The sequence below is a fragment of the Microchirus variegatus genome (genome assembly GCF_963457635.1).
Source record: "Microchirus variegatus genome assembly, chromosome: 17".
Classification (NCBI taxonomy): domain Eukaryota; kingdom Metazoa; phylum Chordata; class Actinopteri; order Pleuronectiformes; family Soleidae; genus Microchirus; species Microchirus variegatus.
The window spans coordinates 20,909,058-20,972,658 of NC_139818.1; the positions used below are offsets into that span (position 1 = coordinate 20,909,058).

The 63,601-nt window shown below is 42.0% G+C and overlaps 3 protein-coding genes across 3 annotated transcripts; all 3 read right to left on the reverse strand.

Moving 5' to 3' along the window:
* Nucleotides 1-1,837: 1,837 nt before the first annotated feature.
* On the reverse strand, nt 1,838-15,715 carry gucy2cb (guanylate cyclase 2Cb; the record flags this gene model as incomplete). The annotated part of the gene is made up of 27 exons (XM_083903749.1): nt 1,838-2,051; nt 2,681-2,757; nt 2,837-2,931; nt 3,047-3,145; nt 3,754-3,928; nt 4,639-4,831; nt 5,163-5,321; nt 5,416-5,507; nt 5,578-5,654; nt 6,048-6,185; nt 6,287-6,419; nt 6,552-6,638; nt 7,422-7,526; nt 7,622-7,693; nt 7,772-7,831; nt 7,917-8,019; nt 8,916-9,003; nt 9,249-9,354; nt 9,507-9,589; nt 9,822-9,963; nt 10,621-10,735; nt 10,837-10,939; nt 11,149-11,267; nt 11,711-11,926; nt 12,583-12,650; nt 12,761-12,873; nt 15,478-15,715. The coding sequence occupies 27 exons, from the start codon at nt 15,713-15,715 to the stop codon at nt 1,838-1,840; spliced, it is 3,270 nt and encodes a 1,089-aa protein (XP_083759875.1).
* A 5,649-nt stretch (nt 15,716-21,364) lies between these two features.
* On the reverse strand, nt 21,365-22,931 carry csdc2a (cold shock domain containing C2, RNA binding a; the record flags this gene model as incomplete). Its single annotated transcript, XM_083904246.1, has 3 exons — nt 21,365-21,618; nt 22,467-22,589; nt 22,729-22,931. The coding sequence occupies 3 exons, from the start codon at nt 22,929-22,931 to the stop codon at nt 21,456-21,458; spliced, it is 489 nt and encodes a 162-aa protein (XP_083760372.1). The 3' UTR covers nt 21,365-21,455.
* Nucleotides 22,932-45,305: 22,374 nt separating this feature from the next.
* On the reverse strand, nt 45,306-61,488 carry ubald1a (UBA-like domain containing 1a). The gene is made up of 3 exons (XM_083903601.1): nt 61,241-61,488; nt 60,548-60,607; nt 45,306-45,649 (listed from the first exon to the last, which is right to left on the reverse strand). The coding sequence occupies exons 1-3, from the start codon at nt 61,346-61,348 to the stop codon at nt 45,335-45,337; spliced, it is 483 nt and encodes a 160-aa protein (XP_083759727.1). The 5' UTR covers nt 61,349-61,488; the 3' UTR covers nt 45,306-45,334.
* Nucleotides 61,489-63,601: the final 2,113 nt, after the last annotated feature.

The window sequence follows — 63,601 nt, forward strand, 5'->3', positions numbered from 1 at the left end:
TCCAGTGTGTAACATTGTATGTTTATGTAATGGTGTCATGTCTTTACACACGGGAGCATTAAAAGGACAGGATTATTTATCATTTACCATTTTTACGCTAAATCGTGCGACGGTAATCCCATTTGTTGCGTTTCCTCTGCTGTAGTCGGCTGGAGCTAACGGCTAAGCTAACAAGCGCCTCGGCAGATTCTTTTTTATGTACAGTTTGGCATCGTTCGGTTTGATTCAACAATAGAGAGGTTGTCATTCAATAGTATTCAAAAGTACACACAATAAATACACACCTTTCCCAAATATGAAGTTTTAAAATAACACTACGTGACATTATTCCCTTGAAGATAACCCTCGTTATTTATGATTTACCATTGTGGAGCTAACGGCTATGCTAACAAGTGACTTGGCAGATTTTTTTGATGTACAGTTCGGTATCGTTCGGTTCGATTACCGTGTCGGCTCCACCACCAAAGAAAAGTACAAGATGCTATCCTGTATAGCCGAGCCTAGCTACAAATGATTAGCGGAAAAGCGCCGTTATGACTTACACACTGGACCTTTAAAATAGAAACGCATAATATGCACCTTTTAAGATCCTCGCAATACCTTCGTTAGCAGGATTACGTTAAAATATCGAAGCTACACGTCACTCGTGCTTATGATAATCATTACGTGATGTTATTTGGGGGGAAAAGACTGAAAGAGACGTTTGCGTTAATGTTTTTTTTTTTTTTATCGCTCGGTTTCTCTGATCATTCGGTGCCTTGAGTTCACGCGTTCCGAAGATCCACGCGGTGCAATGATCGCAGGAGTTGGCCGTGTCGCCGTCAGGTCACTTATTTAAACATTGTGTAACATTTCTTCCAGCACACGAGAGCTTTTATTTTGTCAGACGGTGTTACACTAAGAAAGCGTTTGCTGTCGATGGCAGCTTTTGTCGAAGGTTCTTGCCGTTTTGTATAAATTGTCACGCATTCTGTTATTTTTTTTTGTTCTCTTCTAATTTATTCTCGAGGGGTTTTATGTTTCGGGAGGGCGTTTTTTTTTTTTTGACTGTATGACCTTTACATGACCTTCCTCTGGGGTTTCACTGAATATGTGCTCGTTTATCGTCTTTGTTTCACGTAAATGCTGTTAAACAGACATCGCCACCCCCCACCTCACTCCACCCCCTAAGAATTAAATAAGAGTTTTAGCGTTTTTCTATTCAATAGAACATGTTGTAGGTCACTTTTATAAACCTCAGTCTGCCTGTCCAGACGCCACGTTTGGTTTGCTGGATTCAATCTGTTCGACACTCGTGTATAATATTGCGTTTTCCACATGATATTTAACGTGTAAAAGTTTATATAGAGGTTTATTAATCTGTACAAATCTCTTTTTTTTTTTTTGTTGTTGTTGTTTTTCGATGCTGGATTTTCCTGTTTTCTGCCGTTTTTCTCGGAACAAAAACAATGTGACACATGAATTGTAAAGGCCTCGGATAAAAAGACTTTCAACTGTATTTCATTAGAGCCTGAACAGCACATATTTTTTTTTAATATTGTTTATGAATGTCACAATAAAACTTTTTTCCCTTTTGGTTTAAAATACAGATTTGAATCTCTGATTCTTTCTCGTGACAGGATTAATTTTTATTACACAACAGGGTTCAATCTCAACAAGAAAGTATAAAACTACTTAAAGTCATGGTCTTTTTAAGAAGATTTAATGATAAACATTGCCCTCAAAAGGTATTAGTTTGTACTTAATTTTGAATATATACACATTTTAGATCTTTTATCACCTTGTAAACATGATCACAGACCTCCCCTCTCTACTGCCCCCTGCTGGTTTCTCTGTCCTACAGGAAAGTACTGAGTGTGTTATTAACAGTTGCCAGATGCAGGTACTCAGGTTGTTGGTTCTCACTCTCCGACTCGTGCTCCTTGTTGTCGTCGTCGTCGTTGCTCGGACACAGCGGGGGCTTCTTCCTGCGGACGGACTGTCGGGAACGCTGCTCCAGACACTTGAGGACCATGTGAGCCAGGTCCTGCTGCAGCCGCTGGAAGTTCTCCCTGGAGGAGTGAACAGAACCTTTAACTTCAACCAAATGGTGAAAGGCTTCTACTCCTAAAAAGACAATTTAAATTTAAAATAAGCTTCCATGTCACGTGACCTCATAATTTACAAACCCCATAGAAAATAGAAATTTTTGAGCTTCCTCATATGTTGTTTTTATTTCACAGTGCTTAAATATTAAAGATAACTGTCTTCTTACTTCTTAAAAGTAAAAGATCTATTAGACAAACCTGTCATAAAAACAAAAAAGTCATATTTCTATAAAAATCTTTCAAAAACTTGGTTAAAAATAAATAGTTATACACTCAATTCACCTTTTTCATACCCCAATTTGAAGCCAGAAATGAATCAGAAAAGCCTAACATTCAGGCACTAAAACACATTACTAAAATACACTAAAAAGCAAAGTCTCCTATTCCTGTACAACTACAGTGTTTTTTCTCAGTAAATATTTCGTTTTTCCTTGACTTTAAAATGTTTTTATGCAAAAAAACAACAAAAACAGACAAGAGAAATACTTTAATTTTTACTCAAATGGGAATTTATTAACACGGTAAAAACTCTGGAATATTTGGAATCAGCTACAGGACTTGTACTTAACTAAATGCTGAATGTTTTTACTCACGTTGTGGGCGGAGTCGGGAGGTCGTAGTCTTCTCCAGTTTCACCCGTTAACCAGTACGTCGCTTCTGTGCCTTTGTCCTTAAAACACAAACACGCTTATATCTGTTGCCTTTTCTTTTTTGCAGGACTTTTAATTCAGGTTTGCGTCAATAAATACCTTCAGGTTAGTTTCTCCTCTGAACTCGTACTCAAACCTACAGTCCGTCCTCTGCAGGATATTTATCGTGGGCTGACTGACGTGGATCTTCAGGGCTGGAGGACGAGGAGACACACGAATAAAGACATCAGTCGTGTCCTGTAATCGCACGAGAGCGACGTGCAGCGTGACATAATTTGATCAGAAAGGTCAGACAATCTCTGCACTCACGATGTCCCGTCGACTCCATGCGAGACGCCGTGATGACCGTGTCTCCAAACAAACAATATCTGGGCATTTTTACCCCAACAACACCTGCTGCACATGGACCTAAACACACACAGACAGTTTTACATCATGGAATAACCCGTTTATGAGGTTAGGAAATGAGTGGAAAGAACAAATCTAGGTAGAAAAATACTCAATTTAATAGCAATACAGCACAGGTGCAGATTTCAGTCACTAAACAAAAGGGTCAACACAACAATATGTCTGCATAAGTCTAAGATATCCTTAGAATATGTAACTCCACTCTCAGAAGTGGAAAAGGACCAAAGCCCATAGAGAAAATCAGCGTTTTTAGCTCACGGTGAACCAGGGAGCTGCAGGTGTGATGCTGCCTGGTTTGGTTAGGTTTGTAACACTGACATTAATCTGAATTAAAACACTCAAGTCACAAAATAACAGCTTTGAATCGAGTGGTGGAAGCAGCAGTGAATCAACAACTAACTCCTGTGTGTCCTGTGATGTAAAATGCTGCTTTTTTCCATGAGGTTTGGTGCAGGAAGCAAACACAAAGTGCAGAAAAGGTGAATTTTCAAAAAAACACCTTAATTGGACGTAGATATTACAAAATCTGCTTTTGTATGCATCCAAAATGCTTAGTTTCCACTCAAAATTAAATGAAGAAATAATTAAATAATTCATGCGTGGTCTACCTGAGTGTATGCCGATGCGTATCCACACGGGGATTCCGGGCAGGTGTCGGAGCTCGAACGTGCCCATGAACGCTAAAATGTCCAGGGCCATGCAGCAGATGTCCACCGCGTGTCTGTTGCCGTTTCTCTTGGGCAGCCCGGACGCCACCATGTAGGCGTCGCCGATCGTCTCCACCTGAGGACAGACGGATGAGACGACCTACAGTACACCTTCAGATTACAGCCAGATTAGCGTTATTCCCCTGAGTGATAGAAAGATCACAACCCAGCCCAGTTTGAAGCCTAATAACGTCGTCATATTTTAACCTAGAGACGTGGTTGAAACCTTAAACGGGTCACGAGACTTGAGACTTTTCTCACCTAAATTCAAATGTTGATACCTATTACTGTTTTTAAACAATCATAGTTTAAGTTTGGCAGCTTTTTTTTGGACGTTTTCAGCTTTTATAATGAGTGTGTATTGCGAGGTCCATGAAAACAATCACAGAAATCTTTAAACAAACTCTTGTCCTGCACACATTTTCCAAACTACACAGACAATTTTTACATAAAACATTGCTAAGGTTGTTGTCTAACCATGTGAGTTGTTTTCAGTCTCGTACGACTTGCAGTTTTTCTTAAAATCACCTAAAAGCGCACAAAAAGAGTTCCGGTCAAAGCTCCCATTGATCCCCATGTTAAAACTCAACTCTGGAGTTTTAAAACTGTAATTTCTCAGTCAATTCAAACCTGTTTTTCACAAATTTAAATGCGGGAGCTCCTGAAAGCCTCCCGACGCACACAAACCAAAACTTGAATGTGTATCATCAACCGTTCTTGAGTAGGACAACTTTAAAACACCCGTTTTCCCACCATTTTGGACAGTTAGGTCGGTCTCGTCGGTACCTTGTAAACGTCGTGGTGGTCCACGATGCTGTCGAAGCTCTGGTAGATGTCGTTGAGCATGTCCACCACCTCCATGGGCGTGCTGTACTGGCACAGGGTGGTGAAGCCCACGATGTCGCTGAAATATATGGTCACCTCGTCGTACAGCTCCGGCTCCACCACGCCGGTCTCCTTCAGGCTCTTCACCGCGGGACTGCAACACGACGGAATGATGACAAAACGGGAATGATCGGCCTGAGCTTTGGTCAAACCACTGGTTTCCAAATCTGTCTTCAAGATATCATAGACTCGAGTAGGTGTGGATTTTATTTTGCTTAAATCTGCAGCCCATGTTATGACAAAATGTTGCAAGTCAAAGCAAACACACAGTAAACTGCCAGATATTGAAAGCTATTCTGGAAAAAATGGGCAAAAGCACCGACTCGCAGGACATTTTCTGTCCCTTTTATGGATAAAATAAGCGAAACAAAAGCCCAGGCGGGCATTTTGAAGGGTTAATGTGTCATTCTGTTGTGTAAACAGACCCAGGAAGCAGCATGAAGTTGAGGCAGTCGGCTCTGTCCCTCTCAGCCTTGTACAGAGCCGTTCTCTCCTCCACCAGGTGCTCCAGGTTTCTGGAGTACATCTGCAGTCGTCGGATCATATTATCCATGTAGCTCTCGTTTTCCTGGTTGTGGATTTTACTGAAAAGACAGAAGAAGAATCATCATCATCAGCCACAGGGTTTTCTGCTGTTTTCTGTGTGTAAACATGGCCACACACATATATAAAAAATACCTGATGATTTTCCCCAGACAGTTCTCAACCTTCTTGAAGTCCGGCCTTTTTTCTGGATCCTCATCCCAACAGCTTTTTATCATCATATAAACCTTTAGAGACAGAATGTGAAGGTCAGGCGTAGATAAAGCTAGCTGCGTTAGGGGTGTAAATATATCTCACCTCTGTTTCTTTGTCTGAAGCCGTCTCAAAATGAAGATCTGGTCTAAAGTAGGACATTATGACCCTGGCCAGCTTTTCTGTTCAAAAACAAACACATCCTTACGTTCATTATCCTTCAAACTGGTGTGTAACTTGTATCTGGAACACTTTTACTATTATATGTTGTGTGGATAGCCAGCAATAAATACAGTTCTCTGGGGGAAATAAGAAAATATATCAGATGTGGTGAACATTTTGAAAAGCTTGCAATAGCAGGCTAACCCTAACCCCTGTGGGGAAATGTTGACCTCTGTATTTGACCGTCTTAGAACGAGCAGCAGGATGCAGTTATCAAAACCCCTGATTGAATGTCCACGACCAAATCTGATGATTTGCACACAGTCCCACGTTTTTTAGTTAGTTCTCTATATTTTCAGGAGCTCAGCGTTGCGAGTGTGTGTGAAGCCTTGATTCCGGACAGTGTGTCGCACCTGAGCGGTCGGAGCAGCACTCGGTGTAGAAGGTGCACTTTCTGAGCACAATCTCCTGACAGATGACGGCGAAGCTGTAGACGTCTCCTTTCTGAGACGTGCCGTGTTGCCTCAGATGCTCCGGGGCCGTCCACAAATCTGAGAGGAGGAAGATGGAGGAGAGAGAGAGAGGAGATAAGGAAAGGTAAGCAGCGATGGTGGAGTTTGTCGTCGTACCACTACAAGTACTGTGCTTTTACCATTTCCGGGAGTTAAGAAGCTGTTGCAGCCAAAGTCGGTGATCTTCACCACCATGCGATTGTCCACCACACAGTTGGTGGACTTGAGGCGACCGTGCACCTGGATGTCACTGTTGTGGAGGTAGGACATGCCCTGCACACAGGATTCACACACACCTCACACCTGTGTGTATATATATATATATATATATATGTGTACATACAGTATATATACATATATATATATATATATATGTATATATAACGTGCCGAGTCTCTGTATCACCTTGGCGATGTCGTACATGACGGAGATCTTGAACTCCCAGTCCATGAAGGTCTCCTCTGGGTAGGAGATCTTGTTATTCAGCACGTACTGGAAGAAAACACATAACATTTTTATTCTTGTCCTTATTATTATTATTATTATTATTATTAATTTAACCTTTAATTAGCCAGGAAATTCCCATTGAGATTGTGCAAGTGCATGTTGTAGAGTGGGCCTCAAGAACTCTCAGTTCGGATTAGAGAGCGCAATCCCTGGCATTACTTTTTCCTCCTCGTGTCTTCTCTTGAAGTATAAATCAGGGTATATGCAGGAATCCCGAACCTTGTCAAGACTTTTTTTTGCCACTTCAAGCTGTAATCGGCAACATATATTTAACCCACAAAACAGTTTTTGTTTGCAATAAATGTACATTTTCCCCATGTCGGATGATTTTGGAGTTTATCTTGTGCAATTTCCGATATTTTTTCGCGCCAGGGGGAGCACGTTTGCTGTCGCAAGACGCGTAACGTCACATGTACGCACGCGGACCCGTCAGACTCTGTGGACAAAATTTAATACCTCATGAAGACTTTTTTTTTAAAGGGCCTTAATTTGCCCAAAATTGATTTATCAACGTTTAATACTTTTTGAGACCCCACGGACACCCTGTAAATGTACCTCACGGTTCATGCCAATCCAATATTATTTATTATGAAGCAAATTTTAAATCCCTACAGTTGGGGAAATATGTCTAAATCCATTAGAGACATAAAATGTGAGCAAAAACTACTTGAACTGCAACTTGTTGCGGGATTTGGGATCGATACGTGTGCAAAAAAACAGACAATTAATGTCAAGGTCAAGGTGTGTGTGTGTGTGTGTCATTCGTACCTTGAGTGACCCCCGCTCTCCATACTCAAACACTCCAAACACTCCCTGATCCAACTTCACTGTCCCGTAAAACTTTGTCAGGCTGTAATAGTCGATGTGCAGGAGCTGCAGAGGAACACATGAAACAACGTTAAACTGGGACAAATACGATTAAAGAGGACTGTGTTGTGTGTGTGTTTGTGTGTGTGTGTGTGTCTCACCGCATTCAGTTCTATCCTCCGAGTCTTGTTGAAGATCCCGTCCGAGTGCTGCAGCTCCTTCAGAATTACAATCTGAAACGCATTCAACCACGTTAACGGTCGTTTCTTGAGCCCATGACTCGTGTTTGAAAACTGCTGATCAGTGCTGACCTTCTTATCATAGAGCGCCCGGCGGATCTTGAAATTCTTCTTTTTCGCTTCGACTTCAATCTGAGCGATCGGAGCAGACGAAGGACATTTTCAGTGTTTGTTCTCGTGCGCTTGTGATATATTTTTAAAAAAGTGTCTTATTCACCTTCAAAGAGACGACATTGAGTGTGTTATTTTCCAGCAGCGTGACCAGATCGGAGGAAATGTGTGACCAGCGTTTTCTAAGTTGACGTTCTGTCCTGTTCTGTCTAAAACAAAACAAAAACACAGCAAACCGCATTCACAAAAGTAGAGATTGAAGAAAACGCAACATTTAAAGGTGCAGTGCATAACCTTTGTCGTCACTGATGTTATTATTCTGCCTCTGTTTGATTCTGGTGAACACAAACTATGTAACAAATCCGTGTATCATTAGTTTTTCAAAATAAAATGAAAAAAAACTGAAAATGTTTCCCATTTGTCCAGTTTTGATTCCTCCATCGAACCCAAGTCAAGTTCGAAAGGTATTCATAGATCTACGATCAATAACGTTGATTGTTGAAACACACTTTCAAAACATTGTTTTGAATCATAGAAACGCAGACCACAAGCTACGACGTAAATAAATACAAATAAATACATTAGTCCGATTAAAAACAAGCTAGTCTTAACCGAACTAATATATCTGGATAATGCGATTCATAGTCCAATTAGTCCTGCATGTATATGCTTAGTCGGACTGGAGTCGGACTAGAATCGGACTGGAGTCGGACTTCCTGAAATTTCCTTTCCAGGCTTTGACCCAGAAGTAGGAGACAACATATAAACTGCAGTACTGTTGCCAGAAATCATACGGCTTATTTTTTCCGGATTAACACAGCAACCACAAGAGCCATAATCGACCTAATTTGTATCACGATTAACATGTACAGCAGGTACGAAACATACACAGCACAATCCATCTCACTTCGTTTGTTTCTCTGTTGCGTAAAGGTCAACAGGAAACTGATTCAAAAAATACACGAGCTTATAGAGAGATACAGAGAGTCAGACTCGGCAAGTTGTCCGATTGCCTGTTTTAGTCGGACTATGGCCTTAGCTTGATTAAATCCCATAGTTAATAGGCCCATAGGCACTGCGATCCCCCAAAATGACCATCACTCACCTGAAGAAAATGAAGGCGATGGTGGCCACGACCACCACCGTCACTGCCAACACGATGACGGCAATGTCAAGCTTCGATATACGTGAAGCTGTGAAGGTAAAACAAGCGACACGTGATTAACACACACATTCAAGTCGTTGAAATCAAGTATATGAATGTGTGTATCTAATAAAGTGGCTGGTGAGCGTCTGTGTGCGTTCTTGCTGGCTTAAGGGCTTTTTAAGGGTTAAGACCTGGTTTTAGGGTTAAGGCATTCAGTTGAGATGGTTAATGTTAGGGTAAGGTCCTCACAATGCTGCACAAACGTGTGTGTATGTGTGTGTGTAGCCTCACTATCTGGTTTGAAGTCAGGAAGTTTTCGTCCCCAGATGAAGGAAGGATCCGTCTCGACCTGCTCCATTGTGTTTTGCGCCGTGTCGAACGTGAATAGACTGTGATACTGCAAATCACGCGAGAAGAGGAAGTTAATTTAACCGGGAATAAAACGTATCGAGTGTCCCGGGCAAAGACAGTAAAAGGGATGACAACTATTCAAACATACAGAAATACAAGTATAAAATCACATCATCTGCTAATCAGAGAAAAAATGACCTTGTTGTCAGTCGATGTGTAAATGATGGTTAAATTCACATCTCTGTCTCCATATTCGTCCAGCCTGTAGAGCCCGGCAGTGCCTGCACAGATTCAGAGAAATGTACGAGAACGGAAATCACTTTAGGAATCGACCCTCATGTGGAGGATAAAAAACGGTAGAAAACGGATTAATGTATGAACAATAGGCACAAGCTACATGCAGCTGAAGCCTCCAGGCATCATGTCAATGAAGTGACAAACTGTTGACAGCCTCCATCTGTGAGGCCTCAGCACTAAACACTGTGTACATCTTGTTTCACCCTCTCCCCCTACCATTGAAGGACATGTTCCTGAAGTAATTCACATTGACAAACTCCATCTGCTCCATCTCCGAAGGCGGCGTGTCGACGATGTCCCGCATCACCTGTCCTATCAGCAGCACCGCGTCGTGATACGCAGACATGTAGTCGTTCATCTGCAGAGAGAGAGGAAGAGTTAAGCCCAATTTATACTCCTGCGTAAAGTGTTCTGCGTAGCTACGCAGAGTCCTCTGCGTCGACGCAGAACCTGACGAAGAGCCTCTGCGTCGTCTCCGGGTGCACGGAATATTTTTTAAGTGTCCGTCACTCCGTCAAGGGACAACGGAGACGGCAAGAGCTGCGATTGGTCCTCAGGACAGGCCGAGCGAAGCTGCTCTGTGCCGGCTCACAGTGAGCACCGAGCGTCCACAGAAGGCGGAGCTAAACACCGCCGACTTCGTAGCTGCCTAACTATAAATACGTCATATCTTAACACACACAGCACATGTTTAGACTTAAAACTGCGTTCCGGGACACAGAAAAGTGACAAACGGCCGCTGTTTCAACAACAACAGTCTTTCTCCCTCGGACGCCATTGCTCACTGTAGCCAAAAGCACAACAACCTTGCGCAGCGACCCCTACTGATCGGCCGGGAAATTGCAACGCCTATCCGTCACCACGACGCAGAAGTATAAAGGCTCGAGTGGTCTACGTGGTGACGCAGACGGATAACGCATTATGCAGTCGGAGAAGTATAATGTGGCCTTAAGACGATGAGAAACGAGTGATTGTGGAAGTCCCCATGTGTGTGTGTGTGTGTGCGCGTCCTCACCGTGCTGTTGCCCTTGAGGTCGGCGTTGATGCGATAACTTCTGGTGTTGGGCATCGTCACCACCAGCACGTTTTTCATGGAGGGCAGTGACGTCGCGTTGAAGTAGTATTCGTCGCTGCGAGAGAGGGCGGGAGACATACGAGGACCTTTCATTTTCCCTATAAATTCACGGACGAGAGACGGCGAAAGAGAGTAAAATAAAGGAAGACCACTGACTTGTAAAGATCGATGAGGATGAAGAGGATTTCACTGCTGTCAGCCTCTGGGACGTTGCGTTTCACCTCCATCATGTCTTTGGGAGATCCACACATGATGAACACTGCAAACAAAAGACGGTATAACGCCAGAAAGTTAAGACCAAAACCAAACTTCAACTTTTATATTCTGTTGTGAGTTCTGTAGAAGAACAAATAAAAAGGTTTAAAACTGGCCAAATTTGTCATTATCAACCCGTGAAAGTCAGACGTCAAGTCACAGCAATTTAACATTGAAAAAGCAATGTTTTTTCTTGATTTTCAAAGCACCCACAGTTGCTCGTCCTGTTGGGCGATTTCAGAACCGCCCTCAGGTCATGTGGACTGCGCAGCACTTCTCTGGAGATACTCTGGGAAAACTCGCCTAAACCCACATCCAGTGAGTTTATATACCTGTGAAAACAAAATCAGAAGAGTTTGTTATGATAAAAGAACGTCTTTTTACTGGCCAACAGTTTTGCTTTAAAGCCTCACGGACATTAAACTGTGAATTAATTCCAGGATTTCCCAGTGTTTAACCTTCATTTTTTACACTTAATAGTGATAATTTACTATATTATATTATATAGTATTTCTATGTTATTTTTGTGAAGTAACTATAGCTTAGGCTATACAACAAAAACGTCTAGTTAAAAGTGTTTTTTTTCAGTTAATTATAGTAAAATACAGTCATATTTTGAGTAATTTACTATGAAACAATGTACAGGCAATTATCTTACAGTGTTCTCCGGAAAAGAGTTTGCATTTTCAGTGTAAAGCAGTTGTCCTCTCGATATACAGCATGTATTCTGTCAACATTTTTGTAGATTAGATTGGGACTAGAATTACAGACTCACCAGAAACAGTCCTCGGTGTTAATGTAGTACTTGTAAAGGTAGGCCGTCTTCCACTCGGGTTTGATCGTCGTGTTCTCTCTCCAGAAGTGAATGAGGAAGCTCGAGATCTTGCGCGCCGGCGGCAGGAGGCGGTGCAGGTTGCGCGCGTAGTCGCAGGTGAGACCGAAGGCCCCCGCGGAGATGATGGGCGTCCCGAGGTTCAGACCCTTTTCTGAACTGGCAGACATGAAGAAATGGAGGAACGAGGTGAAAAGAAAAGAGGGATAGAGAAAGAAGCAGGTTAGAGGCATATATAAATATACACACACACACATATATATATATATATATATATATATACACACACACACACACATATATATATATATAAATATACACAAATATACATACACACATAAATATAGATACACACACACACATGTATATATATATATATATATATATATATATATATACACACACATACATATACAGTACAGACCAAAAGTTTGGACACACTTCCTCATTCAAGTAAATGGAAAGGTGTGTCCAAACTTTTGGTCTGTACTGTATATATATATACACACATATATATATACACACGCACACACATATATACACGTATATATATACACATATATACAAACATACATACATATACATACAATGTATGTATATATGTATGTATTACATGCATATATATGTATATACAGAAATGACTGGTGTCGAATCTGTCAATGTCGACTTTTGATACTTAAGTACAGTAAACGTCAAATACTTTAAGACTACTCTTACTCAAGTATCCCTTTAAGGTACTTTATATAAGACTAATTTACACGTGTGCTGGACTTTTCTGTACTAGTGTGACCATGGCTGTACAAACAAGGACATACTCAACCATTTGGTAGCTCGCATAGTTGCAGGTCGGCCCGAGCACGGCACATCCCAGGTCACCCGAGTTCTGCAAGAGAGACAAAAGTCTGTGACGTAGTAGTTTGTTTGCCGTCCATCTGCACCGACACATAGCGGAAACTTTAACGTAAAACATTTAGTTTTTGTAGCTTGACTCACGATCAGGGACTGTAGCTCTGCGACTCCCTCGCATGTGCTGCTCTGGCAGCCCGCCAGTTTGTAAACGCTGGTGTTGAAGCCGCCAAAGATGGCCGTGAGGTTAAATTCCACGCCTTGATTGTGGGAATAAAGGAAGAATAATAGGAACGGACATTTTATTTATTTATTTCTTCCACACATCACATTTGCAACAGCAGTAATTCAGTCATACTCCATAACAACCAAAATACAGCAGGCAAACAGTGGACAAATATGTAGGAAACTCATAAAACGCAGTGTTTTTCTGCCCTAAAATAACTAGAGTATAACCACATATATAACTATATAAAGAATAAATTGGGCATATGTTGGTGCAAAGTAAAACAGTGGGAGAAATCCCTTTTGTTTATGTGTTTAAACATCCCCGAGCTCACAGCAACATCTATATGAATGTTTACGCAATGTTTATTTTTATGATCGTGTCAACATGAAGATCAAGGTATAGCAATTTTGTTCAGTGTAATAAAAATCTATGCGGGAAGTCATTTAAACAAATGACCTTTTTTCCCCCCACCTCTTCCTTGAAATTGTAAATAGAAATATTATAATCCAAGAATGTGTAGATGTGGACTTCTCTTATTTTCTTTACATGATTTATTGTTTTAATGGCAGATAATGAGCGTTAATACACGGAAATGTTCAGGGTCACATTATCAGGAATGATTTATCTGATGAGGTTGACGTGCAGCGTCAGCGGAACAAAGTGTGCACACAAGCCAGTTTGTTGACGCAGATGATGAAACAATCGTGGTGCAGTCGCAGTACAGCAACAATGACAAGACTGTAGGCGCCAAATAAAAGGTGATTTATATGAAGACATAAAAATAAATCCACAAAGCTTTGGTACTAGTCCCAAAATGTGTCCTCCACCAGAGGAAAAACTAAACAAAACTAGGTTATAATTGGCCGGATTATGGTTCCCATCTGGTCCTTCCGACAATCATGTGTACCATCCAATTTTAGGCTGATTTGAACAGATAATCTGGCCAAATGTATTCTGTAGGATCAGGGATTATTATCAGACTCTTTAACTAGGTTTACTCCTCATATGTATGTATATATATATATATATGTATGTATGTATATATGTAGCCATTTTTATTTTTCAAACCAAACATTAAGTTTAAGTTCAATTAAAAAGTTAATTCTAGCAACATAATCTATTGAATGAGTTCATTTATTTTTTCAGAATATTATTATTATTATTATTGTGTGAAGCATATAATTTAGACCAGATTGGGGGGACCCAAAAATCCCCAATTGGGGGAACCAGATAAGCGTGACACACATCAAATTAAACAGCATAATATGGGCTACAAGGCTGTATAAACCTATTTTAAATGTGACAAACACAGCTCAATTAACAACTAAACTATTAACGACATATGGCACTGCTCTGTCAACACACTTGAGGACACGTTTTCCAGAACACACACCATAGCCCTTAAATGAAAGCAGAGACTCCACGGATAATTTGGGACATACGTCAAAGTACTCGACGCCAAAGCCACAGAAAGACAAACGCCAAATAATAAAGTCAACAGAATTCACTTCACCGAAAGACTGCTGTTAAAAATGCTCTTACCTTTGATGTTTCTCCATCAAAAAGTTCAAAATACAGCGATGACAACGCCATATTTCGCCAGACGGACTTCCTGTGTTACACTCAAACCATTCCGGGCGTCTCTCGCTGACCCAGGTGGAAAGCGTTACAATCTCAATCAACAGCAGCCTGTCCCGGGTAACATTGCCGGTGTGTTGTTGATCCTGATTGGCTCACAGTGCTGTCAATCTCATTTTTTTGGCGACGATATCGTCCTTCTATTGGCTCTAATGACTCAAAATAAGGTGTAATTTACTCCAATCGGCTAGTCCGTGGAGATACAGGCCTGTGTTCAGGGATACAGCTCAGCCCTGCCACCTGGTGTTCATTTTTGGAATGGGAAATACATAGGAATCTGCTTAAGCTTAAGTAAAGACATAAATTGTCACTAATAGTGATAAAATAAATAGAAATAAGTAGTTTTATACACGAGAAAATACAAACGTAAGACCTCACATGTACTTTCTGTGCTAAAACCTCTCTAATGTTGTTTTGCTTCACTTTACACAGATGATGTTCACATACTATTATTTGATTATCTTTTTCTTAGGCCAGCCTGAATCGTTTTTTTTTTTTTTTTTTTTTTTAACAATTGTGTGCCATTTTCATTTAAAGGTGTCATATGTAAGAATGTGGCCAAAAACAGTTACTACATTCAAATTCAAAATACTGAGGTCTTTTAGGTTTCGTTTTCTGATGTAACTGGCAACCCGTGGTTGCTCGGCAGCTGAGACTACTGACTGCAATGATTGGTAGACGGCGGTAGGTGGCGCCACATGCCAAAACATGATTTCAAAACATAAACATGATTTGCAGTCTGCAAAATATATTTTTTAATGCAAATATTTTGTCTGTACTGTTGTTGTTGGTGAGTTCAGTTTGTTATATGAACATTATTCCTGAGTCTCTGTGACATATTAGGAGGATTTTATGGCCAGTTGCTTTAGATTTATTACATAGTGCATTTTTAACTCTTCACCAGTAACACATGTACTGATATTTATCTTAACAAATCTCACAAGTGTCACATTTACACATGCGGTCATTAAAATAATGTGTTTTTAACGTCCTTTACCTTCTGCCACATTGATGTCTGCGTCCTCCTTTATGGCCTTCACTACTTCGTGTCGCACAAACTTCAGGCTCCAGGGAAAATCCTCGTCCTCCAGCAGGATCACGTTGATCGTCGTGCCTCTCATACACTGTTTGACGCTCCAACACGGAGCGGCGAGAACCCCCAGCACGCTCAAACACAAGCACAAACACAAGCCGCTCATGATCACAGTCTTCCCAAGTGCCCCAGTGTCCTGCATTTGTGAGCATTTGTCGGATTCACAAATTCATGCTCTGTTTCCTCTTCCATCCAAGACGTATATGTTTATCCCCCACACCGCTGACGACACACTGATTCCTTGTCTGTCCGCTGCTCTCTCTTCCTGTGTGTGTTATCACTCACCTGCCACAGAAAGTTGTTAATATACAACCTGTGAAGACACACAGGCAGGGCCATATAACCTTCTCACGATTGTTGTTGCGTAAAAGATTTGAAGCATGAGGTTCATGATGAAACACACAGACACAGTAAAACACAGAGAGAAGTGATTTTATCTGGTTTTTATTGTCACTCAGTGTCACTTTAAATCTCAACTCCAAACTCACTTATTCACATGAGCTTACCCCACATGACCACCATCCCCCCCATGATCACCTCAGCCATATTTTTCTGTATTTTGCATTTTTAAACTCCATCTACTGTGTTGAATACTTACTTTATAAGTAAAAGCCTTTAAGTATATGACATTTACTATACTTAAAGGTGCATTATGTAATAAATCTAAAGCAACTGACCACAAAATCCTCCTAATATGTCACAGAGACTCAGGAAAAATGTTCATATAACAAACTGAACTCACCAACAACAACAGTGCAGCCAAAATATTTGCATTAAAAAAAATATTTTGCAGACTGCAAATCATGTTTATGTTTTGAAATCATGTTTTGGCATGTGGCGCCACCTACCGCCGTCTACCAATCATTGCAGTCAGTAGAGTCTCAGCTGCCGAGCAACCACGGGTTGCCGGTTACGTCAGAAAACGAAACCTAAAAGACCTCAGTATTTTTGAATTTTAAGTATATATACTTTAAGTACCAAAAGTAATTATCTGATATAAAATGTACTTACATTTTAGAAGTAAAAGTATTCAAAAAAAAAGTGAGTAGGACAAGGCTTTCAAATTGGAAGGCTGTGGGTTCAATTCCTGGCTTTAATACCAACTCTTCTTCTTCTTCTTCTCATTTTATTTGGTAGTAACGAGTAACAAAGAGGAAATGTGGTGGACTAAAAGTTTCTAGAAACACAAAAAACAAAGTCCAGTACAGATACGTTAGAGAGTTGTGTGTAGAAAACTGACATAATCAGTGTTGTGTGAACTCATTCGAATCTAATGGACATTTGTTTATGGTTAAACGTTCTTTACACTTACACACAATATCTGGTGACACAACTGTTGTTGTGCAGCAGCAGCAGCAGCAGACAACACCGGGTCTTATGTACCTAATAAAGTGGCAGATTTAATAAGGTCAATGGGAAGTCTGAATTAGAGGCAAATCACAAGTCTGTGTGTACATGCCTAGGTTTTCTCTGCATTGTGTGTGTCGGACGGCAAAATCGTAAATCTCTGCAGGACAGCCGAGGGAAAACAGGCAGAGAAAGGAGAAGAGCGAAGGTCGGACGGGGGTCATAAAAAAAGCTTTCACAGATAACGACTCTGCTGTCTGTTCCTAACAGGTTATCAGAGGCGTCCACGCCCTGCAGCACAGACTCTAGACGTGACTCAGTGAGTGAAGTGACTTCATGACGATCAGCTGAGGGCGCCCTCGCGCAATAAACTCAATATTCACCTTGATTACACCTCGAAAGTTCACTCTTGAGTGTCCAAGCAGCTCTGTCTTTCCTTTAAAACCTGTCTTCACCTCTAAATGGAATAACTCATGTGATGAGGACATATATAAAAGGACAAAATCCCTGTAGAGTCAAGGTTATCTTAGTTAACGAAAACTAACGAAAACTAAAATTGGAGACGCCCTTTGTCTTTGTTTTAGAATCTCGTACAACCACACGTCAAAACCCCTAAACTGTTCCTATTTCAACATATTATTATATTATTTTTGCTGACATTAGACAAATCAAAAAAGCTAGCACTCTTGAGGCTTTCTCAAGCCTTTTCGAGGCTAGCTTCTTGCTCCCGCGATGATGAAGTAGAAATCCTCCTTGAAGTCGAAACGCCGCAACCGAACGCACGCACGTAAATGACCCGAGAGTTTTGGTTTGGTTTTGGTTTTTGGTAGTTGTTTGCTTTTGAAGGTTTTTAGTTTGGTTTTGTTGTTTTTGAAACACCCAGACAGACACACACACATATGAGTAGACACATACCTCGAGTGGGATTCGAACCCACGATGCTTTGAACAGCGATGAAACGTCCTTAACCACTGGACCACCTTCAGCGCTGGTGATGCTCGCGACAGGGACAGACGATCACATGAAACAAGTTAAGTGATGAAGGATCAAAAAGTTTGTCCTTGTAATTCAATGTTAAAAGTCTCACAGCAGGATCAGGAATTGTTGGCGCGTTGCCTTCGATCACAACCATAAACTTGTGGCGTCTGCAAGGTGGACTCAATTCCTGTGCAGGCCACCAGGTGTCAGCCTCTGTTAATGGAGAGAGGGTGTTTTGTTTTTTTAAATCTTCTGCTACACTTGTGGGAAAAAAGTCAGACACTGACAGTTGTGGAATTGAACCTACGACCTTGCAGTCTCCACAATCTTATGGCTGTGAACAAATCCATCACACCACCAATTCGTCTTGTCAGCGTGATGGATTTGTCACCTTTCAATCTTCACTGTGGATGTTGAACTTTGTGTTGTTCTTTATAAGAATTGAACCCATGACCTTCAGTACTTCACAGCAGCGATCCTGTCCACTGAGCTACCTGCTCCTGTAGTTCTTAAGGTTTCCTTTTAGCTTTTTACTGTTTATATTTAATCTTGAAAATACTTGAGGTCACGGTAGGATTTGAACTCAGAACCTCAGACAAACAGGTCTTACTCTTACAAGAGGAGCCATATCTCCTGAGCTATGTCAAAAGCTTTCTTGGTGTTTTTAAGCACAGTTTTTGGTCTGAAGTTTTAAAAGCGTGTGAACTTTCCTTCATTGTGAGATTAGAACTCATAACTTCAGCGATACAAGTCATATTCTGGTGTCTCGATGCTCTTGATTTCTCATCTTGGTCAGTTTTTCAAAAATTGAAGTGTTGAATTATGGGGACAAACTGTTCATCAGCGCTGAAGGTGGTTCAGTGGCTAAGGACGTTTCATCACTGCTCAAAGCATCGTGGGTTCGAATCCCACTGGAGGTATGTGTCTACTCATATGTGTGTGTCTGTCTGGGTGTTTCAAAAACAACAAAACCAAACTAAAAACCTCCAAAACCTAAACCAAAACTTCTGCGTTTGGTTATGTGAATTCGACGTCATCATCTTGGGGGAATTTTTTGTTTTGACTAATTTTTTGTTTTTACGTGTTATCTAATGAACATCTTCTGATGGACTGAGCCTCATGATGCTCTTGATGCTTTTATTCTTAATTTCCTTGTCAGAGTTTTTCAAAGATTGAAACCCACTATCTCAGGACTTTATAGAATGACTTTAACTAAATGGAGCTACCAGCTCAGACATGTTTGTAATCATCAACACTTTTGTGTTGTGGCGCCCTCTAGTGGACAAGAGGAAGACAGGACAGTGATCACCAGGAGGTTTTTCCTGTGGTCGAGAGAGGAGACAAACACATGTACACACAGGTCTGTGAATACAGTAGCAAGTTTTATTCAAACTTAGTTTTCATGTCGAACGACAGAACTCACAGAGATTTGACAATCGGACGTGTTTCTGTCGTCCTGCGGTGAGAAATTAAAAATGCTGCAGAGACCCCGACGACGACTCTTTTGACGTTTACTGCGCGGCGAAAGAGTTCAAATTCCAACAGAACAGAAGAGGACATGCCCATCTCCAAAAACAACAAAGCAAAAATAAAATTAGACGAGGTTTATGTAGAAATTAGTGGATTGGTGTTAGGATTTAGCAAAAGGCGACAGTTTTTTTTAATATATAGATATATATAATTAGAGCAAGGAATGCATTGTCTTCACACAGGTTTACGTTTGCACAAAAATCTTAGAAACCCTGCTTTTAATCATCGAGCACCTGACGCCGTCACAGCTACGAATGAGAATAAATAAAGTCAATAAATAAATAATCTGTCGTAATCGTCGTTACTGAACCTTCAGCCTTCACTCGCCTCTTTCCTGGTTTCACTTTTTCTTTTTATTAGTATAATCCGTGGCAAACGCTGTATTTCACAGCAGAGTCATTTACTACATCTGGTCCATCACTGTTTTGAGTATTTTGGCTGTAAACACTTATAGGTAAAGTTCTTATACAGGAAGGAAAAGCACTCACTTCATGGAACTCTGAAGGCCTTTGCACACCACGTGTGTCACTGTTAAAGGTGCATTATGTAATAAATGTAAAGCAACTGGCCATAAAATCCTCCTAATATGTCACAGAGACTCAGGAATTATGTTCATATAACAAACTGAACTCACCAACAACAACAGTACAGACAAAATATTCGCATTAAAAAATATATTTTTCAGACTGCAAATCATGTTTATGTTTTGAAATCATGTTTTGGCATGTGGCGCCACCTACCGCTGTCAGTAGAGTCTCAGCTGCCGAGCAACCAATGAATTGAATTTGAACGTAGTAACCGTTTTTGGCCACATTCTTACATATGGCACCTTTAAATATTGAGATTTCAGATTTATTTACTTTGCTAAATGTCGGAGATTAACCCACGTTGTCAGGTATTTAGCAGTCTGTCGACGCTTCACCGTCTATGTGCAAAGGCCTTTAGCGAGAAAACAAACAAGCCTCTTCAAAAACAGATGATCCAGAGTTAGATCTTCCTCCTTATACAACACTTACAACAGTTTTTGATTCAAGTAAATATGTAGATGATGTTCTCCTCTGGCCATTGGAGGCAGCTACAATAAGACTGGATTTCACCGATGGAAATAAAATACAATGCTACAATATAAAGGAGAGCGATTCTTTATCACAGCTCTTAAACTGATAAACAGCAGAGTCAAAGTTCCTTATCACTGATGGAGGCAGTGAGATGAAGGCCGTTATAAAAGTGTTCCCTTTATTCCTTGTTCTCGTGGTGAAATCTATCAAACACGGATGTTTGACGCCTGACTTTTGGAGGCTTTTGGCAGTGGTGGCACGCAATAAAACGGTAAAACAAAATCGCAGACCGTATATAAAATAAGGATATACCGAACAACCACTAGGGGGAGGGGCGACTCCAGTGATTGCAAGAACTTGAAAGAAATGAGCCTTCGTCGTCGCGTTATTTACAGCTTCGGTAAATGTTTTTTTCCTGAGGAGTTCATCGTCTCAATCAGGTCGTCTTTAAAAGCGCGCGATGTCAGCTTCTGTAAATATAATGATCCCGATAGAGGACAAAAAGGACATATCAGCGTGATTGACGGCTAAAATCGCAAACCTCAGGATTTGAAAGCAGTAGTTTTTTTTCCACGACTGGTTACCACGACATTAATAAATAAAAAGTGGGAGTAAAATTCAAACTCCCGTGCACTGGTCGCCTATAAAAGTGTGCACAAGGAGAGTCAATATGGCTGAAATGTTTTCAAATTTGCTCTGAGTGCATTTTGGCCTCAAATCTACCTTCCCTCTCATTTCTCCAACATCCAATATTCCCTCCGTCAAAGTATAAAAACGGTGCAACTTTCCAAAAGTTCCCAACTGTTTTAACCCAAATAACAAAACCATAAACGTTCATAAACGCATACATTCACAGCTTAGTCCTAACCTTTCACCTTCATCCTCAAACCTCCGCCAACTCAGGCTGATACAAATCTCCAGTCCTCAGACCCAAGTCCATTCCCAGACAGGTTTTTTCCGCTCTGAAAGCTACGAGCTGATGATCTGACCGGACCAGGTCTCGTGTTTGGTGCCCGGCTTCAGGTGAGTGATCACGACGTCCACGGCCTGGACCTTCTGGTTCTTTGGAGGGACGGGGCAGACCTTGTACGTGACCTCGTCGCCCTCCATAGGCACGTACTCTCCGTCGATGCTGGCAAACGTAAGGACACGGTTTCTGTCACACTCTTTTCAAAGTCCTGATGTTTATGATAACGTGGTGATAATGTGATTTAAGATTAAGTATTTCTTTATGAGTGAAGCCCAAACCATAAGCTGATCATCTGAGATTTTGCTTGAATAACAACTATTTACGAATTCGCAAAAGATTACAACTTTATTCTCAAAAGATTACAACTTTATTCTCAAAAGATTGCGACTTGATTCTCAAATAATTACAACTTTATTCTCGAAAGATTACGAATTTATTCTCGATAAGATTGTGACTTCATTCTCGAAAGATTACGACTTTATTCTCGAAAGATTGTGACTTCATTCTCGAAAGATTACGATTTTATTCTCGAAAGATTACGATTTTATTCTCGAAAGATTACGACTTTATTCTCAAAAGATTACGACTTTATTCTCGAAAGATTATGATTTTATTCTCGAAAGATTACGATTTTATTCTCAAAAGATTACGACTTTATTCTCGAAAGATTGCGACTTTATTCTCAAAAGATTACGACTTTATTCTCAAAAGATTACGACTTTATTCTCATATCACAGCTTTATTCTCGAAAGATTACAACTTTATTTACAACTTTATTTTCATCATCACTTTAAACTCATAATTAAATTACGACTTTATTCTTGAAAGATCCCGACTTTATTCTCATAATATTGCAAGTTTATTCTCATAAAATTACAACCCTAACCCTAACCCCTCATAACTTTTTTCTGAAAAGATTAAAAACTGTTTTATGTATTTTGGCCCTAATAATCTGTTGTAAAAATCCTGTGAAATGACATGATGAGGTGAGTGGTGGTGACGTCACTCACTCTGAGATGTGGACGAAGACGTCCTCTCCTCCGTGAGAAGGACGGATGAATCCGTGACCCTGAGACCTGGAGAAGTTTTTACAAACCCCTTTGAACACTGGACTTGATTTTGCTCGTACTGTCCTGCAGAGAATGACAGAAAGAAAGAGACGGAGAGAGAGAAAGAGACACAGAGAGGAACAGTGCGTCATTCATCACCACTTCGTCTTTTCCACAACTCATAAGTCATTAAAAAACAAGAGTCGTTCATGCTGCCACTCACGCCGAGTATGTGCGGGTGCGTTTGGTGGGCAGTGGGCTGGGCGGCTCTCCCCCGGGCTGAGGCGGCTTCCTCTCCCTCTCCCAGACCCGGCTGCCCTCCCTCAGGAAGGGGAAGGAGAGCTGCAGAGGTGTGCGAGGGGACGGCAGAGGCAGAGGCAGCGGCAGAGGAGGGTCCGGAGGCGAGGAGGTGTCCGGGTCTGACATCTCAACTGGTGACACGTGCAGTGTTTTCTTCTTCTTCTCCTTCTTCTTCTGTTTTTTGTTGGAGGGGGAGTGTTGTGGAGGAAGGAGGGCTACACCTCCTGCATGGTAAGTGTGTATGTGAGGGAGAAGAGGAGGAGGAAGAGGAAGAAGAGGAGGAAGAGGAGGAGAACAATGATGAACTGAGCAAGAGAGATGAGGGGAAAATGGCAGACAGAGATGTGTTATTGGATAAATTGTACGAAACGTGCACCAGAGAAATAGCAACAATGAGACACAGAGAGTAGAATAAAGTTACTTTTCTTCAGACTTTTCTTTTACATTTTTTTGGGTCATTATTGTTATTACACATTATTTGTAATGATTATATATATATATATATATATATATATATATATATATATAAATATACACACACACACACACACACACACATATATAGATACATACAGTATATGTATGTTGGCTAATTAAGTCGTAATATTATGAGAATAAAGTCGTGATAACATGAGAATATCATGTATATATATATACATATATGTATGTATGAGAATTAAGTCCTAATATTATGACAATAAAGTTGTGATATTATGAGAATTAAGTCGTGCTATCATGACAATATCATACATATATATACTGTGTATATACACACACACACATTTATACACATTAATTCACCTGCATTTACAAGATGTTTAAAAAAGTATATATATATATATATATATACATGAAAAACAAAACGGTGGACAACAGAATTGACACAAACAAGAATAACAAAACAAGAGAGCCATGACTCGGGGCTGCAACTAAGGATTATTTTCATAATCAAGGACTTGTTTGGTCCATAAAAAGTCATAAAATGTTGATCAAATGTCTCGTTTTGTCCACACAACCCAAAATGATTTAGTTTTAAAGATTTCTTTGTTACAACGGAGCAAAGAAAACAGAAAAATATTCACATTTAAGAAGCTGAGAAATCAGAAAACTGATGAAATGAGTTTCGCGGTGGTTGCAGCCTGAGATCACGCTGCTTTGCAAAGATCCGGAGATGACGAGTCTGCTTTCCGAGTCTGCTTTCAAACAACAACAAGCTGACACCAAACCCAGTCATTGTTCTGTGACAGGGACGTAAAACTGTGAGCGTCGTACTCTTGACTGTGAGCACAACAAGAGGTCAAACATCCACAGTGAAACCTGGTTAAAGTGAGTGACACATGTGCGTGGATGTGAGTTAACAGCAGTGTTATTGCTGATGGCTGCAGGCTTGGACGTGTGACGCAGGCTGATGAGGACGCTGAGTGAATCCCACAGGCTCTCCTATGACTAACGTACTCTCTGACGCTCTAAATATAGCTGTGTGTGTGTGTGTGTGTGTGTGTGTGTGAGAGAGGAGAGGTGGAGTCAGACTTCAGAACTGGACCACAGGATCGATGACCGGAGGCTTTAAAAACGCCAGATGCATCTCGCGTATAATAAATATTTCAGATTTCGTGATAGAGCGTTTGTGCCGACTGGAGCTCTTGTTAAGTGCGTGAGCTGCAGAATTTTCACTTCACTTATAGAGAAAAGTCTCAGAGCTCAATAACACGTTTGAGTGAAAAGTGATGAATAACAGTCAATTAGATACTTTGATAACAGTTGGTCGGGCCTAAATTTCTTCACAAAGAGGGAATGTATGTCATATTATTGATACAGACACAGGCTAGTAACAGTGAGGTGTCATCTGAGACCACATGTACCACAATAAAGTGGTACATACCATGGTGCAGTTTAGTTTACTACCCTAACCCTAACCCTAACCACCCTAACCCTAAGGCCTGTGCAACAGATATTAAACTTCCTAAACTCTTAACCCTAACCCCAGCCCTAACACCCCTAACCCTAAATGCCTGGGCAACAGATGTTTAACTTCCTAAACTCTTAACCCTGACCACCCTAACCCTAACCACCCTAACCCTAAAGGCCTGTGCAACAGATATTAAACTTCCTAAACTCTTAACCCTAACCCTAACCCTTACCCACCCTTACCCTAACCCTAACCCTAACTCTCACCCTAACCCTAACCCTAACCCTAACCACTGTAATCTTAACAACCCTAACCCTGATCACCCCAACCACCCTAACCCTGACCTCCTAACCATCCTTACCCTCTAACCCTAACCCCCTAACCACCCAAACCCCCCCTAACCAAACAGAAATATGCCGTGGGTTGCACCTGCGCTAACACATAACATCATTATTATAAAATCAGTAAGTGCAATGTGCAGAATAAAGTGCTGGGGCAGAGAGCCTGTGCTGAAGCCACTTTACATGGTAACGTCAAGAAGACCTTACTATTATAAAAGAGAAAGACAACAGGAAAAACAATGAGCGAGCACATGACAACAGCGGAGAAGACAAAAGCTGCGTTTTAACAGCAAGAAAAACTCTGAATTTCTACTGATATCTGTTGCATTTCTTATCCAAACAATGTCAAAACACACACTCACCGTGCCAAGAGCAACACAAACAGTTGACCTCTCTGCTACTTCACCCACAAACTAACAGAAGACTTCATAGAAATTGGAATAGTCGATCGAGACTGAGCGGTGACCACAGGGAGCAAACGAGATATCAGAAATCTGATTCAACCTTTGAACAGGTGAGAATCTAAACTGGAAAGTTCAAAACTCACTGGCAGCGGTGGGATTCGAACCCACGCCTCCGAAGAGACTGGAGCCTTAATCCAGCGCCTTGGACCGCTCGGCCACGCTACCTGTATACCTGTACCTTCAACCACCTTACTCGTCGCAGCATAGTAAATTCATTATAGTACATTAATAATGGTAAAAACATAGTCCATACTAAAGAGTACATGTACTATAGTAAACTAAATATCATGGGAAACTGCAGTGCATACTATGTTACCATTGTTTGTACAACCCTAACCTTTTCTGACTGGGTTCAATCAGCACAAGGGTTCAAAGGTCACAGCGTCACAACAACAACAACCTAATTTTCTGATAACGACCGAGACGACGTCGTGTTGGACACCGTGACTGTCTCATGACAAGACAAAAATGTGTAACCTACATAAATCAGCAGCAGCTCCACTGGTACACGGACGAGCTGGACTTTCATTAGCGCACACAGAGTGAGAGCGTAAATGAAAGGTTTATTTATGAGTCTGCAGTGCTTCTGTGGCAGATGAGCAGGTGGGACATTTAATCAGGACGGTGTCAAGCTGCTATTTAAAGACGACGAAGAGGACGACGAAGAGGACGACGAAGAAGAAGAAGTCTGAAAGTGAGAGAATGACCTCACTGTCACTGTTTTCCTGATTAAAATAAACACTCTAAAATATCGTTTTTTGTTAGATTGGCATACAGACATGTCTGTCCTGTTTATGCTCCACCGTCAAATCAATGTTACTCATGTTACAAAATACTATGATACGTATGTATTAGTTTACATTCTTTACAATAAATGTAAATAAGATCATTATAAACAAACCAGTCACTTGAAAGATGCAGTCTCCCCCTTGTGGCAGCACTGGGACTGCACGTTATGGTGACAATATGATATACTGTGACACCATATCACGATATTTACTTACTTCTTTATGGCACAAATAGTCTATTTTAAGGAAAAAAACTGTAAAAATAACAATGTTACGTGCATGAAAAAAAGCACTATTTTCTTTGTTCAGTGAAAGGAATGGCGCCAACTAGTGGTCGGAGGCTTAAACGCACAGTATGGAGTTTCTGTTTACCTATGTTGATGATGCTTAGAAGGATAGTTTTCTTGTCTCGATTGCTTTCCCCTTGCATTCGTGCTTTATGGGGAGAGCTTTAGTGTCAGAGCGTAGATACAAATAAACGGACTGTACAATAGACGTTAAAGTGGATTAAAGTCATTACAAAGAGACGTTACGTTTAATAAAAACTAGGGATGGGACGATACCACTTTTTTTGTAGAGGTAGGCACTAGGTTAACGTGCGTTAACGCATGACACCATTTCCATGACGACACCGTTTAGCAGTTAGCTCCATTAGCTGTGTTAGCTCCTTTAGGGCCGGTTAGCGCGCCTACAGTCGAAATGGAGCGGTCTGTTTTATCAAACGAAAAGAGCAGCGCTACAAATAACCAGCGTACCTGTGTACTGCGTATGTGTGCCTCTGTTTTTAAAGTTTAGCGTTACTTTAGAGACTCATTTTAACAACGGGGAGTCACGCAAACATGACGCCACGCGCTTCTTTTTCCGGTCAGTCGTCATGGAAACAGCTTCATGCGTTCTGCAACATTGGCACCGTTAACGTGCCCACCACTACTTTTTTTGTGATACCACAAACCGGACTATCTACCGATAACGATATCAGTCCGATCCAGTCATTTTCGACCATTTATGATCATATGAAGCCGTTAAAGGTGCCATATGTAAGAATGTGGCCAAACACGGTTACTACATTCAAATTCAAAAATACCGACATCTTTTAGGTTTCGTTTTCTGACGTAACTGGCAACCCGCGGGTCCTCGGCAGCTGAGACTCTACTGACTGCAATGATTGGTAGACGGCGGTAGGTGGCGCCACATGTCAAAACATAAACATGATTTGCAGTCTGCAAAATATTTTTTTTAATGCAAATATTTTGTCTGTACTGTTGTTGTCGGTGAGTTCAGTTTGTTATATGAACATTATTCCTGAGTCTCTGTGACATAATTAGGAGGATTTTATGGCCAGTTGCTTTAGATTTATTACATAATGCACCTTTAATAACACTGACATTGCTATTTCAAAAAGAAGACATAAACAGCAAACAAACAGGACTCAGCTAAAAATGCGTTTGCTGATTTTGTGCATAGTGAAGCACGCGATATATCGGATTTTAGTCTAATGATTTTGACTATTACACTGATTCCCATCCCTATAGCATCACCTTTTTAAAGACATTTAAATGCAGAAAGTACATTTTTGATCTTTGAAATCAGTGTCAACTGCTTCACAGAGCCTATACGGAGCACCACGCCTTGAAATACTACAATATTCTTGAGCGTATTGACGTTTTTCTGACACACACAATGTTTCCCCAGAGCTAAGTGGAGACACAGACAGACAAAAGGCCAAAACACCTCCCAGTGAAACAGGCCCTCTGTTATTGAGACTGGTCTTCATCAGCATGGGAGGCACGTCAACCACACACACACACACACACACACACACACACACACACACACACACACACACACACACTTTTATTCAGCCTTACACAGAGACAAACAGTCTGTGTGAGGCTTCATTTGTCCGAATGTAAGGCAGCCTAAATAATTCATTACAAAAATAAAAGCCCTTCAGGGTTTGTTTCCAGAACATTCTCTCACTGTGACACAGGGCGGAAGGAAGGAAACAAGGAAACAAGGAAGGAAGGAAGGATAAATGATGCTCAACTGCGAGGAAAACCTTCAATAACGAACACAAAATCACATTAAATGTAACATTCAGATGCATAAAAACCACGAAGGATGAATCACGGACCTGTTTTCATCAACACAACACTGATATAAGAGGATTAAAAGACTACAAAGGCATCAGCACATATCGATTAGCCGATTACTTACACACACACACGCGCACACACGGTGCAGGCGCCGATCAGGTTCCAATCAGCCTCGTGTTCTCAGGCCGTGTCCGTGTCATTAAATCCCGGGGAAGCTGCCGGGGACACGCGGTGGAATGAGTCAGTGAGGATGATGAGAGAGAGTGGATGATGGAGAGAGAGAGAGAGTGGGAAAAAGGGAGGAAGCAGCAGAGATAATGGGGCGCAGGGAGGAGGAGAGAGGAGAGGAGGAGGAGGGGTGTGCGTGTGTGTGTGTGTGTGTGTGTGTGTGCGCGCGCGCGAGCTTCTCCACACTACACTCAGCCCTTTGTTCTGCTCATGAGTGTGTGTGTGCGCTTTAATCGGCCCAATCAGGTTTTAACAGGAAGTTGAATTAGACTGCGTGGGTTCAAGGTTCAGTCTTCACACATACACACGTGTTTGTGCTTCATACACAGTGAGGACCGTCGTAGACATAATGCATTCATGCGTGTCTCTCTACCCCACCTCTCCTCTGTCCCCCATTTTTTCTTTCACCCCAACCGGTCGAGGCAGATGGCCGCACACTGTGCGGCACTCTACACTGATAAAATTTGATAAATAAATTAGTCCTTTATCAGTCCCACAGGGGAATTAAGCTTAACCCTGCATTTTACCCATCCTCTATGAGAAACCTTCCTAGAATTAGGTACGATGGACAACCACTGAGCAAAGGGCTGGTCAGGTACCTTGCTCAGGAGTAGACCAAACATATCTAGCAGAGGAGGACCACTAGAAGGACCTGAAGCAGGACCTGCAGAAGGACCTGAAGAAGGACCTGCAGAAGAACTGGCAGAAGAACTTGTAGAAGGTCATGTAGAAGGACCTGCAGAAGAACTTGTAGAAGGTCATGTAGAAGGACCTGCAGAAGAACTTGTAGAAGGTCATGTAGAAGGACCTGTAGAAGAACTTGTAGACGGTCCCTTAGAAGGACCTGCAGAAAGTCCTGAAGAAGGACCTGTAGAAGAACTTGTAGAAGGTCCCTTAGAAGGACCTGCAGAAAGTCCTGTAGAAGGACCTGCAGCAAGACTTACAGAAGAACTGGCAGAAGGACCTGTAGAAGGATATGTAGAAGGTCCTAAAAAAGGACCTAGTGAAAGTCCTGTAGAAGGACCTGCAGAAGAACTTATAGAAGGTCCTGTAGAAGGACCTGTAGAAGAACTTGTAGAAGGTCTCTTAGAAGGACCTGCAGAAAAATTGGCAGAAGGACCTGTAGAGGGACCTGCAGTAGGATATGTAGAAGGTCCTAAAAAAGGACCTAGTGAAAGTCCTGTAGAAGGACCTGCAGAAGAACTGGCAGAAGAACCTGTAGAAGGACCTGCAGAAAGACTTGTAGAAGAACCTGTAGAAGGACCTGCAGAAAGACTTGTAGAAGCACCTGTAGAAGGATGTGCAGAAGGACCTCTTCCACCACAAACGCCAGCAAATAAATAAATTAGTCCTTTATCAGTCCCACAGGGAAATTAAGCTTAATCCTGCATTTTACCCATCCTCTATGAGAAACCTTCCTAGAATTAGGTACGATGGACAACCACTGAGCAAAGATCTGGTCAGGTACCTTGCTCAGGAGTAGACCAAACATATCTAGCAGAGGAGGACCACTAGAAGGACCTGAAGCAGGACCTGCAGAATGACCTGAAGAAGGACCTGCAGAAGAACTGGCAGAAGAACTTGTAGAAGGTCATGTAGAAGGACCTGCAGAAGAACTTGTAGAAGGTCATGTAGAAGGACCTGCAGAAGAACTTGTAGAAGGTCATGTAGAAGGACCTGTAGAAGAACTTGTAGACGGTCCCTTAGAAGGACCTGCAGAAAGTCCTGAAGAAGGACCTGTAGAAGAACTTGTAGAAGGTCCCTTAGAAGGACCTGCAGAAAGTCCTGTAGAAGGACCTGCAGCAAGACTTACAGAAGAACTGGCAGAAGGACCTGTAGAAGGATATGTAGAAGGTCCTAAAAAAGGACCTAGTGAAAGTCCTGTAGAAGGACCTGCAGAAGAACTTATAGAAGGTCCTGTAGAAGGACCTGTAGAAGAACTTGTAGAAGGTCTCTTAGAAGGACCTGCAGAAAAATTGGCAGAAGGACCTGTAGAGGGACCTGCAGTAGGATATGTAGAAGGTCCTAAAAAAGGACCTAGTGAAAGTCCTGTAGAAGGACCTGCAGAAGAACTGGCAGAAGAACCTGTAGAAGGACCTGCAGAAAGACTTGTAGAAGAACCTGTAGAAGGATGTGCAGAAGGACCTCTTCCACCACAAACGCCCGCAGACTAATGGTCATGCAGGTGCTGCTGGGAGTCAGTGCTTCATTCTGGAGGTTAAGGCCTCTGGGACCAGTACTCATCTACAGCCTGTAGATGGAGCCATTGCCTCACACAAGTCTCCACAGACGCCTTGCAGTGTGGCTTTCTCCTGTTGGGTATCTTGCAGCGCCATCATCAGGCCAAACTACTCACTCATCCGGAGACAAGACCAGATAGATCTGGATGAGACAAACATCAGGACGAGGGAGGACTTTGAGCAAAGAAAGATGGCTGCTCAGCAAAGGTATCTCAGAGAAGTAGGTTGACTCAGTTTGGACGTGAATATGTGTGGAAATAAAAAACTGGTGCCATATGTGTGAAAGGATTTGGATTCAATTTGTGCTGATAATGCAGAGTTCAAAGGTGACAGCTTGTATGTATTGTATTGTTCTTTTTTAAAAAAAAACAAAACAAGGATAACACAAACCCTATTGTGTCTGACAGGACACGGCGTTCTGGCTCGTTCAGCTGTGAAATGTGGTGGCGGTCGTCGGCCCCATGTGACTGCAGCAGCCACCGTAGAAATCAATAAAGCCCGGAGCCAGTTTATAACATCAGCGGAGCAGATGACGACTGACCTATATTTCACACATACACACACACACACACACACACAAAACAAAACTCTCTCCATATGAGTACAGTCGCTTTGTTTGTGTGAGCGTCTACACACAGATAAGGAGTGCTTATGTTTCATAAACCTGATTCTAACTTTAAATATTGTCTTTATACGCCACGATAAGGAGTCTTCATCGACCTGGTGTTTTGTACAACACTGTGTGGGGGGGGGGGGGGGGGGGGAGGTCTTCTGGTGCAATTTAAACATTTGAGACATTTTTTAAGAACAAAAACATGACATTGTGCAGTTCTGACAACTGACCACTAGATGTCAAGATACGACGCCAAAGGCAAACATCTGGCACACAGAGGATTATGTCCTCAGTTAACAGGGGCTGATGTCATCCAGCCTGCAGTGGCAGATCATCCATCCATCATCCATCATCCATCATCCATCATCCATCCATGAGTGCATGTAACATTATGAAAGATCATGCAGCTTCACACAAGACTTTCTCTCTTTCTTTCTCATCTCCTGGTTTTTTGACTAATGATTCCACCGTTTACTTGTATGTTGTGTGTCTTTGTATATATGTGTGAGAAGCGTGCAGGTCAGATTACAGCCGTGTGTGTGTGTGTGTGTGTGTGTGTGTGTGTGTGTGTGTGTGTGTGTGTGTGTGTGTGTGTGTGTGTGTGTGTGTGCACCACCTGGCAGGGTATTAGTCACCCATCCAGGAAAGGATGCATAGAATCATTGACGGTTAATGAGTTTCATTATTCAGCGACTAATAGGTTCTCACATGTCACAGACAACAGTGATGTCACAGTGCAAACGTGAGCACGCCCTTCTTCACAGATTAAGCCTGAATTCAAACTTATAATTCATGCGCGTGTTTATATTATTGCATTTAGATTGAGGTTAATTTAATGTGTTTAGATTAAGTAGTTTATAGTCTAAACTAAAGTTAAAATAGGTTCATTTATATTCTTTATTTATACATGTTATTTATATAATTTATGTATAAATAGGTAATCAGTTTATTAAGCATAGTCAGATTATGATTTACCCACAATGCTTTATATCTATTGCTGTGAAAACCCCATGAAGACATTATAATCTGATTAAGATACATTCATAGCAACAAGTTCAAAAAGTACTCGTTTGATAATCTGATGACTGCGTAGTCTGATTATGACAGAAATGATACATAATGTGACCAAATTTTAAAAATATATAAACACAAATTTCTTTGATAATCTGATTACTTCTTATTCTGAGTGTTAATGTTGGTTCAGGTTCAGGTTGCCAGAAATTATGTTTACGTGTCATGGAGTATAATCAGATTATGACTAACAATTACGTTGCATTACAGCCACTGCTGTAAGAACTCCAATGGGACATGATAATCTGATTACGATATATGCACAGTGTGGACCAAGTTCAAAATACTCATCATTTGATAATCTGATTATTGCATAACTGTTACATTAGATCCACTGCTGTTAGAACGCCTATGGGACATTATAATCTGATTAAGATATATGCACATTAACAGAATGTGACCAAGTTCAAAATACTCAGAATGTGTTCATCTGATTACAGTTTAGTCTGAGTATGAGCTTATTGAGATTCAGTTAATCAGAAAACACTGTTGACATGACACGGTCCTATAGTCAGGCTATTGTCTTAATCTCATTATTATAACATTAACAGTGTGTCTGATAAAGTCACAGTCACAGTTTAGGCCGATGAGCGTTTTCTACTAAAGAACAGGAACATGTTGTTAGTTCACACACTCGTCAGTGCACACAGGAAGTGTGTGTGTGTGTGTGAGAGAGAGAGACAGTGTGTGTGTCATGGTTATGGCAACATCAGTGTGATACACTCACTCTAAGTCAGTGTGTGTTGTAGACTCTGTCGAGACTGAGATATGACATACGTGTCCATTAGGCAGCGTGTTCCTCTGGCTCTTCCTCCCAGAGGACGTGGCCTCGCTCATGCTGATGATGACATAGAGCTGCTCAGGGGGTTACGTCATGCCAGGAACTTTTGTGCGAGTGTGGGTTTGATCTTACGAGGACTAAACTAGTACAAAAGTAAAGTCACGTATCTGTACTTTACTTTGTTACTTATATTTCGAGCAACTTTTACTCCACTACATTTCCTCTAACTAGCTTTGTTACTCGTTATTACCAAATAAAATCAGAAGAAGAAGAAGAAGAAGAAGAGTTGGTAAAGGTCTGTATTTATATGGAGCTTTTCTAGTCTTGATGAACTGCTTTGCACAACAGTTTTCACACATTCACACATCATTCAGCAGAGGTGTATGTAAGTAAAAAAAGTAGCTAAAAAGTAGAGTAAAAGTTCTTTAGTTACTCTAATAACAAGGTTGGGGGCACAAAATTTTTCCTTTTTTTACTCGGTAACGGAAGTACAGTACTTCCAAAAAACCCTTCTTAAGTAAAAGTAAAATTAAATTTTTTTTAAAAAGTACAAGTACACAAAAAGCCCTACTCAATTACAGTAACTTGAGTCTTAAGTGTCTTGCTCAAGGACACATAACAGACGAGTAGACCAAGGAATTGAAGCTACCATACCAGAGCTACCATTGCGCAATCCCAGCTCCTCACTTATAAAAAAAACAAAAAAAACCTTTTACTTCTTAAACTTAAGTTATTTTGCTTTGATACAGTACAATAAATATCATATACCGGCCCTATGCAAGTAATATTATAAACTTCTACCAAAGTCATTTTCTGGTAAGATACTTGTACTTTTACTCAAGTATCCCTTTCATCCCAGTGTATATATACACAGTGTACTTTTACTTAGTTATTGTTGCCTCAGTCATTAGTGCGTTCACTTGTGGTCAGGCTCGTGTAAAGATAAGGATGGATGTCATCATCTAAGAAGGCTTTGGAACATGTGGTGTGTGACATAAGTGGGTGAATGAGTGTCTGTGGACGTTCCTGTTCTCTCGTCTGAACAATAACATTGTTCCGACCACTTCCTGGACAGCAGTTTGCAGCTGGACTCTGGACACTGGATAATGGGGAAGACACAGAGGAAAAGCTCGCGACATGTGGCTTTTATCATGGTCTCAATGTCAAAAAAAAACCCCACAATCGTCCTCCAGTCATCAGAAATGACTGCACCACTTAGGCCGATCACAGGAGGAGCGTGTTGTGTTAAGGGGGACAAGGGGAGAGGGACATTAAAAAAAAAAAAAGAGAGGAGGAGGAGGAGGGTAAAGGAGGTAAAAGGGGGAGGAGCAGGCAGGGAAAACGGGACAGAGAGCAGAGGAGAGGCTGTCAGGCGTCCTGCCAGCATGCAGCGCTGATATAAAAAACGACGTCTGCAGCTGCAGCAACAGGCGAGAGCGAGGATGGGAGGCAGTCCTGCATGTGAGACACAGTGCATCACAATCTCCACAGACACACACACACACACACATTGTTGGTGTAAATCAGACGAGGCAACAAGAGGCTTGCGTAACTGAGCTTCCTCTTAAAAATTTCACCAGCAATAAAATTCAGATGGAGGAGGGAGGGAAAAAAAAAAGAAATCTTATTGTTCTGTGCCTACAGCAACGAATATAAATCACATTGACACATCACAGCAGACCGTCTCCCTCCAGGGTGTAGGTTTGTCAGGTGGATCGACTTGTCGTCGTCGTCATCACATCAGACTCCGTCAAACAGGATACGTGTGGTACGGGTTAGTGTTAATGAGCAGCGGTAAAGAAACCAAAGAGTGTGTCTGAGAGAGAAAAGCAGTGAGAAAACTTCTCTGTGACACTCACTGTGTCCTTCATGTTCACTGCAAACGGCAATCTCAAAAGGTACGATCTTTCTCTCTGGTTTTTATTAAGGATATAAATAAAAAAAATATGCTGCAAGGTTAAGCTGTGGCTGGTGCTTTTGTGGCAGAATTAAGATTATCAAGATTGTCTGGACTGCACTGACCCCTGATCTAAAAGGGTAGGAATCGTCGTTTGCCAAACTAGGGGCCCCTCAAGCAGCAATCTGGACCCCCACAAAGCTAGAAGCAGCCCTGGTCGAGTTTGAAATATCTTGCTACAGGACTGTAGCTGAGAGAGAGAGAGAAGAGAGAAAACTCAAACTTCTCCGTGACACTCACCGTGTCCTTCATGTACACTGCAAATAGCGTTCTCCAAAGGACACGGCCAGCATCATCGCATATTTATAGCGATGCTAGTGGGCATGTCTGTGTCGTGACGTCACCGCTCAGCCTCCGCGATCGATGCTTTATGTTTCTGCAAATCAATCAAACTGCTCGTTTTATATCGCCTTTCATACAAATCAGTGCAACTCTAAACACAAGAGGGAACAAGCTGCCTGTCACTGCACTCACTCATCAGCCCATCCTTCACTCATTCATCAACCAGGATTAACAAGATATGACACAAAACAGAGACGAGGAAGTGAGCAAAAAAAGCTAACATGGATCAAATGAGGAATTAAAGCTGCAAGCAGCGTTGTAAGGGCCAGCAGGTGGCACTATATGCCCTTGAGTTTCGAGCCGATTGGCCAAAATACTACAAAGTTACAGCCACTTCCTGTTTTGTGGCGAAAAGTCGGCTACATTCAAAATGGCTGACTTCCTTTTGGGTTAAAGTTTGTGTCCGTAGACGTTCGATCTTTTGAGTCACGTGTGAAGTTTCGAGTAGATCGGTCAACGTATCGCGAAGTTACAGGGCACTTCCTGTTTCGTGGGTGAATGGTCGTAATTTGCCAAAATGCCGATGGTTGCTGTGGCCACGCCCTTTTGATAACTTTTCATCTTTGATGTGTTTAGGACAAATAGACTTTTATATAATATAAATAGATTTATATATATGTGTATATATACATATATATATATATATATATATATGTATATATACATTGGTACGATTATCGTTCATTTACGAAACGTGCAAATCGCCAATATGGACTCCAAATTCTAAAATGGTCGACTTCCTGGTGAGTTGTGGCCATGAGTCCACCAATTTTCGTGAAATTTGGTGCAACTTCGTCTCGGCTTTGTCCTACCAGGTTTCACCTTTAGGGGGCGCTCATATGATGACTGTAGCCCGTTTTGCTCGTGAAGTTTAATAGATTGTCGCGTCTTCGTGGATCGTCTAAAGGGTTAGGAAATCGTAGTTTGGCAAACTAGGGGGGGCCCCTCAAATAACATCTTGCATAGGGCCCCCAAAAAGGTAGAAACGGCCCTGGTCTAGACTGCAATATGGAGCTATTTTCTTTCCTTTGTGGTAAGAAAGGGAGAAAATCTCACTTAATCAACTCAAAATATTCATCTTTTAATAGTTTTCCATGCTATTTATAGACAAATCCGACTCATTCCGATGCTAATTCAACGATTGTGTGCTTTATAGTTGTATATCTAAGTGCTGCATGTGTACATACTCCTCATTTGCTTGCGTTCTCATTTTCTTTTGATGTACACTGCCGTCGCTCGCTTGCTGCAATGGCCCGACTCCCCACAGGGATCATTAATGTTTCATCTAATCTAATCAAGCCTCCCCGCTGTCACTGCAGAGCCGCCGCACAGTCAACACAGCCGAGCCGAGCCGAGCTGCAGAGAGTATGAGGCTGTGACAGAAACAAAATCATGTTTACGTTTGCAGACAGACAGACAGACAGACAGACAGACAGACAGAGCCGAGAGCTCACGCTGGGTTAGGGAAAAACGCCACTGATCACGAGGGAGGAGCAGGGAAATATTGTTTTTGTGTCAGTTCACAGATCTGCAGAACAGCTGGGGGGGGGATCTGGGGGGGGAATGTGCAGGGGCACACAAAGGGTTAACAGCCGCAGTCTGGTCCCCATGTCTGCGGCTGTGATGTCCTGCGGTGTAACAAGCTGCTAATTCACCTGTGAATGTGCTTTATGGCTCGTTTCTCCTCTGCGTCTTTTCAAAATCTGTGTCTCTACATTCCAGCGCCTCTGTCCTTCTGTGATGGAGTGAAAGAGCCAGACAGAAAGAGAGAATGAAGGAGAGAGAGAGAGAGAGAGAGAGAGAGCATCCTTCTCTCACACAGAGGAGGTGGATGAGGGTGACATTGAGAAGAAAGTAGATGCAGGAGAATTAAAAAGAAAGAAAAAAAGCAACAACAAAAACACTGATGCATAATGTTATAAAGTACACTATTCTTGATAGGACACTCAAATAATTTAAGTATTAACTCTGACTTTAATAATAACTAGTTCATTCCTAACCCCAGGGCCGGCCCTATGCATTATGGGGCTCAAGGCTAGAGTGGGATTCGGTGCCCACTCCTCCAGTAGATGGTGCCCTTTGACGACCGCCAATATGGCCTACATTAAGAAAAAAACCTAGCTAGCTAGATTAAAAATAGCTAGCTGTATGTCAAGCTAGCTAGATAGATAGATGGATAAGAAAACATGAAGAAAAACATTGCTAGCTAGATTAAAATAGCTAACTGTATGTCAAGCTAGCTAGATTGGAAGATAGATAGATAGATAGATAGATAGATGATAGATAGATAGATAGATAGATAGATAGATAGATAGATAGATAGATAGATAGATAGATAGATGATAGATGATAGATAGATAGATAGATAGATAGATAGATAGATAGATAGATAGATAGATAGAGTTTAAATTTCAAATGATTTTAGATTGCCTTGTGTAAGAATAGCGCTATACAAATAAACTTGCCTTGCCTTGCCTTGTTACCACCAAGGCTTGAAGAGTATCATCTCTGAATGTACACGCCAAACCTTGGATTATAGATAGAATACCACAACAAAACCCATGATGCATTATTATGTGTCCTCTGTACCTAATAAAAGGGACAGTGGGTGTATTTTGTACCTACACCGTCACATGGGAACAGAAACAGCATGTGTCTGTTTGTGTTACTTCCCTCCATGGTCACTGGTCTCCCTAACGTCAGACACACAATCACATGTGCACAAAACACACAACTTCCCCTGATTCTGGTCCAACTAGTGCACACTGCATTATTTTGGGTGGACAGTTTGTCCAACTGAGGACAAAAGGAAACGTCTCCAATTAAAGCACATTTCTGGGACAGTAAGTGGTATGGGGCTGAGGGGGCCACAGGGTCGAGTAGGGTTTGACGAACTCTCCAGGAAACGTAACGTACACAAAAGTATTAGGGTTAGGATTGACAGTGTTTTTGTGTGTGCGATTCTGGAGCTCTATGCATCCAGCCAAGCAGCACTGATATGTCAGTGAGAGCACAGATAAAGCCAGCTTTGTGTAAAAACTCAGGATCTCAGAGCACAGAGACTGAAGTGGCTCACATAGGTTCACTGCAGACGCTAGCGCTGGGACTGAACGCACATACCAAAGGTTGCCATGTTATTTTTAGTGAACAAATAATGAACAAACAAAATAAATATCATTGGACCTGACAGACGATCGTCGTCCGTGAAACAACACGTTCAAAGAGCTCCACAATCGCCACCGTGGTATAGGTCACGTTTTACATTTTTTAAACGCCCTCAGTGAAGGACGTTTCTGATCATTTGATGCGGGAACAAACAAACAGGCGGCAGCATATACAGCTGAATGATTGATGAGGTGCTGTTTAAACAAAAAAAACACCACAGCCGCTGATTTTCAAAGTCATTTCCTTCCACGTCTGAACTTTGAATGCTGCTGAGTGGACTTCAACTCTGTCAGCAATCATAATATTTGAATTTAGTTCGGTTATATAGGTAGGCAGGTAGGTCGGTAGATGTAGGCAGGTAGAGTTGGGTTGGTAGGTAGAGAGATGGGTTAGGGGTTGGTAGGTAGAGGTGGGTGGGTAGGTAGGTAGGTAGGTAGGTAAGCATGTAGGTAGGTAGGTAAGTAGATACGTCCAGGTAGGTGTTTGCAGATGTTGGTGAGTAGGTAAGTAGGTAGGTAGATCTGGGTAGGGGGGTAGAGAGATGGGTTAGGGGTAGGTAGAGGTGGGTAGGTAGGGATTGGTAGGTAGATAGGTAGATAGGTCAAGGTAGGTGGGTAGAGAGATGGGTTAGGGTTAGGTAGAGATGGGTAGGTAGGTAAGTAGGTAGGTAGGTAGGTAGATAGGTCAAGGTAGGTGGGTAGAGAGATAGTTTAGGGTTAGGTAGATGGGTAGAGAGCTGGGTTAGGGTTAGGTAGGTAGATAGGAAGATGTAGGTAAGTGGGTAGATCGATGTAGGTAGGTAGATGGATTAAGGTTAGGTAAGTAGGTAGATGTAGGTTAGTGGGTAGATAGATGTAGGTAGGTAGATGGGTTAGGGTTAGGTAGGTACGTAGATGTAGGTTAGTGGGTAGATAGATGTAGGTAGGTAGATGGGTTAGGGTTAGGTAAGTAGGTAGATGTAGGTAGGTAGGTAGATGGGTTAGGTCGGTAGGTAGGTAGACAGACAGATATTTAGATAGTGGCGCCATTCACCTCTGTTTCATGACAACAAATGACAGCTGGGAAAGTAAAACAAAAACAGTTTCCTTCCTCTTCCTGTTTTGGTTGGACAATGGGACATACTTCTTTTGTTACCTGGCAGCAGGTGGCATCAATAGTCTTAATAAACAATCGCGTCATAAAAACTGCCACCAGAACTTGTTCTCGGTGGTGACTCACTCTGCCAACCTTTTCCAGATGCTTTGTACAGTATTCACTGTGTGTGTGTGTGTGTGTGTGGGAATCACCTTTCTCCCACTTACTAGCTGCAGCTTGTTCAGTGCAGAGCCAGAGTCGTCTCCACCTGTGGAACAGAAGCAGCAGAGGAGGGAGGTGAGGTGCCAGGTTACAAACGCACCCAATGTCACCGTGTCCGTTCTGCTCGCCTGCCTCACTTCCACACAGTCCACTCAGTGTCCTCTGTCGTCCTCCTGCTGCCTGCCCGTAAACCTTAGATAACAGCCTCTCCATTTCAACAGAATCCACTGAACCCGCTAATTTACTTATTTAATGCCTGCGAACACTGGCCACACGCGACTGCTTGATTTTTAATCACGGAAAATGAAGGCTGGTACGAATCAAAGGCTGAGACATGCATGTCTGTGAGAATATTATGTCGTCTAAGAGGTCTCCTTTGTCTGCTTTAATAGCTAAGTAGCTATAAGTAGTCAAATACCAATTTTAAACTCTAAAGGTCACTGTTGTACATATTTTTACTTCTATCACCTATAACTTCTTGTCTGTCTGTCTCATTCTTGCGATATCTCGCTAACGTCATGAGGGATTTTTGGTGGGTCAAAGGTCAAGAACACTGCACAAAAAACATAATGAAGGTCTGTTCAGTATTAAACCCTGGTGAAGGTCACACACACTGACCATGATGGTAATTACAGAAAAAACATGTAGGTCATGTAAATAAATTTACCAAGACGCTTAAGCAGCGGCCGTTTCAATACAGTCGTGTTTGCACAAGACGCGAGACAGGTGTACTGATGGTGTGCCATCTGTGACGCTGCGTTGTGTCCACACCGTCCGCTGACCCAGAAAACCATGTCCCGGTTTTGTTGTGACAAGACAGACGAACTGTGTGTGTGTGTGTGTGTGTATGTGTGTGTGTGTGTGTCCACCGTGCTAACGAGAGCACATTTGCATATACAGTAGGTTTTTCTGTTGACACACAGTACAACGGCAGGATTTTTTTCTAACTCCAAACATGCAGTTATTGTTCTGGTAGCCATTTCCAACGAAGTGATTTATGTGTTGTTGTGTGTGTCAGCAGTTCAGAGTCAACACACACACACGGAGAGAGAGAGGACTAGATGATTAACATAAGCAGTTATACGCCGACCACAGAGGAGGCTGATTTCTGGGAAAAACTCTCGGGCTAAAAATATCCCAACAGAGTCATAAAACAGACGGAAGAATTATTGAGTGAAATATGGGAACGCAACGTCATCTTATCAGATCAGAATTATTCAGCAATGGCCGCCCAGAGTCTGCTCTTACTGGGCTTTTTTCACTTGGACAAACCCGAAGTGTGTTTATTGCTCTACACGCTCTGCTCCAAGCCAACGTATGTCAACTTTAAGAGGCGAAAGGCTGAGCTCCAATACTGTACGGGCACAAAGTGGCACAAAGAGATCAACTGAGGGGGGGGGAAATAGTGAGCTGAGGACACGGAGAACTCCGTGACCCCACCTCCTTTTTAACCACCATCACTATTACTACACCACTGGCATGTGGGCGTGGGCGCCAGCGCTGTGGGTGTTTATCCACGGTGATTGCATGTGTGCGGGCAGCTGGTGTTTGTTTGTGTTTACATGTGAAGATTCACAGAGAGCAAAGTAGTGAGGAGTGTTTAAAGTTCTTTCTTGCAGCAGAGCATCAGACAGACTGTGTAGCTGCGCCCCTCTCCCTTTCTTTGGGTCATAATTGAACAAAATGCTGTGACATCTCGATCCCTTTAAACCTAACCCTAACCCTTTATAACTAACCACTAAGCCTTTATACCTAACCCAACCCTAACTATTTATAACTAACCACTAAGCCTTTATACCTAACCCAAACCTAAACCTTCATACCCAACTCTAAAACTCCAAACCCAACCCTAACTTACCCAACCCAACCCTTTATACCTAACCCAACCCTAACTCTTTATACCTAACCCCTAACCCAACCCTAACTCTTTATACCTAACCCCTAACCCAACCCTAACTCTTTATACCTAACCCTAACTCTTTATACCTAACCCCTAACCCAACCCAAGCCCTTTATACCTAACCCCAGCCCTTTGTACTTGACCCCTAACTCAACCCTTTATAGCTAACCCCTAACCCTTTATACCTAACCCCTAAACCTTTATACCCAACCCTAAGCCTTTATACCTAACCCTAACTCTTTATACCTAACCCTAGCCCTTTGTACTTGACCCCTAACCCAACCCTTTATACCTAACCCCTAACCCTTTATACCCAACCCTAACCCTTTATACTCAACCCTAAGCCTTTATACCTAAGCCTTACTCTTTATACCTAACTCCTAACCCAACCCTAAGCCTTTATACCTAACCCCTAACCCAACCATAACCCTTTATACCTCAAGTAATAAATAAAAAAACAACTCTTTTCACTAGTAGGAATGTGTTAAATCAACATTAACTCTTGGATTAACACTAATAAGCAGTGCACACTAATTTGTAGCAGTACCTTGGTGATGCAATGTCTTAATTTGTGCATGTGTGATGTCAGGAAAGTAGAATCGGTTATTCTTTTTTTGACAATACTTCTTCTAAAGTAAAGATTGTGGGTACTACTTGCCACCTCTGCTTAGTTTGACAGTCAAGTTTTGGCGGTGATTTGAGTTCCTATAATTTTACGCCTGACAAAGCAGTCGTTGGTTCTCCACACCATCAACATCGACAGAGAATTAAATATTTCAGACAGAGAAATGAAAACTCACGGGATGTTTTCTTTCTGTTTTTCACGTCCCGTTGTGTGAAGCGATGGCCGTGCGAGGGAAGAGTCCCAGTCGCTCAGAAGTTTCTGAAATACACATGAACTTGTTTAAACCTCTTCATCCCTGACCCCTCTCTGCAATTAAAACCTCTATGTGTATCATTATCTCGGTAACAAAAATAGACAATAACACTTGTGAGATTCCATCAGCGTAGATGCCACTGTGTCATGAGTGTTTTGTACTCACATATCAATGTATTGTCCTATTCAAAGGAAGAAGAGGTTTAAAGTCACGTCAGAAGGTCGTCTCGACCACGTCTGCATGCCTGAATGCTTTCAGCTGCTGCCCTGTGATTGGCCGATTAGGTAACGAGCGGCTGCACAGGTGTACCTAATAAAGTGACGATTTGTGGCGGCTCATATCCACTCCAAGTCCAGTAAACAATTAGACCCGTTAGATTGACATACAATATTTATTTAGGTTCACAAAAATGATAAGTTAATTATCAGGTAGTCCACAAATATTGTGGGAATGGTCTCATACAGTCATACACGGGGGGGGGGGGCGAGGGGGGGAGGGGGCGGGGAACATACATGAGAAACCATTTTAGGAACAGGCCCACCCAGAAACGCTCTGATTTAACCAAATAAAGTACAAAGCATGGAAAATAGATGAACTCAAACACTAGTTTAGTCTAAATTATATATATAAAAAAACAAAACAAAAAAAGAGGTTATTTATTCAGTATTATATTTGTTTTTTTTCCTAATCATCTCTTCTTCTTTTTTTAAAATAAAAAAAGACCCCCCTCTGCTATTCAAAATATCTCTTCTCACTCTCGAATGTAAAAATAATTCAGACAAAAACAACTAAAAATAGGGGTAAGACCCTGCTTTTTTTTTCTTTTTTCAAATATTGCCGTATATCAGGGTCATCCCTGAACTGTCCCCTCAGCAGGGACCGGTCAGAAAACTACAAAAAACTCCTCTGTAGTCATTTAACTAAGGGTAAATATATACTGTATTATCTGAAAGTAGTCTGTAGTGTCCCCAAACAGCTCGTGGTGGGCTCGCCCTCCCCACACCAATTGTTTCTCATGTTTCACAAGACACTTTTACGCTCTATTGCATTTCTTTTTTTAGCTTTGGGAAAAAAATAAAAAAAATAAACACCCTCCCTCAAATTAAACCCCACCCCCTTTTTCAAAAAAAACAAAGCACCCACGTCTCGACCTCATGTATGTTTTTGCTACAAAAGATGTTACACGTTATGAACACGTCATGCAAAGTGGCAATTCTGTTTACAAAGATGGAGCCGTTGTGTTGTTTTTCTGTATCTTTTCTTTAAGGTGTGTTAGATTTTTACTCTTTCGAAAAAAAAAAAAACTAAATCAACCTGAAGTTCCACCCAAGTTCAAAGCCGCCTCCTTTAACCTCTTTAACAGAAAAGAACAACAACAAAAACAGTTTGCATTATAAACCATATTACATTAAAACCACTTGTATTTTTTTCTTATAATAATAATAATAACCCAAAAATCTCCAGTGGACAGTTGTCGTCTGAGTCCAAGGTTTTAATAAAACTCTGTGTTGCGTCTAAGAAAAAACCTTTTTTAAAAACATGTCCTGTGTCGGTGGTGGCAATGGTTGGTTTAAGAAGAATCCCTGATTGGCTGAAAGAAGTCAGGTGACCACCAGGTGAGGTAAGAAAAGCTCCCGTCGTCTTTGATGGCGGGATTTGACAGTATGTTGGTGTTTCATCTAAACTCTATTGTGTGTGTGTGTGTGTGTGTGTGTGTGTAAGTGTGTGTATACATTGTTGTTGATTACAAACTTGACCACCCGCTCACATGCGTACACACTCACAACTCAAGTGCGCCATGATTTTTTTTTTTTGTTTTTAAATCTAAAACACTGCATTGCAACGTCCTCCCTCTCTCTCTGACTCTCTCTCTCTCTCTCCTCATGCAGCTCAGACGATTGCAAAAAAAACAAAAACACAGAAAAACCAGTGATATAAAACAACAAAAAACACACACTGGCTGAAAAGATAAAACAACAAAATACTAAACAAAAAAAAGTTAAGTTTGCTGCCTTGAATGTCCTTGAACATCACATAGAATCCTTGGGCGTGACAATTTTTTTAATTCTTTTTTTTTTTTTTTTTTTTTAAAGTTCAATAATATTTCTCTTATCTATGCATTTATTTAAGAAAAAAAAAAAACTACCAAAGATTTCAGTTGCTCTCTTATTACTATGTGTGTGCGTATCTTTTTTTATTTATTTATTTATTTCTTTTGCATTGGTTTTCTCCTCTTCTTTAAATCGTCCGTGTTGAGTTTCTCTTGGTTTTGCGTAGTTTCCGTCTCTTTTCAAATCCGGGGAAAAAAAGAAAAAAGACCGAAAACCCTTTAATTTTTTTTCAAACCCATTATTCCCTCCCACATCTCCCACTCCCTTCCCCTGCTTTCCAACAACCCCCGTCCCTCCCTATTTTTCTTCCCTCCCCAGGGTGTGAGGGGTATCAGTCCCGTGTGGCCCTTCATCTCTCGGCCTCCATCGCTACGCTAGCCTTCTGCTCGGCGCCCGCGCGCGGGTTCACGCCCGTGGGCCAGGCGGGGCAGGGCTGCGTGGGGGGCTGCCCCTGAGTCCAGAGTCCCTGTGGAGTTTGCGGCACATTAGGTGAGACCCCCCAGCCGCCGACCTGGGGCGGCGGAGGCGAAGTGGCCATGGAGGCGGCCATGGGGCTGCCGCCGCTGCCGCTGTTGAAGCTCTCCGACGCCTTCAGCCGAGAAAACATGGTCAGCGCGTCCGGGAAGTTCGGGGGTGTTGCTGGTGTGTTGGCCGGGGTGCACATCTGGAAATGGAGCAGGAGAGAAACGGTGAATGAAGCGCGTGGAAAACGCGACACAAGAAAACTTGACTTAAAAGACATTTAAAGCTGCAGTGTGTAACACGTAGGAGGGATTTATTGGTCATTAGCCGAGCATCTTTTCTAAACGGACAGCCATTTTCTCATTTTGAAACGGAAGCTAATGGTGTGAATAAATACAGCTGCGCTCACATTAATCTGACGGAGAGAGGAAAGAGCTGTGGAAGCTGTGTTTACAGTACACTTTTTGGCATGTAAAGGCCACCGTAGTTCCCTGACACACAGAGGAAAGGCAGGAGTGAGCCGAGAAGTTTGTTAGTGCAGTCCTCACCATTAGATGTCACTAACAACTACACAGTAGGCTTTTAATTTGAAAGTGAAGTAGTTTTTATTGGCAGTTCTTCTTTCAACCAATATATGAAAGTGAAAGTGATTTGTGAAACTAAAAAAGTACATTTGTTGGACAAAACACACATTTCTTGTGAATTGAACCTTCATTTTTCACCATTTCACACACGTAGATTTGGAAACAGTCAAGTTTTCACCCAACACAAATATTGAAAGTAAGATTTGAGCAAAATTGTTGTCTAACACTATGATGAATATTTATGTTCATCCCTCTAAAATGATCAAGTTCTTGTTTAATCAAACGTGTAAATGATCTCCAGCTGTGTTTACAGCTCAGATATGCTCTTTTACTTGACTTTGAAAAGTGTTATGTAAATGAAGGTATTATTTAAAAGAAGGTGGGCACACTGCTTTGTGTAACTGAAGGGAAGTTTAGGGGAAACCCAGGCTCTAGTTGCTACGCTGACGAGTCCCGACAATGACATTACACCCGCTTTGTTTACATCCACTTCCTGTTTCGAGCGACATCTGATGTAGTGGAACGCCGGGCTACACTTGTTCACACAGAGTAACGGCTTCATTCAGTCTGTGGGCAAACACAAACACACACACACACACAAATACACACACGTGTGAAAACACAAGTCTCCTCTGGCTTTTTAAACTCCCCTGTGCTCTGACCTGCTCTGACCCTCCTTTGTGCCAGTACTGTTGTTGTTCTGCTGCCAGGAGTTCCTTTAGTGGCACACCCTGACTGCACACACACACACACACACACACACACACACACACACACACACACACACACACACACACACACACACACACACACACACACACACACACACACAATATGCCCATGTGCCAAAAACAACACTGGACCCGGCACCTTACAGCACACAGGCCATGTGAACAACATGTTTGACTGTCCAAATACAGAGCACATTCATCATCCTCATCCTCCTCCTCCTCCTCGCCCCCAGCTCGGCGTCCAGCTTCCTCTTTGACGTCCCTGTGCGTTTGTGACCAGGAAAACAACAGTTTACTGTGTTCCTCAGGGGGGAAGGCAGAGGTGGAGCAACGTTCAGCCAGAAGGCCTGACGTCTAAAAATAAGAGCTTGTGCTGAGAGGCTAACAGGGGCAGACACCTACATGGCAAAATAATCCTAAATCACTAGGTCCAGAGTAGTGGAAGAAAACAGCCTGGCAACTCCTCGGATTAGATGATCACATTTACTCGTGATTCGATGAGAAGTGACAGGACAGAATATGAGCTTGGATTCAACTCACAAACCACTTGAGTTGTGATTATATCCTTACATTTTTCCCCCTTAAATGTTCAGGTTGTGTGGTTAAAGGGAGCAGGGGTAGGATTTTCTAGAATTGGGAGTCATATGCTCCATGAATCAGCGACTGGGAAACAGCAGCTGCAGTCACACATGAACACGGCAGAGAAAAAATGTTCACAAGAAAAAAAAGATCACGGTATCGATTCTATCAACTCTCGATTCTCAGATTAGACGAGCATATGAAGCCTTCCGTTAAAAACAAACAAACAGAATGATAAGAGGAAGAAGGGAGGGTGTAACCGGACTACGTCGCCCCCTAAAAGTGCTGCGGCTTGCAGGTTGGGCCCCGCTAACAACACGGTTCCGTGCTGAGCCGAGGTGATCCGAGCCAGAGGTTCATCTCGAGTGTGGCAACGCTGTTATGAAAGGTGAGCGCGTCCACTGTGCACTCTGACAGGAAACGCTGGCTCATGTCTCTGAGGCAGCTTCCTGCAGTAAAAAGACACCCTGGAATGCTGGAGTGACCTCTGTGATGCTTCCTGTTCTTAGTGGGCAGTGGTGGAAGCGATTTCTAAAATCCCCTGATCACTGTGTGTGTGTGTGTGTGTGTGTGTGTGTGTGTGTGTGTGTGTGTGTGTGTGTGTGTGTGTGTGTGTGTGTGTGTGTGTGAGAGAGTAAGAAAGAGAGAGAGTGGCGCTCAGGTAGAAAATAATACATTCCTCCTTGTTTACTGCCAAGGAATGAAGCAAAAATGACCTCCAAGATTGTCCACAAAGACATAGACATCTGACTCACTCATCCATGAGCTGCAACATAGGGCGTTACTTTCTAAATCAAAATATAAACTACCGTTCAAAAGTTTGGGGTCGCTTAGAAATGTCCTTATTTTTTAGGACAGCACTTTTTTTCCAATGAATATAACATTAAATGAATCAGAAACACACTCTATACATTGTTATGTGGTAAATGACTATTCTAGCTGCAAACGTCTGTTTTTTAATGGAATATGTACATAGGTGTATATAGGCCCATTTCCAGTGTTCTAATGGTACATTGTGTTTGCTAATCGCGTTAGAGGGCTATTGGATGATTAGAAAACCCTCGAAAGCCCTTGTGCAATGATGTTAGCACAGCTGAAAACGTTTATTATTTTTTAAATAAAAATCATTATTTCTAATCTCATCAATGTCTTGACTATATTTTCTATTCATTTTGCAACTCTTTTGATGAATACAAGTGTAACTTTTTATGGAAAACACAAAATAATTGTATAGGTGAACCCAAACTTTTGAACAGTAGTGTATGGAAAAAAATATTGATCTGTGTTTGCCAAAAACTGGAAAGGGGGGCCGTCCTATAATGCATGATTTGCCAACAAACCAGTGCTAAATCAATTGCCCGATTTGATTGATCGATTAATCGGGTCTTTTTCGCAATTAAATGTTAAAGGTTTTCTGATTTTTCAGCTTCTGAAATGTGAATATTTTTCTGGTTCCTCTGCTCCATATAACAAATAAATCATTCAAACGGAATACTTTTTGGTTTGTGGACAAAACAAGACAACATTTTCTGACATTTTACGGACCAAACGAATAATCAACAGAAAATAATCGTTAGTTGCAGCCCTAAAACTAACCAAAATTATTATTTTTGGGTAATATGCAGCAAAGGAAATACTATATTATCTTCAAAGGCGACACGACAGAACTACAAACATGTTTGCAACCATTTCACGACCCTTCACTTCTAAAAGTGTACGTGTTTGCGATCTATGCAGTTTAGACCTTGGACGGAGTCAGAGATGCAGACGCCATCGACCCACCGGGGGGAAGAGGATCTGATCCAGAGACACAACAACAACAGCAGCAGCAGCAGCAGCAGCAGCAGCAGCAGCAGCAGCAGCAGCAGCAGTCTCCTGCTTATCTGACACTTTGTCACTGATAAATGCTTCAGCAGAGAAGCAGAAACTGTCAGTTTAACTGTTATTACACTGGGACATTTACACAGAAGAAACAGCAAGTCCTTTACTGAGAAACTAATTACACACATACTGTATTTCCTCAGTGTAATAATCAGCATTTGCACACCAGACGTGTTGTTTTCATGCAAATTATTCACACATTATGATCGACTGTTATCCAACAATCAGAATATGTGTTTTTGATGATTAAAAATGTAGAAATAAGCACAAACGGGACATAAACAACTCTTCAGGATGTTGTTAAGTCCACTCCCTTCTTTCGTGTGCACAGGTATTTTTCTTTTTAATCTAAATGACTAAGCACCAGCTCATCTCTGCTGAACGCAGTCTCCACCCTTTTCTTCCACTGGTGTGATTTTTCTTTTTTAAATCCAGTCTGTTAAATTTGCTTTATCACACAGTGAGGGTGTGTCAGAACTGATTTCCAAGATATTTAAAAAAAAAAAAAAAAAAAAAATGTTTGTGCCATTAATCTCCCAGTTTGTTACCAGAACAGAGAGAAACTGTTCTGAAAAGTGCAGGATTAAACGACTGCCTCTGCTGCAGGTTACAGTGTCTTCATCCTTTGTGTGTGTTCAGCAGCTGAATGGCAGATTAACTCTTGCTACAGTGAGACAAAGAAGGCAGAATAAATACTGCATGAGCAGTGCCAGGTTCAAATCCAACTCAGACTATCACCTTTTTTTTTACTAGAAGCTATTCACTTAAAATTCTGTGAAAATTAAGTCTGAGTTGGCTGTTATCAAACTCAAAATGACTTGGTTACTTATAAAAACATGTGAGATTAACTCACTGTGTATTTATTTATTTATATTACGTGTATAATTCAACAAACTGGTGAGGCCTGGTTGGGTTTGTGTGGTTTTAACTACTGTGACGGTATATTTTTCTCCATAAACATCATAAGATGTCATTTGAGAGCACTTACAAAAGGAGGTCTGTGGGCTTTGCCATCGTTGAGGTAACAAGTTGTTAATGTTTATGCACTGTGCAAACACAATTTGTAGATGCTAATAAATGCTTTGCCTTAGTGTCCATAAATAATTTTAAAACAACAGTAGCAAAACTTCATCTGTAATTACCGTACATTAGCATTTTTGGTGATATAGCCCTAGAAACAAGCCTCGCGCTCAACTTCCCAGTCAGAAAGACACAGAAACACTCAACTATGATCTGTTCGGTAAGTCGGCGTGAACAAAAAAACCTGCAGACGTAACCAGCTCTTGTATCAATACCACTGTCGTAGCATATGCGGCAGAAAACAAACATGCCGCAGAAGCCCTTTGATCGGGAGCCACAGATGGAGAGACGGAGACGGCGAGATGCGGTTTGTGTTCAAAACAGAGCCAACAGAGGGAGGTTGTCATGGGGATGGTTGTTATGAGGAAGCAGCACAGATCTCCTGTTGATGGGATGGGGTTGAGGTAGGCAGGCAGGCGGGCGGGCGGGCGGGCGGGCAGGCCTGGCTCTGTAGCCACAGCGGCCACAGTGGCTCAGCCCTGTCCGCCCTCTCTTCAAGTCTGTTTGCAGAGCCCAGTACCAGGAACGAGGGGGGGTGGATACTCCAAACATGCCCGGTATGAGTGAGCGGTGAGGCCCTACAACCCTTAAACATACACACTCACGTGTGTGTGTGTGTGTGTGTGTGTGTGTTTGTCCACAAACACAGGTGAGCTACACTTCTCAACTGAGAATGTGCCGGCGCTGAAGAGAGAGACGCTTTTTTTCCAGGCTGTACACAAGGACCAGGTACTGTATTAGTCTCCTGTGACCCTGAATTACCTCCTGCAACATGTAACATTAAACTCAACGCTTCCACCCTACACCACACACACACACAGTCACACACACGCTAATCTGCTGTCAGACTGTCTGGATGTTTCCATCCATCTGTGTGAAATTCCACAGTAAATTAAACATTTCTAATGTACTTCCTTACTATGAGCGCACTAGCATTGTCTGGTAGAAATAATAACAAAAGAAAAGGAACTTGGGGGAAGAGGTTTCACCATAACTGCTACTTCTTATTTAATCAAATTTCACAATTTCCAAATCCACTTTCGAACAGTTGTGAAAGTAGACCGAAGACATCTGGCTCTTAAGTCTATAAAGTTTTTTTTTTCTTTCCTCTAGAAGCAGAGAATTGTTTATTCTGCGTGTTTGTGTGCACAAAATAACTCGATGCCACAGGGGTGTCTTATTACTTGGGCGTGTTGTGAAGGTGAAGGACAAAGTGAAGGTCAACGGGGGTTACGGTCCAAAAGACCACATTTTCTTACACGATCTGAAGTTTACATTGTTGACGTCGCATAATTGCGACTTTACGATGTCACTCATGCTAATCCTTCAAAGTACAATAACAACAACACACACAGGAAATACACTTCCTTGTGTCCCAGTTGTGTACATGGACTACAAGAAACACAAGACTCACTGAACAAACAGTACAACGAAGCCATGGCACATTCATTTTCTCTCCCGTCTACATCTTTTCTCTCACTTCCTTCTCCCTCACAGCTCCGTCGCTTCACACGTTCTTTGTCAGCACTTGCAGCACACGACGATCTGCGAGACACGAGGGTGACTGTGAGGATACGAGCAGCTTTAGAACGTCGCCGAGCCCGTGTGTTCTTATGAGAACCGTTTGATCACAGAATTTAAATGTGGTGTCAACTTGAAGGCATATACGCTAATATGAAGTGAAAATGACAATCAAATCATAAAAACTACGTGCCTATCTGTCTCGTTTATTTAATTCCTTTAACTTTTAAAGATTAGGACGATTGATTCATGGATTCAGAACATGTGATGCTGACAGGTCACAGAGAGGCTGTCTGAAAGAGTGCTGTCCACTTGTGCAAAAACGTTTTTTTTAAAAAGAAAACACGTGGATTCCACGACGACGACATAAATCACACAAGTTAGCAAATCAGCAACATCGCATTGCAAAACCAACGATGACAACAAAGACAGATATGTAGTAGTATTCCTGGAATCTTATCTGCACATCTGTAGTCTAATATTTAGCACACACACGCTGCACTGCAGGCCTCACTTTCAGTACACTATGTCCTGTGCGTCTGTCAGGATGTAATCAAAAACATTCACATCCAGCAGGTCGACTACTTTCTTAAACATGAACTGGCGTCGTCCACTTTGTTGGGCACGAGTGATTCAAACCAGGCAACAGCGACAATGCAGGCTGTCGCGTGTTTTACCGACATGATTTGCTCATAAGCGCATGGCGTAATGAGACAAAAGTGAGGTTTTGACTTGGCGTCAATACGATGATGAAATGTCGTTGTTGTGTTCTGAAAACTGGATTTGTTTTGTCTCCGACATGCTCCCATAATCTGCAACCGCAACGGATGAGTTTAACCAAACTACGCCTAATCAACGTGGTACGTGCCGTGGCAGTTTGGCGGCATTATATCGAGATTTGGTGCAGTCCAACAGTGTTGCTTTGTAGCGCGTGATGTAATTGCAGGACGGATGGAGAAACGTACTGAAAGAAAGAGGTGGAGGAGGTAAAACAGGAGCAGAATCTAAGTGTAAAGTAGAAGGAAAGAGGAAAAAACAGAATAACGGATAGAGAACAGGCTGCAAAGACCATTAACTGTACATGATTGTGCCAGTCTGTTAAATATTTATAGAGCGTGCTCTTACAGTGTGTGTGTATGTGTGTATAGCACTGTACTTTTTTGGCACTGCAGCTCTGCAGATGACTTGAATGCAACATGACCTACTAAGAAAAAAGTGTGGCATGCATTGCACGCTATGCAAAACGGCGATACGTAATTAATAACTGTAGACGGTAAGGTAAGTTTAAAGTGTATTCATGCGTTTGAGAGGGTGATTTGAATTTGAATAACAAAAAAAAAAAAACATTTGTCCTAGTTTGCATACATTGGATTGACCTGCAAATAAAGCTGTTGTCGTGTAGTGAAACTGTGCCGTTGCACGTAAGTTAAGTGTTAAAACTGAACAACTGATAATTGATTGAGTACTATTGGCTAAGTACTACTCCATATTCAAGAAACACGTGCTAAACATAATCTCAACAAGACTTCCAAGCATCTGTTTGCTAACGTGGAAATCTGCCATTGGTTTACATACCGTACACATGTACTCGAGGGTTTGCTCGAGTGTCGCCACGTTGCCACGTCATAACACAAACCAGACGGGCAGCTTTCTAACGCCTGTGTTTGATTATCCCGTCATGGAGGTGACAGTCAGGTTTTCATGGGAGTGGCCGCATGTCAGAGATCGGTGTTTCTTCCCCAAACAAAATAAAAGGGGACTGACAGCTGCTGTTGAGTGCTTGAAGTATCTGTTCCATTCCTTCTTCACCCCTGACCTCCTTCACCCAACCCAACAGCTGAGCCTGGGTTTGTGTACGTCCGTGTGAGTGTGTTGATAGTGTATATACTCGCGCATGTGCGCGTGCGAACGAACGAACACACACACACACACACACACACACAAACACACACACACACACACACACAGTGTGGCAGTGGCTGGGTTTGAGCTCACGAGGGACTCAGTTGATCATTAGCCAGGCTGTGCTGTGTTTAAGTGTGTTTTTTCTGGCGCTGTACATTAAGAATTAGAAGAAACATTGAGAATTTGGGACCGAGCAGGGCATGAGGCCCGTTTGACCAACTGCACTCATTGCCCTGCTCACAACAATGACCCGCAGGCTAACAATAGGTGCTCAGTGGCCTACTCGCGTCGAGAAAAAAAGGGCTTTGGCTCGTCGACTGGTAACAGGGCAGCAAGAGAAACTACTAGGCCAAAGGTCACAGCAAGGAAGAACAAAAACATGATTACGATTCACACACACTTAGGTTCGGCTTGGCTGGAATATCCGTCTCAAGGCTATGCATTCACATTAAAGTTTCCCTTACCCACACAGTAGGTTTTCTTTGTCACTTTTAATTTGGTATGTGAACCACACAACATAGACTGTTGCTGCAAATGTGTTGCCATCACAAAAGGGAAAAGTGACTTATTCATCTGAAGTGTTTGCACAGATGACGGCGAAACAGGAGAAGCAGACCTGCCTAAAGTGTAATTAAATAGGTTTTATACGTCTCAGGTGTTGGATCAAATGTCCACATATATATACACACACACACGCGCACAAACATACATATACTCGGTGTCGTTTTATTTTTTTCTTTCCTCTGACGCATTTGGTTTCCGGCACGTCTGTGATGTCACAGTTCAGGCATGTGTGATGCAGGGGTGAAATACACCACAGCAATAGAAATGGTGTTAATCTTCTGTTTAGCAGCTACAAAAGTCCCAGGTACAGCCATTAATTTAAACCTAAAAAGCGCTATAAGGTGATAATTCTCTCTTCAAGGTGTTTCTCTTCACCCCCCTTGTAAATCTTTTAATGTACTCCCAAGAAATCTCCTGAAGAAATCAGTGTGAACCCCCTGGTCTAAAACTTCCAGCACTCATAAACACATCTGGTCCTCACGGGCCATTCCACATGGATTCTCGTTCAGTGTGTCCCCTTGAGCCCCAAGTATTTCTGAGTGTGTGTCTACGAACATGGTTTTTTGTGTGTGGTTGGAGTTCTGGGAAGCCGTGCTCCGGGAAACATGCAGGGCAACACGCTGGAACACGCAGAGCACACAGGCCAAGCCCCCGTTCAGATGTGGGGAACTGCTTGGCATAGCATTAAAACACTGGTGCACACACAGAGGGAGAGTCGGATTGATCCAGTCACATATGTATGCAAAACCATTAACAACATTACCAGATCTAGACACGAATAGGTCTGAAATCTGAGACACACTGCTCCACTACACACTCTCACAGGGTATTATAAAAAAACACACACACACGCACAAAGTTGCACTCAAATGATGTCCAAACAGTGGGACAAAATAAACTCAATTCCACCTCATTGTGAGCTATATTACTTTACTGCAAGTTAAGTGTGCAGCAAAACAAAGAACACCTTGTCTGGACTGTGGTGTATACACAATGCAGTTCTGTTTTTTTTTATTATTGGATCTTAAATACCTGGCATCGCGCTTCTATTCGCCCGTTTCACCCCGGAGTGCGAACCAAACACGCTTTTAATCAATTCCTCACAGTCGTCCAAGGCTAACATCCAAACAGCATTTTTGCAGATAAAGAAACTCTGTGTCAGACAGGAACACATAAAACGCCTAAAAAAAACGTATATCGCGTGACCATGTGGGTTGTTGTTTATTCCAGAAAAGTACAACGAGTGAGAAACAATAACGGGGGAAAGTAAAAACAACGTTTTGTTCACAGCCGATAGCTAAAGCACGGCTGATAAGAACCAATCAGGGAGCGAATGCGTCAGACTAAAAAACAAGAGCGAGCAGCATTTTTAAACATCTGTTTGTGGACAGCAGGCACGTCCAGAGCAGGATGTATGCATTTTCATAACAAAAATGGGGAATTGTGCATGTAGTATTTTGTACACCCGGTTTAGTTTCCTCACAGTGTGACGATGAACAGATGTAAAAGAGCCAGAGATGGTTAGTCGCCATGATTTAAGAAGGGAACACCTTTGCTTTGACACAGCTGACAACTTCCATGAATGAACAAAAGTTTGGATTTCAAAACCCCTTTCTTTTTTTTTTTAAGACACACCCAGACACTAAAACCAAATGTTTGTAGTTACCAAAAACAAACATGTGCGCACAAAAGAAACCCTCCTTTCTCATAGTGGGCGTTCATATTGCCAGGAAATAGCCTTAAAAAAAAACAAAAAAACACACACACTTTTATCACTTCCCTACGCTGCCCTTCATAAAAAATCCATTTCATTCACCTGTGTGCGTCACACCAACGGTGACAAACAGCAATTAAAGGCACAAAAGAAAAAAAGTGATAATTCAAAGTGAAGTTCCTTCACGAGGCTCTGGGTGGGAGAATGTGGGTCGGGCTACTTTGAGGAAGCAGTAAAAGTTTTTAATGGATGTCGCCGAGATGACTTGCTGCACATATTAGGGTTACTGTGCTCGTCTAAATAAGAAACAGAGAAAAGGGCCTGATCCACATAATCAGGACAATGTTCCTCACATTGTAAAACAATGAGGAGGGTTTCTCTGTTTAAATACATGAGGACAACAGAGTGAAAACAAGACACAGACATAAAGGCAAAGGGAAGATGTGATTCACGAGGGGGAAAAAGGAGAAATACTTCTACACTGGGTTGTTTTAATGACTTTGACCTACTAAAAGGCAACATATTTCTCAAACAACACCGGCATGACTTCACTGCAGGGCTGCCACATGACGACCTCGCTGCCATTTCTTTATTAGTCATAACACAAGCAGAAATGACACACATGGAAATCAGCGCTAAGTCACACGATGAGAGGGGGGGGGGGGGGGTCACATGTTCCCAAAACAACAGTGGAAGTCATCCAGTCAGGCTACTTCCTCCTCTTGTGGTCACATGAGGATTCATTCACATTACTGAGTCGGTATACGAGCCCCACTTGGAGAGATACAAGTCATGGAAATATTGACATTGGTTGCGAGCAGACAGTCAAGTGTCTGTGGGGTTTTTTCTTCCAGATTCAAAGACCAGCAAAACCAGCAAAAAAAAGTGCTGAGGAAACTATTTCCAAAAGTTGCTTATGTGCACAAAAAAGTGTCTAAGACACAGGATAGAAAAATATAGATTGTATAGACCATAAACATAGATCGACTGACATGGATTTTCCTAAGTCTGGTGCAAATCGGGACAGGCAATGGCCAATATATAATGCAGATTTTTTTGTATCTTTTCTAATTTTCACTTCTATAAGGACTTGTTATAAAAATGTACGTTTTAAATGAAAGTAATGAATAAACTTGGCATTAGATACACAAAATTGGTCATCAAATTAACCTGCACAAGAGTCCATTTCTGGTTTTCCTTGCAAACACCGACTGATCCGCGTATTATTATCCTCCTGCACTGGGTTAACAATGTACACATTCTAAGGGCGTCTTTAACAGCTGCCATTCTAACTGTGTAAATAGATATTGTAAACACGGGGTCAGAAATAGCTCAGACTTCACATGGGCATCGTCTTAAAGGGAGCCAGGAACATCCCAAGGATATGCATGGAAGCAAATAAAAAAGAAAAAGGCACGGGTACAAGGATGTTTGCCTAATATTTGATAATAGCATCAAACGGCCAGAAGCCATAAAAATACACAGCGCATTCCAAGTGTGAGAGAACAGAACACGCCAACATATTGTTCTAAAAGTGGCAGCTGCTTTGGGAGTAAAGCTAAAGCACAAGGATGTGATTATAAATATTCTCCAACAGGACATATGAATGGCAACTTGAAGCCTGACGTTTTTTGTGTCTGCAAACAGAAAGAAAAGAGGGTAGTTGTGGAAGGGAGGGGGGGGGCGGAGGCAAGAGGAGGCGAGAGTGAATTAAGAAGTGTTCTTAGTTATACTGGCCCCAGACACTGTGAAAGGGCCCATTTTGGGCCGGTGAGAGCATTGCATTCTGTAGGAATGTGGCGCAGTTGCTGCATTTGTGTGTGTGTGTGTGTTTGGTGGGGGACTGGGGGAGCAGACAGGGAGGGGTTGAGCTGATGTTGGACTGAGCTTAACTCCTGGGTGTCCATCACGGCACATACTATGGATGCAAGCTTTGACGACTCCCGTTCACAAACACCGAAATACGCCGAAACAAATAAAGTGTTTAAAATGCGTGTCTGTGCAGAGATCGTTACCGTTTTCACATCATGTGCCAAAAACAAAGGCACTCCTGCAAGTCCAGGACTGTTAATGACGGGAGCTTTAGCTAAATCCTGTCGCATTTACAGCATTACAAAAGACTGCGCTGGTGAGTAGACCAACTAACCTCGCCATTTGATATGTGATACAGCGCATAAGCCTGTGACAGACAATGCTCAAATTATGTTTTTGGAGCGGCTTGTGTAAACAAAATCAGACTTACAGGGCTTACAAGTTGACTGCTAATTTCAACAAATCCCCCATCAGAAAAAGTATTGTTTTGGTGAAGAAAAAAAAAAGGTATTTATTAAACAAAAGCATGTTGGTATTCGAGACAGTTTCCCTCCCATGGTGCCACATTAAAACGGGGACGTGTTTGGGCATCAAAAGAAAGAAAACAATGGCATAAACTAGCTCAGTGAACAGTCTCCACAAACAAAGTGACCTACATGACATCCCAACTTGCTGTACTGCCAAGAGTTTTGTGTCTACGGGCGATCTGCTGGGGCCGCTCGGGCTGGGGTGAGTCCTCTAGTCAAAATAACAATCCCAACGATGAGTTACAGCTTGTGGCGCAACACAAGGCACTGACGCAACATGGTGTGTGTGTGTGTGTGTGTGACAGTAACTGTAACTTAAGGTTGTCCATGTTTACACTAAACTAAAAGAGGAGACAGAACAGAGACAGAAGAGAGAAAAAAAGACGGGGGGTGGGGAGTTAAGAGTAAGAGCGAGAGCTGGAAAAGTGGATTAGATTTGTATACCAACGAACACTGTGGCCTGATAAGCCGCGGGAAGGTTGGACACGCTGCCCCACTGTAGTGTTGTTGTGACTCACACACACACACACAACTAACACCCACTCTGCATCCACAAACACACAAATGTATGCACACAAGGAAAAACAATGGGTGTACGTGCCAGAACTTAAAAGTGTGATTATGCAAGAACCGGCCTGTAACAATAACACCACAAAGGTGTTCCGCATTCTGACTTTCGTTATGCAGCATCTACTGCAAACAACCTCAGTCCTATTTTATTTTACTCACATTATTTTATTGTCCCGATTAAAACGGCGCATTTCACGAGTTAAATAGAGGGCAGAGATGATCTTATTCTGGTGTGTCTCTTCTTATAATAAAGATGTGATTTAAGCGATTCATCTTACCGTGAGCCATTTCAATGCCGACTGGCAATAATTCATGCTCTCGGACGTCATTAAAAAGGCGCTCGCACAAACAAAGCAATAAAAATCTTATCTTACTCCCCGTGTCTCTGTCTACATTTAATCAAAAAAATGCAAAGCATGTATTAGGGCTGAACAATTAATCGAAATCGCAATACGGCCAACTGCAATTTTCAAATCGCAGGAAGCACAATGCCAAAATGTGTCAAAATATAACTTTAGATTAACAATTATAGTCTTAATCTACACACGTATCATTCTACAGACTGAATAGAGCATCTTTGTTCAGAAACAGAACCGCACAAATATCACACAGTAATCATTTTAAATATGTCTTTTGAATGAGAATGAGAAGATATCTGCTCTTGCGACATCATAGCAATATCTAGCATGTAGAGGCAAAATGTACACAAAGAGACACAGACAGACGGAGAGCGAGAAGTTAAATAAATCATCCACGATTTCATCCAAAATCCCCCTCACATCAGGCTCTTCCGGAAAAGCAGCTGTTGCTAGATGCTGCCATGCATGCAGCTGCAAACAAAGGCTTGTGTGCTGCCAAAGTGGGCTGCTGCTAAAAGCCCAAACACTGCTTGTGTTTCATAATGTCCAACCCCTGTGTGTGTGTGTGTGTGTTATTATTATGTGTGTGCATATGTCTGCGCAGAGTCTCCTGCAGCCCTAACGCCTGCCAGTTCACCCTTCACCGATAAGTCTGTTCCTAACAATCTCCAGTGGATATCTTCGTGTTAAGGGGGGCAGAAACAACTGAAATACCCAGTGCAGTTGCAACAGCACAAGGGGGGGGTGGTATCTGTGTGAGAGGCAGATTTCCTCTTCCTGGAAACAGACAGATTTTTTTTGTGGTTTACGCAGAAATTGAGGGGCCCTTCCTTCCTTCCTTCATTCTGCTAAACACCTCAGTTGATCCCGCAAAGAAAAAGAAAAAAACATGGTCTTACATACAGTATTTCAACATTAGTCATTTGCACTCCCTCTCTCGCTCCCCCTCACACACACACACACAGTGTGGCTGCTGCAGCTGCATGCCTGCCCTGTGTTTATTTCTGGAAGCTCACAACATGGCCGACATGTGCTTTGTTATTGTTGGTTACAACATCATCCCTTCTGGCCTATAGGGGCCGTTTATCGGCTCCATCCCCTCCGACACAACATGGACGACTTAAAGAAATACCAGCCGAAAGCCACATTTGACATGAATTAAATACATATATATGTGTGACAACAAAGAGCACAATGTTATTATTATTATTCTGCTGATGATGAATAATCTTTGCCACCCCCCTCATCATCACCAGCCTTCCCCTGCACTCACCATTTGATGATGATGGCCATATGGAATATTTGTTTCTTGAAAAAAGGCACTGAGGGCAGTCTACAACAAAAACACACACATGGATATTTGTTATTAAACGTGTCAGACAGCAGAATTTAATGCATGTTATTGCCTTTAATGTTTCCGTGTTGACGCGAATAAAATAGCGCTAGCGGAAACACGATATCTACATGCAAAATCTATATTCGGTTGGAAGTCGCAGCCGTTTTGGGTTAGGGTTGTTGTCATGTTTTATTGCGTAATTACACTAGTTTGGCCTCGCCTGGTCGCCGCTGTCATGTGTCGGATTACAGTATTTAATCTGGAGTAAAGTCTAATTGGATATGCTGGCTGTACTCTAGGCTACGACTCTGTCTGTGTATGTGTGTGTGTGTGTGTCTCTTATGTGTGATTTAGTCTTAATAAATACATACTTTTTTTTTGGGAGAAAATACAAGAAATAAATGTTTAAAAGGAAAAAAGTTGTGTGGCAGCGCTAACAAAAACTCCCTAACAACAGTGTGTGCTATTGTGTGTTTGTGTTGAATTACGTGAGGCAGGCTAAGCTAACGGTCGGCGGAACATAAACACAAAGACGCCGCGGCGACTTTAACGGTCGAAGCCGGGAGATAATTTAGTTTTAAAGCTATTTTTTTAATGAAGTACTGTTGATTTTTTTGTTTGTTGTTTTACCTCGAACTGCCAGTGTGCCGCCTGCAGTAGCTGCTTCGCTTGGTCTGCCGCACAGCCCGCCGTCAGGACGAACTGGTTAATCATGACTTGATGTTTTAGTTCATCCATTTTTCCACGGAGCCCGTGTCCTCGTCGCGGCGCCTGGACTCTTGAAGCGGACTTTTCGGACCGGTTATTTTCCCCCTCTCGTTCTTTCTTTCACTCGGCTCGTGTTCTGCTCCTCTCGCCTTCAGCCGTCCACCATTACAGCCGGGTCGAAGCAAACACAAATATTTACTGTAGGAGCGGTAGTGGAAGGAAACGTGACGTGATTGACGGGCGGAGGCTGCCAATCAGGAAGCAGCGCTGCCGGGTGGGATTTGTGTGCCGCGAGCGGAGGGTCTCGCGTCTCGCGTCTTTTCTCGCCGTTTAATTCGCCTCGTTTTCGCCACTCGGGCACATTTGACTCGAAATATGTTCGACTGGGCGACTATTGTCGACGTGGTGGTCCGCGTTAAGCACAGGAATCGCCGCGAGTCACCGAAATCCCGGCTCGAGGATTCCCAGCGAGGGTTTGTTTTGGACTACAACTCCCATGAGCACTCGCTTTGTTTGTAAAGCTCCAGAAGGCAGACTTTTTTGTGAATGACGGCCGCTCTCGTCCAATTCCCAGGCGCTGTGTGTCACAGTCTCGCCAAATATGGTAAACAAAATCCACCATCGCCAATTACATCGCTGCGAGTTTAAATTAGGAACAGCAGCCGACGGCCGTGGGAGAGATCGGAGCCACGAGCGTCGTGTTTACGGTGGACGTACAGTCACACATGGACGCATCTGTTCATCACTTCCCTTTTCTTGTAACCTTTGTAACAGGGTGAACTGTTAAAAACACGAGTTTACAAAGCTTTTCAAACCACAACAGTCTTCAAATAAAACCCCAATAAGGGAAAACAATCGCATAACTATTTAAAAAATAAATTAAAGGGGATTTTTTTCAAAGTGAGGTTATATGAGGTATGTTGCCTGAGTCCCAATTCAAGGTCTGCAGCCTTGGCTGGTTCCGTATGGAGGCCGGAAGATGAAGTCAAAAACACATCAAGCGTCACAGCCTCTGATAAACTACCAACTTACCTTCACCTCGTGACATATGCCATAATTTATTGCACTGAATATTCAGACGTTGCGACGGCCATTTTGATTTTAAAGGTGCATTATGGAAAAAATCTAAAGCAACTGGCCATAAAATCCCCCTAATATGTCACAGAGACTCATAACATACTGAACTCACCAACAACAACAGTACAGCCAAAATATTTGCATTAAAAAAAAAATTTTTGCAGACTGCAAATGATGTTTATGTTTTGAAATCATGTTTTGGCATGTGGCGCCACCTACCGCCGTCTACCAATCATTGCAGTCAGTAGAGTCTCAGCTGCCGAGCAACCACGGGTTGCCAGTTACGTCAGAAAACGAACCCTAGAAGACCTCTGTATTTTGAATTTTGAACATTTTTGGCCACATTCTTACATATGGCACCTTTAAAAAAGAAATTAAAGGGGATTTTTTTCAAAGTGAGGTTATATGAGGTATGTTGGCTGAGTCCCAATTCAAGGTCTGCAGCCTTCTTTGGCTCCATTTGGAGGCCGGAAGGTGTCAAAAATGTGTCACAACACAGCAACAAAGCCTCACAGCCTCTGATAAATGCAGAGTACTTACCTTCACCTCCTGATATATCCCATAATTTATTGCACTTGATGAATATTCAAGAGGTTGCGACGGCCATTTTGATTTTAACAGAGCGAAAGCAAATGGCCTTAAAAGTTGTCCCTGAAGATATGTTTGCAATTATGACATTGGTTGTTGTTTTGTTACTTTCTTATTGTGTGTGGGCGACTAAAAAAAAAAGGATTATCTCGTTTAATGTAGTTCAGAACGGCCAGTGACGCAATTTTAGCAGACCACGTACACCATTTTTGAGTCACGGAGGCCGTCACCACATATAAGAGTGAATCGTCGACCACAACAATGACTTTGTTAAAAAACCCAGTCAGTGATTTCCTTTTCGGTTCAACTTTATTGTTATGATGCCATTCATGAGTGGAAGTACATTCACCTGAGATCTTTGGTGTCAAGGAAAAACAGCATCAGAATAAATGACATCATTGACCTGAGGAAAACAAAATAGACTAATAAATACATGAGGAAGCATCAATTTATACCAGCCATCAACAGAGTTGCTCTGAGAATACGCTATAATCATTTAAAATAACAATAAATGCCTTAACACACTCAAGTGTGTAGGAAATTTAGGTTTCTAAAGCAGGTTGTATGTAAATGAGCCAGAATTGTAGGTAACTAAACTGTAAACATTGTTTCCTCATC

What these genes read in the sequence shown, in the direction of transcription:
- ubald1a (XM_083903601.1), bottom strand. Translation starts at nt 61,348, where the DNA reads ATGGATGAACTAAAACATCAAGTCATGATTAACCAGTTCGTCCTGACG. An exon ending in CGGCACACTGGCAGTTCGAG is followed by an intron (nt 60,608 to 61,240) that starts GTAAAACAACAA and finishes TTTTTGTTGTAG; the next exon opens with ACTGCCCTCAGTGCCTTTTT. An exon ending in ATGGCCATCATCATCAAATG is followed by an intron (nt 45,650 to 60,547) that starts GTGAGTGCAGGG and finishes CTCCATTTCCAG; the next exon opens with ATGTGCACCCCGGCCAACAC.